General features: G+C 35.3%; 3 protein-coding genes and 1 pseudogene across 6 annotated transcripts; 2 read left to right on the forward strand and 2 right to left on the reverse strand.

Annotated features, from left to right (window-relative positions):
• Window positions 1-14,440: 14,440 nt before the first annotated feature.
• LOC137950860 (glycolipid transfer protein 3-like) lies at window positions 14,441-20,148 on the forward strand. Its single transcript, XM_068797513.1, has 6 exons — window positions 14,441-14,743; window positions 14,910-14,965; window positions 15,167-15,297; window positions 18,759-18,894; window positions 19,309-19,452; window positions 20,073-20,148. The coding sequence occupies exons 1-6, from the start codon at window positions 14,605-14,607 to the stop codon at window positions 20,106-20,108; spliced, it is 642 nt and encodes a 213-aa protein (XP_068653614.1). The 5' UTR covers window positions 14,441-14,604; the 3' UTR covers window positions 20,109-20,148.
• A 10,267-nt stretch (window positions 20,149-30,415) lies between these two features.
• Window positions 30,416-35,139, reverse strand: LOC137950573 (uncharacterized). 4 transcript variants are annotated; one of them, XM_068797122.1, is made up of 4 exons: window positions 32,725-32,881; window positions 32,412-32,517; window positions 30,762-30,993; window positions 30,416-30,642 (listed from the first exon to the last, which is right to left on the reverse strand). In XM_068797122.1, the coding sequence occupies exons 1-3, from the start codon at window positions 32,759-32,761 to the stop codon at window positions 30,891-30,893; spliced, it is 246 nt and encodes an 81-aa protein (XP_068653223.1). In that variant the 5' UTR covers window positions 32,762-32,881; the 3' UTR covers window positions 30,416-30,642; window positions 30,762-30,890. The 4 variants fall into 4 exon arrangements, 2 of the variants coding, with proteins under 2 accessions (XP_068653223.1, XP_068653222.1); XR_011111964.1 differs by lacking the exons at window positions 32,412-32,517; window positions 32,725-32,881 and adding an exon at window positions 34,048-35,139; XR_011111965.1 differs by lacking the exons at window positions 32,412-32,517; window positions 32,725-32,881 and adding an exon at window positions 34,112-35,138.
• Window positions 35,140-37,973: 2,834 nt separating this feature from the next.
• On the reverse strand, window positions 37,974-39,485 carry LOC137950447 (1-aminocyclopropane-1-carboxylate oxidase-like). The gene is made up of 3 exons (XM_068796912.1): window positions 39,319-39,485; window positions 38,939-39,171; window positions 37,974-38,780 (listed from the first exon to the last, which is right to left on the reverse strand). Exons 1-3 carry the CDS (start codon window positions 39,418-39,420, stop codon window positions 38,171-38,173), a joined length of 945 nt encoding a protein of 314 aa, XP_068653013.1. The 5' UTR covers window positions 39,421-39,485; the 3' UTR covers window positions 37,974-38,170.
• A 21,218-nt stretch (window positions 39,486-60,703) lies between these two features.
• LOC137949439 (protein STABILIZED1-like) lies at window positions 60,704-64,378 on the forward strand (annotated as a pseudogene).
• The last annotated feature ends 7,711 nt before the right edge of the window (window positions 64,379-72,089 follow it).

Below are 72,089 nucleotides of genomic sequence, written 5' to 3' on the forward strand. Positions count from 1 at the left end.
GTCAATTCTTCAAAATAATAATCTAGCCAGAGAAAAATTTACCAAGTTGTGCCAAAATGTGTATAAACTTGGGCATGTATACGAAGGCAAAAAATAAGTCGCCCGAGTCAGGTTGATTTGATCTTGTCAGAGTGGTTTCGTCCGCTCTTGTAGGCGGTAGCTTTCCGCACCTAACAGGTCGGTTTGTTGGGTTGTATTGGCTAGCCGCTGTCATGGTATCAGAGTTGGGCATGCCACGTCCCGCATTTGAATCCCGTGAGAAGCAGTCAAGAATTGGCGGGGTGGGTGTCAAAGTGATTTTGTCCACTCTTCTAGGCGGTAGCTTTCCGCACCTAACAGATCGGTCTGTTGGGTTGTATTGGCTAGCTGCTGTCAGATTCAGGTCAAGTTGACCCGAATCAAGTTGACTCGGTCTGAGTTGGCTCAGCAGAACAAGAGCATCCTCAGGTCAGCAGAACCGTCGCTGGTGAACTCAGGATGGTCCGGGTCCGGGTCCGGGTCAGAACAGGCAGGCGACCCGGATTTAATAAGTTTCCTAAGTTAGGAAACATAAATTTTTCAACAGTATCATCTTCTTCACGCGGCTAAAGGACTCGACGGTTCAAAAAAAAATTGGATTCTGGACTCTTTCCCAATATCATTGGCAACAGTCAGAATCAGGAAAACATCTTTTTCTTCCCCACGGCCTCGAATAGCTTGGGACAGCAGAGTTGTCTCGTGGCAACCAAGCAAATCCTTTTTTTCCAAAGTGTTGAAGCACTCTCAGCGGAAATAGTCCAAAAACTCACGACACATAAGGACTCTCGGAATGCCTTCGTCTTCTTCACGGTGCTGAACAACGAGTCGTGTTCCTCATGGGGCAGAAACTGGACTCAGTAGTGTCACAACAGAGTTGTCTTCTTCGGTTCCAAACAAAGCATAAAACAAAAGAGAGCACAAACGTATCGTCGTGGTGACCAGTGAGACTTCCTCGTCATGAGAAGTTTTAGTCTCCAATGCAACCAGCAAAAATGTTCCCACGAGATCAAGTCCTTCAGTGCCACGCTAGTATAGCCGAATAAGCAGCAACACAATAGTCGAGTCATCAACTTTGGACGACAACTTTCTAGTTGAGCAACAATACAAACTCACAGCAACAGAGAGTTTCAGAGAAAAATTATAACGTATTTTTGTTTCCGCAGAGACAGAGGTGGTGATGAGTTTTCTGGAATAGAGGCCAGTGAAGCAACACGGGCCGCGCAAAACTGATATCTTCTCCTTCTGTCTTTCTCCATTTTTTTTTTTTTTTTTGCCTATCAATGAGAGAAGAGATTGCAAGTTAACTCGGGCCGGTGGCAGCAATGGCAGCGAGAAAGCCAGCCGAATAGAGTAAGAATAAAAAAAAATAACAACAATATTACAAGAAGTAAGCAAAGAAAAAAAAAAGGTTTTTTTTTTAATCTTTAAAATCATAGATCTGGGTATTGAAAATCAATGCTCTGATACCATGTTAAATTGGGTCGAAGGCCTTTATCCAAAATGATTAGCCACTTAGGAAACCTTTTTTCTTAACAATGGTTGTGGTCATTAGTGAACTATTTGCTAAGAAGGCAAACTGAAGCACAAAGGGCAACCATTGTTCCAAGTATTTGGATAGACATTTTTGAATATATTGGCATGAGTTAATTATTTGCGTAGTTTGGGAAAAAAACTGATAAACAAGTGTTAAGAGGATTGACTGTTACCTCAAAAGAGGAAAATTTCTAGGAACCAGAAAAGGGAAGATTTCCCGGAACCAGGATAAGGGAAAAAAAATTCCAAACCAGAAAAGCATGGAATTTTGAATAGCAAGTACTGATTTCTATGAAAATGGGAGCAAAAGTTAAAATGAGAGGCAAGAATCACGGTTTCGAACCAAGAGGAATGATTGAATATGACTAACCTTCAATTTCCAGGAAGAAGGGTTTACCCTAGTTTCTGCTAAATTGAGTGAGAGAGGTTGCAGAGGGGGAGAGAAATCGTAGAAGGTCGTTGGTCTCAAGCAGTGCTGGGGACAGCGAGAGGAAGAGATGTTCAGGGAGCAATGTTGTCGGGAAGATGTTGCAGAAGGTGGGGGAATTGATGTCGTTGAAGGTCGAAAGAGATTTTTTTCTCCAACCTCCTTTCAACAACCCGATGTAATTGAACGAGTGAAAGTGAATTCACACGTTGAATGGAGTGAATTCAATTTCACTCGGGTTATGAGGTAATAGAGAAAAAGTGAATTCACTTTCACTCCTAACTTATAGAGTGTACTAACGTATTTTTGTGTACTTTATCTGGCGTAATTTAAATGCATTTCACTTACAGAGTGCTCTAACAGGGACTTAACCAACATTAGCAACTCAAAAAGTGAAACAAAAAATTTGGCTTAAATTCAGATTTTCACATATAAGAGGATGACCTTTGATTCTTCCATTGTGGGTCTCTCTCTCTAGAAATATCAGATTTAGAAAAGGTTTATTGGGATAGAAAATAGACTCCCATAGATTTCTTTTGAGATAAATTTCTCAAAATAGATTTTGAGTATTTTTGGTAAAACCCGTTCAGAAAGTTGAGACTTTCTACTTCTACACAAAACATGTTTGGTGCATGACCTTTGCTATTTTAGATGTCAATTTATTTTTCTAGAACAATATGATTTTAACAATTATTTTTGAGTTGGAAAATAGACTCAAAGATATTTCCAATGGTATATAATCCTCTATGTGAAACGTATGGTTAGAGAGTGAAAAATCCAATGAAAAGTAGGATTTAGGAAAGAAGACTAAAGGGAAAAATGAGAAACTCTCCTTTTTTCTTTTTCTTCTCCTTCTTCTTCTTCTTCTTCCTCCCTTTCTTCTTCATCTTCTTTTCCTTTTCCATCAAAGATCATTGCTTGCTCTAATGCCATGTTGATTTCTAAGGCCAACACATAAACACAATAGATCTCAAGGGAGGGAGAGAAGAGAGGAACTCTAGCTTTTGGAAGAAAGGAGAAAAGAAACCAAGGGAAAGAAAGAAGGTGAAGAGAGAGAGAGAGGAATAAGGACAAAGTTGAGCCAAGAAGAAGAGGCTTGAATGCTATACCCCATACCTTGAGGTTATATTTATAGTTGTGTGAAGGTGTTTACAATGCCCTTAGGGCTACATGCTTCAAAAGGAAAAAAAAACATAACATAACATACACCAACTTGCATTAATACAACTCTATGCCTCCTCTATGGAAGTTTTCCTTATTTAAAGGGGAAATTCACCCCACATGGTTTACTGTCATCTTCAGTGTTATATGTTCCTAATTTCCCAGTCATTTTTTTGTTCGCGAGTCAACTTACTAAATCAAAATTGTTCCATTACAGTTTTTCTATATTACTAAAGGAGGATGATTGGTTCCAAACCTGTATGGGGTGACCTCTACCATCTAGATGCCATTCAAGCTAACCCATAGACAACACTTGGAGCTAGGGGTGGCTTCGAACCGAGCCGGTTCGCGAGTCGGCTCGGTATCGGATCGGTTCGATTCGTCATTTAACGAGCTTGAGCCGAGCTCGAGCACCGAAATCGGCGCGTTTACCTTAACGAGCCGAGCTCGACCGAAGCTAGGTTCGGTTCATCGGCTCGCGAGCCGGCTCGAAATGAGTCGGATCGGTATGACTCGGTAACGGGTCGCGAGCGAGCGGGGGAGCGGGAGCGAAAGCGAGGGGGGGAAAAAATTTTCCTCCCCCCTCGTCACCGCCGATCCCTCCCATCGGTTGTTGTCGCCGCCTCTACCGCCGTCGTAGCTGTTCGCCGGCGTCTATACCACCGTCGCAGTTGCTCGCCGGCCGCCTCTGTGGTATTTCGTTCGATTTCTTCCTCTCCTTGCCGTCGCCTCTGTTTCCGTCGTTGCCGCTTCCGTCGCCTCCTCTTCTGTCGCCGCCGACTCCGTCACCTCCGCTTCCGTTGCCGCCGACTTCGTCACCTCCGCTTCCGTCGCCGCCGACTCCGTCGTGGCCGTCATCCGCGACGATAGGTCCTCCCCGGCGCCGTAACCCCCTTCCCTCCGTGTCGTCTCGGCGGAAAACCAGAACAGGGGAGAAATAATCTCCCCCTTCCCTCGCGAGAAGATGATCTCGCACGAGCTATTTCGCACGTGTGAGATCATAAAATAAATAAAAAAAACTTTTTCCTCTGGAAAAAATTAAAAATAAATTTTATAGAAATAATTTTCTATAAACTATTAGTGTCTCATGTTTGTTTTTCTAATTGAAATTTTTTATTAAAAATCATATAATTTTCTAAGTAAGATTTTTCGTACCAAGATGGGGTAAAAAACTGTATAGAAATTTTTTGAATAAGTATTTAACAGTTGATGCTGTAATACTTTTAGCATGAAGCAATTTTCATTGTAATTTTGTGTTTGATATTATATTTAATTAAAATTTATCGATAAGTATAATAATATATTAGATTGATTATTAATTTTTATTTATTTCCCTAGAAGAGACAATAAAAGGTCCATTTAACTTTCCTAAGAAAATTTTAAAATATTTCTTGTAATTTTCTAATAAGTCACTAATAGTAATAAGATTTTATTTAAAGGTTCTTTTGGGAATATGTATCATAGGAAAAATATTTTTAGTTTTTCCTAGAATATAAATTTTTATCTAGGGGCACTAAGGATGCCATAATAAATTATGGCCAGATTCAAAAATTACAAAACAAGTTAGACAACAATTGGAGTAAAAAATATTAATATTGGTGCATTTTAAGCCATTATTGAAATTAAATCCTGAACCGCCCCTATCATTATATTTTTTAAAAATGTATGCATAATTTTATATATAATTTATTCAAAGCCACCCCTACGTGTGAGATCATAAACAAGGAAAAAAAACTCTTTGTCCCTTCCTCATGGCTCTTAAATAAATTGAAAAGATATTTTAGTAGAAATACGTTTCTAGAGACTATTAGTGGTTTTTTTCAATAAATGTTGAAAAGACATTTTTAATAGAAATATAGGGACCATTATGCGTCATATTTTTTCAAAATATTTTTCTAATTATAAATTCTTTTTAAAAAATCATATAATTTTCCAAGTAAGATTTTCTTGCCAAGATGGGTTAGAAAATCATATAGAAAAATTTTGAATAAGTATTTGACAGTTGATGATATAATACTTTGAGCATGAGGCAATTTTCATAGCAATTTTGTGTTTGACATTTTATGTGATTAAAAATTTATCGATAAGTATAATAATATATTAGATTAATTATTAATTTTTATTTATTTCCATAGAAAAGGCAATAAGATGTCCATTTAACTTTCCTAAGAAAAATTTAAAATATTTCTTGTAATTTTCTTGTAAGTTTGTAATAGTAATAGGATTTTATTTAAAGGATTTATAGTTTTTATTTGGGTGATTGTAAATTGATAGTGATATTTTATTCAATTTTGTTGTGTTTGATTATTGTATGGAGTTTATTTATAATGTTATGCAGTGTATGGAGTGTTTAGATTATTTTATGGAGTGTATAAACAATTTCATGAAGTGTTTATGGAATGTATAGACAATTTTATGGAGTGTTTATGGAGTGTTTATGCAGGTATTATGTATATTGATTATGCCCAATTTTAAGTAGAGGTCATGCCGAATTTTATACAATTATTATATATATATATATATATATATTATGCTCAATTTTAAGTAGAGGTTATGCCCAATTTTATGTAAAGGTCATGCCCAATTTTATGTCAAATGTATGCATAATTTTATATACATTTTATTCGATATATATTTTTTGAAAAGTTTTAAATGTATGTTGAGGCTCGAGCTCGGCTCGAAGCTCGGCTCGAACTCGTTGGGCTCGAGCACGATAACAATTTTAGGCTCGAGACGAGGCTCGGCTCGAAATATTTAAATCAAGCTCGACTCGAACATAAGCAGGTTCGGGCTCGGCTCGGCTCGATGCCACCCCTACTTGGAGCTATTGTTGTAATACCTTATCTGTGACATCTACACTTGGGACATCCATTTCCATTGAAATTACATCAATTTCTTCCTACTTTGGTTTTAGATTTATCTTTTCAAAGTCATTAATACTACGTAAAAATCCATCTTCTGTTATTAATAAAATAATTATTTTTATTTATTCAGTATATTTATTTTGCAATTATTGTATTAAATTAGTGATTTAATAGTCTATTATTAAAGTAAACATTTGATCATTATTTTTGTTTAATTATCCCATTGTTATAATTAATTAAACCAATAATTTTAAATTTTGTGGCAATATATTATTATTAATAATTCATAAAAATATATATTGTGTTATTGATAAAATAATATATTTATTTATTTATTTATTATTGTATTAAATTAGTAATTTTGAACGTTAAAATATATCTTATGTTATTAATAAATAAATAAATTAATTAATTATATTTGCTTATGTTATTTTTTACTTTATTTATTTATTTTTTATAATTTATTATAGTCACAAGTAATTATTATATTATTTTATAGGAAAATGTAATCATTAATTAATATAATATAGTATTTCATTAATTAGTATATTAATATGTTTTAATACTATATTAAATCACTTATTAGTGTAGTAACCATGTTTATTTTGGTTAATTATCTGTTTAGGTATATTTTCTATTGAAGTATATTATAAAAAGTTACTCATTCTCTTATTTACATTATATTTTTAATTTTAGGGCACTGACACTGGAATTTATTTTCTAGTATACTTGAACTCGTCGACACTAACACCCAACTTGAAGTTGAAGTTGAATTAAATCATTGCCTTGAATTTGAAATTTAACTTCAACTTCAACTTCAATGTTAAGCTTAAACCCTAAGTATATGGGGAAGGTACAAAATGAGAACTCATAACCAGACCTGGGTGATGAAGAAAATGAAAGAAAAACGGGAGGTGTAAGCACCCTGAAGAGATACCTTTATCTGCTATTGGACTTGGAAAGGATATCCATATCAACAAAGATAAAGATGTCTCCATAGACGAGAAGAATTGGTTACAAAATCAGTTTAACATGAGAAGTCCAACCTATTTACATAGTTGGAGTAGAATAAAAGAGGGGTGAGATTATCCATGCATGCGAGATGGCTAGTTTGTTGGGTGCATGTGTGTTCCAACTATGACATAAATATTGATTTGGGAATCTGAATGAGGGAGTTCGAGGTGTTGGAAGTGATTCAAAAAAGTGGGGTAGGAGAATGAATTTCCAAAGAATATGAAGGGCGGTGGGATATAGGTGTTGGTGCCCTTGAATGGGTGCGAATATCTTAGTTAATTAGGAGGTCATTCTGAAGGTTGTTTCATGTTCCAGCTATCTTTCTTCTTTATAGAAGATAGTCTCACTCTCTACCATTTGTAGTTAGGTTGCGGGGCTTTGGCGACTTAGAATAGAAAGTCTCCCTCCGAGTAAAGAAAGAGAAAGTTCCCTCTTATTGTTAGGAATTAGACGCTCTAATTCAAAACTAACAAGATCAATAATAATAATCGTAGAAGAAAGGAAAAACAAACACGAAAAAAAGACAACAAGATTTATATAGGTTCGCCTCAAGGTGAGACTACGTTCTGTCTTCCGCCACTGCAGTAATTCACTATGAAGATGAAATAGCAAGAGAAATTGTACACTTACAAGTGTTTTTCTCTAACCTCTTACAACAGCAACTGATGATGCTCCTTCTCCGTGATGATCAAACCCTAATAGCGGTGCCCCCAAATATAAAAGAAAAATTAGGTCAACCACAGTTTAAGAGTAAAATCCCCAAACTACCCATAATAAAATAATAGTCAATATATGACACAAAAAAGTACTTGCTGCTTTAGTAGACCTACAAGGTGACCTTAAATTATTAAATAAATAATATGGTCTCCAATAAAGCGTTCAGAAAGCAACCAAGGGAGACTTAGGACGAATTGAGACAAATGATAGGCTTGCTAGCTAATCTATTAGTGGTTGGCTTGCTTCCAGTTGAACTTGCTTCATCCCTAATGTTGCTTAGTGATGCTACGTCACTCACTCCTTTTACTTATGATCCATTTGTGACAAGAGTGTTAGGAATTAGAAGCCATAATTCCAAACTAACGAGAAATAATAATAAACGAAAAAGAAGGAAAAAACAAACAAGAAAAAGTACAATAAGATTTATACAAGTTCGCCTCAAGGTGAGACTCCGTCCTGTCTTCCATCGCTGTAGTAATCCACTATAAAGATGAAATAATTTACAAGAGAAATCTCACACTTATAGGTATTTCTCTCTAACCTCTCGGGCTTGGGCCTTCTTTGATCATGTGGGCTTGATCCCATTGTCTAAGACACATCTCTTGAATGTGTAGACCTTACTAGGTTGTGTGGGCTTGAGCCCATCTTCTAACACTTCTCCTCAAGTTGGGGGTGAGAGAACATCATAAACACCCAATTTGTTGCAAATGGTGGATAGGATCTTCCCGTATAAAATGGCAGTTCATCTCAATTACATCATATCTTCCAACAGTCTCCCTCAAACTCGTGATCTCTTTGTTCTTTACCAAGATACCCAACGTGCACAATATAATTTTAGAGCTTGAAATCTAGAAAAGAGAGTGCCAACTAGAGTCAAAATCTAGTTTTATTGAATCTCTTAGGGAGAGATTAAATTTGTGTAATTGGGGATTATGTTGATCGAGTGTTGACTCTCATCTATATTTCGATGATAACAAAAACTAATTGTTCTAATAATTGTAATTGTAGCATTTCAAATGCATATCCTTTAAGAGACATAGGAACCAAGGTCTGAAAAAAAATTAGCACAACCAACTCAAGACTGCAAACTTCAAATGTATGTGAAGTCATCTTGAAGAAGCACCCACAACAAAGAAAATGTCAACTTTTTGTAAACGGGCAAATAATGGCTAGTTTGGCACAGAGAATTTATAAATACCCCTCTATGCGTGACTTTGAGAACTTAATGAATTGTTATTGATATACCTACTGCATTCTAAGCATTCAATCTTGAATTCCTTCTTGTTTGTTTTTGAGAGAGAGAGCTTCAACTTGCAACTCCTTCTACTAATTCTAACTCTTTGCATTCATTTAGTCAAGCTCCAAAATTATTTCAAAGTGTGCATCATGGCTGGAGGTTTGGACAAATAAAAGGAGTTGTCTCTCCAAAGTTCAAAGGGTGTGAGTACTTTTTTTCTTGTAATTTTTTGTTTTATTTGAGAGGTTCATATACAACCTTCAATCTAGGTTGAAGAGCTTACTAGAGCTATAATCTAACTCAATCTCAAGAGAGATTTATTGTAATCGTGTAGTTGAGGATAAACGTGACTTAAAAGAGAGTTGGAATCTCTTTTGTGTATTTCCAAACTAATAGGGCTTATATTAGAGTAATTTGTCAAGCACAAGTTCTTGGTGGTGAATACTAATTGGGGAACATCGATAATAAAACATCTTATGTTAATTATGGCGTGTACATGCTTTTACTTTTTCTTGTACGTGTGTTTATTTTAAATTGTGCATACTTGCTTATAATCTCTTGTAGTAATAATAGATACTATATTAAAAATTAATAAAATCTTGTTATTTTATGATTTAGATTGTTATTATTTTTATGTATATCCTATTATATTAAATTACGCAAGGGATAGTTATTTATGTATTATAGATGTTATTCGGATATTATTTATTATGTGTATATATATATATATATTTGTAAGTTTAATAATAGACTCTTAACAAGTATTTTTAATCGGTGTTATGGGCGTCTTACTTCATCTCATATGGGAACCCTCAAATTTTGTACTCGTGCTTGAGCCCAACTCAGTATTTTATAGGCCTCTTGCTTGTGAAATGATATGAAATCATATATCTCCAGTGGAGAAAAGAAATCAATGCTATCTGGGTTGATTTTTTTAATCACAGAGAGAGAATGGATGAAACTCATGTCCCCATGTGACCCATTCTTACTCATCCTCCTTGTGGAAGTAGAAGAAACTAACCTCCTACTCATCCTCATCATACACGAGCAAATCCGAAGCCCTAAGCTCTCTCTCTCTCTCTCTCTCTTTCTCAAAGTAGTGGAATTTAAGACTTTGACATCAGGCATGCTAACTGATCTTGTCTGGATCAAACTAATTGAACAAGGTTCAACCAAATTACATTCATTTTACCCATTCTGGAATTATAAAAGCTCAGGGAGAAGTGGAAGCGATCGAATATTTAGTGTAAAAAGACTGGAAAATGTATCTCTTTGTGCTCTTAGAATTGAGTGGGACTCCTTGTTACAAACCCACATGGTGGCAAAGGAGGTAGAACCCCCTTCTCACCTAGTGTAGAGAGACAAAAGGCCAAGGCACAGCCCCTCTGCCACTCTTTTTTTCCAAAGAGTTGCACCCAATGTATCAACAAAGAAGGATTATTTTAAAAAAGGACTCAGGAATTTCTATAGTTTATAGAGTCCCATTTTTGTTTAATCGTATTGCATCACGTAAGCAAGAGAAATTTCTTCCCAGAGAAGCCCTCAAGAAGCTCTCTCTCACTCTCTCCATATATATAATTTCATAAGAAATTTGAAGCATCTTCAGGTAGGGCCGTGCCATACAGATGCCTCTGGTTTGTGGGTCAACTGCAACCAAAAACATTAGCATCTAATTCTCGTCGTTACCGAAGAATGAGGTCTTCAAATATGATTCATCTTTGAAAATGGAGAAGATGGAAGGGTGTCACGGTGTGAAATGCCTCAGATTCCTTGTTAAACAACTCCTTTTCTTTAGGATATAGGCCTCGTTCACTCTCCTCTAATGGTTAAAAGGCAACCACACCCATCCTATCTCCATAGAACTAACAAACTAATCCCATTTTTAAAAATTTTTCTCTAACCACGTATACCCTTAATCAAATAGACCTTTCAAAATTATTTCAAAAGAGTAAAATGCTAGTGTAAGTTGGGTTATTTTTGTTAATATTATGAAGATATATAAGAAAGTAGGAAGATTAATTTTGAGCGAGCTAGCTAGTGTGTTTGCACCGTGGTGTTAGGGTTTAAGGTTTAGGTTTTACGACTTGACTTGGGACCCGACTTGTGCAAAATAAAAAGGACGAGTTCGACCAATACCAAGTCCTTGGCGGATCGCCCAAGTTGGGTTGGGAGACTTGTGCAAAATAGAAAGGACGAGTCCGACCCATACCGAGTCCTCTAATCATCTTTGAAAAACAAATTCGTGCTATAGCGTATGCATGACAAGGACTCAAGAAGGTTTTGAACAATTAAGGCTAGGAAAACTGGTTTGAGATTACGTTCTGGATCCTGGCTTATCTACAAACCAACATATAATTAGAGAATGAATCTGAGGACAAGCTGAAGAAAAAAAGAAAGACCCAAACACGGTCAGGACTGAGAGAATGTAGGATGCATGAATCTACAACGAGGAGTTGAATCCAGATTTGTAATATTCTTTAACCATTTGAATTCCTGCCAAATCTCAACCCTTATATTTCATTTCGATTTGTTTAATGCAAGCATAGACTTAGAATAGGCTGATGGAAGACGAGGAAGAACTTGTGTCCAAAGTCCTAAATCAAAAGAAGAATTCTCTCTCTAAGTTGAACCTTTTCATTTTTCTTGTTTTGATTTGCTCAACTTGTTTATTTAAAATAGAATGGGAAGAAGGGAAGCATTCCTCTAGGTGAATGTGACTTCACTTTTGGTCTAAATTTATTCTCATCAAAATTCAAAACATTTCACCAAACCAATTGGATGGGGGTGAAGGTACCCTTTTGTTCTTATTTTAACCATCTAATAGAACCCACAACTCTCTCTATTCAGGTGATTCATATATGAAGTTTGAAGAAGGGAAAGGAAAACATTATTTCATATAGTCAAAACACATTATTAGGGATACAGATAAATAATAGTGAACAATAAAGGGAATGCCTTGCAAATAAACAACAACATAGAAAATAGAGGGATCAAAACATCCCTACATTGCATGGATTTAAAAAGAAAATTAATAAAATAGGTAACTAATTAAATACTGAAGGTTATTAATTAATTTACATTGATAAAAAAACTAATTAACAGTAAAGATAAATAACATAGTAACAAAAGTAAGTTAAAAAAAGGGGATGTGTGACTCGCATTTGTGTCGCTCTAGCATGTCTAGTCACTCAAGCTATCTGGGCAAGAAGATGAAGCAGGATGGAGGGGTGGTGTGATTGGTGGAGGTTCGACCAGTTGTTATCATTGGGCGGAAAAAATGAAGCTAGAGGGAGGGGCAACAATGAGTCGGTAGAAAATCAAATACATGAAATAAGGAGAAAAATATACCTAATAGTAAGCAGATAAACCATATTGTGATTAGTATGGATGGAGTAGAGACAATAGAGAAACCAAACCATCATAAGAGAAAAAAAATGATTGGTAAACCAAAATAGAGGAAGAAAAAGAAAAAAGATAAATAAACCTAATTCGTGTTGGTGAAAAATAGACAATTGAGCAGTGACTTCTAGGGGGTTACATATGTTATTTTTTTCTATTTTTGTTACATTTCACTGTTTTATCTTGCTTTTCCTCTGTTGACCTTGTTTTATCTCTCTGTCTCAAAATCAGATCCTTTTATCCTCTATTTTTTTATTTGTTATATATTGTTTGAAACCTTTTTTCAAAATCATATCTTGTTTTATCTCTTTCTTATCATGTCATTTTATAAATATTATACATCTTTTTTTAATCTCCTTATAAAAGTTGTTGTATCTTCTATTTGTTTTATTATCTTTGAAATAAAAGATAAGACATTTTTTTCTTCTCTGATGGTTCTTCTTGCTTTGAGAGTCTCCAATGAGAGTATTCCACAGTTATCAGGTGGTCATAATTGTTACATTGGGACCATCTCTATTCATGTTTTTTCTCTATTCTATATCTCAATAATTCTTCCCTGTTTTTTCTCCATTCATGTTTGTGTAGATAATGAGTTGGCATGAGAGAGTTTTCCAAAGCAGACAAGTCCAAGAAAGTTCAATACTTTCCCCTTAAGTGTGTATATATAGATTTAACAATTTCCAAAGTTACTAATATTTTCATATTATTATTATTAAAGAGAAATGTTGTTCACTTAAAGACTTCAAATTAATTTTAGTATAATTGATCTGATGTTTGTTTAGCTGGGAAATAATATTAAAATCTATCTATATTTGTCATATTGGTACCAAATCAGTCAAACAAAGAGTTTTTCTTCTGCAAATTTCAGTTTTTGTTAATGATATGCCTCATTTCTTCATGTCACCATATCGACACATTAAAAATACATGTTATTTGTATTTTAAAGATAGAATATGCTTAATACCTTAAATTAGATCCTTCCAAAGGTGCAATTAGACAATACATTCTTGTTTTGTCATAATGGGAAAATTGATGTTAAATATATAGCATGTATGTCTCATTAGCCCCACTCTGATGAGTGACCCTCATTATTTTGCAAAGAGAAGAAGTGAGCAAATTCATATATGAAAACTTACCAAAAGTATTATAAACTCTAGTCTCCCTAGATATACTTTAATGGAATAAAATTTTTAATTATTCAAACACTTCATTTTTTTCTTTTTCCTCCTTGTCCCTTTAAACTTTGTTCAGTTACTTTGGTGGATAAATCTTAAACACAAAATATATATCCTAATCAAGCTAATCTCCTTTGCCTTGTACACCTTCAATTATTTGAGCACATTAAATGATATTCCTATGTAAAAGAAATGTAGGATAAGAAAATTCAAATTTTATTATCATTAAATTCAAATTTAATGGTTAAATCATTTAAAATCTTTTATTTTTTCCATAGTACTTTTTAGGCATACCATGTTACATATTTATGAAAAAAATAAACAAATGATCCAATGTCACTCTAATCTATGTTTCTAACTAGTTGCAGGTGGATCGATAGATTCCGATGTCTAGAAAACAATATTTATGGAGACATACTTTGACCAACTAAGCCAATATGTATCGAATTTTAAGGCACCCAATGCCGAACCTTGGCATGTATAAACTAATGTTACAATTTACTTTGACATCATTGGATAATACTTTTGAAACAACAAGGGCATTTTCAGAACTAATGTTACAAATTAGTTTGACATCATTGGATAATAGTTTTGAAACAACAAGGGCATTTTCAGAACTAATGCTACAATTTACTTTGACATCATTTGGATAAAGCTTCTAAACAACAAGGGCATTTTCATTGGTGAGGTAAGGGAGAAAAAACAAAAGGAATGTGGTGTGTGTGGGAGATAACTGCGAGGTCAAATTAGATGTCGTGATCCATCTCTTTAAATACTAAATAAACAAAGAGGGTTAAGTTATTATTATATAGGTTGCATCGGTTGGGGTGTAGGTTTGTGGGAGAGATGGCCATGGCGTCTTCACTATGGATATAAACGCGTCTGACTTCACCCAATAAATTTCCAGAGATTTGATTTGTCGTAGTATCTACAAATAGATAGAGAGACGACGAGAAGCAGAAGAAGAAGAAGACGAAGACGAAGACGAAGTAGAAGGGTAGATTTCAAGGTTAGAGTTGGAAAAAGGGAGGAAGAAGAAAGAGGAAGAAGGAAGGATCAATGAAAAGAAAGAGGGAAGGAGTGGAGAAGGTTTCTGAGATAAAGTCAGCGATTCAGCAGCTGTCTTTAGAGACAACGGAAGGGCAAGTCTCCACCACCCCTTTTCTAAATGTCTGCAACGTCCTCCTCCAAGTTCTGGGTCCGCTCTCTCACTCTCTCTCTCGCTCTCTCTCTCTCTCTCTCTCTCTCTCTCTCCCTGGAATATTGATCTTTCACAGAATGGATTTTGGGCATGGATGAAGAAGATGTTGCTGCAATTTGGTTGACGGAAAGCCGACTAAAGGAGCTTTCATGTCTTTTTGCAGATAAGATTGGACCCACAATGGCTGTTCTGAGACAAGACATTCACCAGAATGTTCGGGTACTGTTTCCTTCTCTTCTCTTCTGTAAAATAGGAAAATAGTAAAAAACACGAAGAATCATCTACATGTCAATCATTACCCGAAACTCCAGCAGCTGTAGATCTTCTCAGCTGTAGATTACAGGCCAAAGAAGAAGCAGGAGACGAGGTTTTTCTGAAACTTTAATCTGATCATTGGTTCCGCCTGTGGCTTAATTGCAGAGGGTAGAAAAGCTGTATGAGACGGATCGTACAACCTACAGCAACTTGGTAGAGATCGTGAAGAAAGAAGTGGGAGAAGGGATGGCCAGAAAAACCCAAAGCTGCACAAGAGCTATCCTATGGCTTACTAGGTAAGCGACTCAATTCACATTTGTTGCTCCAAAACGTTTTAAAAGTATTTCTAACATTTCCTTTTACTGACTACATGCAATGTGTGAAAATAGATTTCCCTTCACTCTCCCTTTTATAATCACTATAAACTTGAAGCAACAAATCTGAACTTTTGGATATCCATTTATTGTGACATTTGTTGAGGATATTTTGCATTAATCTAAGGCTTGCCATATGTGACATGACTAACACTTAATTCTAGGTGTTTCTTTTGTATATATTTTATATTTATTTGTCTTGATATGTAATTATTTCATGCAATTTGTAATTCAATATAAATGGAAAAATACTAACCACTTTACAAGTGTGGTGGTTTCATCAAACCTTCTCATGGTATCATGAACCAAACTGGATTAACGATGTTATATCCGATCCCTTTATCCTCCCTCCCAATGGCTATAGAAACCTCCCACACACTTCTCCCTTTCCTTAATTCACATGGTCATCATCGAACTCTCTTCCACAAACTATCTCCTATGGAAGAGCCAACTCATTCCCTTACTTGAGAGTTGAGATTTGTTAGGCTATGTTAATGGAACCATTGTGTCGCCACCTCGGTTTGATACTTTTAGCATAGTTCAATATTTTGGGTGTTTGATAGAGTATGTCTTACCAATTTAGAAACCAAGAGTAGTTTGTATATATTTTCCAAACATTTTAGTTGAAAGATCATGCTTATTTGTGTAATTGTCATCATAACATCGCTCACCTCACTAAAGTAGTGTACTTGAGTATTTAAATAACTTGCTCTTCTCTTGTATAAGTAAACAAGGCCATTTCCTTGTGTTTTGATAAGACTCATCTGTATGGCTTAGGTTCTAAAAGACAAACAAGTAGGTTTATACGTAATTCATTTAGTTCAATAGGCCCTTATACACAATGTCAAATACCCATTTGGGATAATTAGGCAAACTTGAATTACACTAAGGGGTGGTTAGTCAACAAACTTCAAATTTGAATTCAACTTCAAATTCATTTCAATCATGTACATGAACTTCAACTTCATATTTGGTGTTAGTGTGGACGAGTTCATATGCATTGGAAAACAATTCCAGTGTAAGTGTCCAAAAACGAGAAATATGACAAAAATAAGAGAACGAGTAACTTGTCATAATATACTTAAATAAAACATAGTACCTAAACACCAAATTAGGTAAAACAAACATGATTACTACACATATAATTAATTTAATCTATAATTAAAATATATTAATATACAGATTAATTAAATATTATATTATATTATTTAATGATTGCAATTTATTGTACATTAATACAGTAATTACGTGAGCAAATTAACTGTGCACAAAATTAACTATAAAAAAAATAAAGTTAAAAATAACATAAACGAATATAATAAATTAAGCTATTAATTTATTAATAACATTAAATATACTTTAACATAAAAAGGAATGATTAAACAAAAAGAATTGATCAAATGTTAACTTTAACACACTATATATTTTTATGTATTATTAATTAATAATATTTTATTAATAACACAAGATGTATTTTTACGTAGTATTAATAATATATTTTCAAAATAATATATATATATTTTTTGAAACTGAGTTGACTCGGATTAACTCGGCTGAACCCAGTGGGTCCAGTCCGAGACTCGGGCAGAACTAGTGGTTTAATAGAGGCGCTAAATCGGTGTCTTTTTCTTCACGGCATTGCGACGGAGGCAACCCTTGAGGGGGGGGGGGGGGGGGGGGGGGGGGTCTGAGTGGTTACGTTCACTCTTGTTAGAGTTTGTGGTATGAGTTAGGTACTTGGCTTTTCGCACCTTAAACGACTAGTCTTTTCGGGTTGTATTGGCTAGGTATCTGACTCAGAACTCCGAAGTTAAGTGAGCTTGGGCAAGAGTAATTCTAGGACGGGTGACTTGCTGGGAAGTACTCTTGCCTAGGACTTTAACATGGTATTAGAGCTAGGCACCACGGCCCGCGTTCGTATCCCGTGAGAAGAAGCTCTAGAATGGGTGGGGTGGGTGTCAGAGTGGTTCCGTCCACTCTTGTTAGAGTTTGTGGTCTGAGTTAGGTACTTGGCTTTCCGTACCTTAAATGGTTAGTTTTTTCGGGTTGTATTGGCTAGGCATCTGACTCAGAACTCTGAAGTGAAGCGAGCTTGGGCAAGAATAATTCTAGGATGGGTGACCTCCTGGGAAGTACTCTTGCCTAGGACTTTAACAGGGGGTGCTAGGGTTGCAACAGAGGCGGCCCTGTGACGGAGATGACATTATGCCGCAAGCATTGCAATGGAAGCGCTCTGATAGGGAAAGGGGGCATTGTGAGGGCTATGACAGAGACAATGAATTAGACATTGGTGCTCCACTAACGACGTTAGGAGATGAACTGAGTAATACGACTGAAGTTCATCTCTTGATTCAAGTTGACTAAACCCCTAAGCAAATTCAGTATACTCTTTAAACTATTGTATCCAACGAGACAAGAATTACTTAGGTTTAAGTTTCTATATAAGCATAAAGATTAAACATAAAAATCCTGCATAGAATCAAATTCTCAAGTGAAAATTGATTTATAGCCATGAATGAGATTGTAAAGATTTTGATAAAGATTCAAAAATACAAGCACCTTAATTCCATAGTAAAGGCTACCTAAGTAATAATGTCTAATATGCATTTAATAAAGTTTTGTCCTTTTTAACTCACCCAACTTAATAGTTGCTATTATCCCAGTAAGGCTAATGACAATGTATGCCTAATTTACATATACCAAGAGATTTTAATAATCTTTTGATGTTTATGGCTTATGGGATTTTTAATATACTTCCATAAACTTAACAAAAGGCATCCAAAGTAGCCATGCATCTAAAATTTATCAACTAATCCAATTTTGGGCTACATAGACTCTAAAACAAATATATGAAAACATCATGTCTTGCAAGAGTAGCATAATGATTGTGAACTAGGTTCATGTCAACAAAGTAGTTTTTTCTAAGTTTGAACTTATGGGTATAGGTTTAATTCTCAATGTGTTCAAAGTAAAAGTTCACACAAATAGCACTAAGAGTACAAGATTCAACATGCTAAGATTAAGGTTTTAGATATCACCAAATCTATTAATCCCCAACTAAGTTGAAATCGTGCTGTACAAAATTTAGTTAATGTGGAATGTTTAATTGTGTAAGTGAGCTTAATACCACATGAACTAGTTTCATACTTGTTAAGCATGGATACTAGCAATCTTGTTTATTCTAATTATGTCAACAGATACTTGTTAAGCATGAATACTAGCAATCTTGTAGTGATTTTAAGTTTACCATCAATACTAGCATGTCTCATACTACCATACTTGTTAGTTTCTAACTTTTGTCTATGTGAACAGGTTGTTATTATGATCTTTCTTATTAAGGTAGTTTCTAACTTTTTGTCCATATGTGGTGTGGTTGTGAATAGGTCATTAGAATTTACAATATCATTGTTAGAAAAAGTAAAAGAAGATCCTGACAGGAATCTCCAACAAGTTGTGGAGGAAGCATATGGAACAACTCTAAAGCTTTGGCATGGTTGGATCTCTTCTGCTGCTTACAAGGTAAAACGACTATCTTTTTTAGTTAGATACTAATTTTTATTTATTTTTAGATTTGTCTTAACTTTTTGTTATAGTAAGCTGGGAAAAACTAAAATCACCATTTTTATTCACTAATGCATTTTTTTTAACTGGACCTTGTAAAAAGCATTTACTAAGTGATTAAAGTGCCTTCAATCCCAAAAAATCCATTAACCAATTTATTTATTTTTATTTCTAAATAAATAGATGCAAAATGGAATTCACAACATCTATTAATGAAAATAAATAAATAATCATCCTAGGAAAAAAATAGAACTTTTCTTTTTTACCTCATTTCTTTTCGTATCAATTTGACAGATATGACATTCGTATAGTATTTGACCAATTTTTAATTTGCTTTTGTTTTAATTTTTTTTTTATGAAAAAAATACCAAGGTGGCATTGAAGTTGGTTCCAGACAACGAAAGCTTCATTAGCTCGCTGGTGACTGATGGGGATGACTATAAAACGCTAAAGGAGGATGTCAAAAGTTTTGTGACTTTGCTTTTGCCTATTCTAACTGACATACATGCTATTTTGGTAAGTATTGAATTAAGTAAAGAATTAATACGAAAAACTATAATCTTCTATTTACAAGGGACATTGGGAATCATCGATATGGAGGGGTCATCCATAGTAATGTTTTTTTAGTAGCACAAATATCATGTTGGGCTAGTTGTAGTTGCAAAAATCCCTAGGTTTGAAATTGGTAGATATATTTTGTTAGAATTACATCACTATATATATAACACTACAACATAATATGTTCTCCCTAAAATTTTCTTATTATATTCTTAATTCTATAAGTAGATATCGGAAATTAAAATGGAAAATTCAACTTAAGAAGAAAATAAATTAAAAAATTAAGGTAAATAAATAAACCCGAAAGTTACTAATCCTTCAAACTGATAGTTCATGGAAAATTTATAGAAAGGTTAAAATTTACCTTAGTTTATGTAAAGGTTAATTTTTTTACCTTAGTTTAGAAATGCTCATTTGAAGCTTCTAAAATGTTTACTAAATATTTGGAATAGGTTTTTCTATAGCAAACTAGGTTTCAAGGAAAAATAGTTTCCATAATGTTTAATAATTTACTTTCCTTAATGGTAGTTTGATTTTTGTTTTATCCTAATATTTACATATGTATTTAATTTTTACAGACAACATATGGTGTGGACAGGTTCAAATCTCCCTAGGGAAGATGGCGACATGACATGCATAACTGTATAATAGAGGATCATAGTACATTTGCTTCTATGTAAATATTGTCTTTTTATAGTTGATTATACATATGTTTAGTTGTTATAAATTATTTTTTTGGATTTTATATACAAGTGATATCTCTGTTTAGACTTTCATGTATTTATAATATCCTTTGTTAATTTCATTCTCTCTCTCTCTACCTCACTCTGTCTTTCTCTCCATTTAAATAGGTAAAAGGAGGTGGTTGTAAAAAGAAGAAGACCATTGTTTCAAAATTTTTACATGGCATCCATCTCTAGGAGTGATCAATCATGCTTGGTTCAAGAAAATTGGACCAATAAACTACTCTAGTCACCCATCTTGGTAAAATTTAAGAGTATTTGAAAAGATAAAATAAATAAGATTCATTATTTTTATACGATTACGTCAATATTGTCGTAAAGCCATAATTTCATATTTAAACCAGTTTGTCTAGAGGATTTGTTTCGATTCTATTTCGTAATTATAGTCCTAACTCACATGAATTGATTTCCAAAATAGGAAAATTATAAAAATATTAAAATCATAAATATGAGTCAATTAACCATAGTTCTTAGTTTGAATTTTATATAGAAACATTCACACTTGTGTCTTATTATTGAAAGAATAAGAGCCTAGACTCTAAACAAGGCTTTCTCACTAAAGTATTATTGTTATTTTATATGAGTTTTTATCCTTTTGATATATAGATAATAAATTGGAACTCAGTGAACCGTATGGATTCAAGCATTATGTTTGTTCCCATAGAGAAGGGCTTGCTTAAACTACATATGCCAATTGGGTTTGTGTCCCCTTCTCATTGTTCTCTTGGGATAATTGAATTATAACTGTTAGAAATTAGACATCTTAATTCAATATTATTGAGAACAATAATAATAGCAGAAGAAGAAATAATCAAGCACGGACACACGATTTTTATACAGGTTCGCCTTAAGGTGATACTACGTCTTGTCCTTCCACTACTACAATCATTCACTCTGATCCGCGAGCTGACTCTGCGTAAGGCGTTAATTAGATTCCAAAGTTGAAGGAGAAGTTTAGTGTTTGAGCATTGTTAGAAAAAGGTACATTGTTCATCACATTGTTCAAGAAAAAGGTAAAGAAAAAGATTTTTGTTGACCACCTCTTAATATATGATTTTGAATATCAATTTCCATTGTTTGATTAGTTCTAACTTCTCAATAATTTTGTTGGCCTCTTCCATTTGAATACTAGTTTCCAACATTCGGAGTTTAAACCTTCTTGTTTTTCTGAGTGCAACATTGTTCCAATGGCAACCTCTTTCCATTTGAATGGTCAGAGTTTCTTGTCCTTCTTCTTTTTTGTGACTGTTGTTCAAATGGTGGTCATATGTAGTTTGAATAGTCGGTTCTCCCTATATTGCTTCAACTTTTTGTTTTTACTATTGGAATGGTTGTTTAGTATTGATCAAGTGCTTGGTACTTCCAAAACTTTTATTTCATCACTTTTTTTTTAATTGCACTATTCAAATGGTCATTTGACACCAAGCAATCTTTTGAACTTTCAAAGCTTCTCTTCATTATCTTTTAACTATACCATTTTCTATTCAAATATTGCAAGTTGCAAACACTCCATGGGGATGGGTTGTTGGGTCAAGTTCATTGTAGGTCCCTAAATTTGTCATGTGTCTTTTTTTCAAGAAAGTGTTGACATTTTTTCAAATTAAAATTAAGTTTCAACATTGGGTTCATTAATGCCCTTTGAAGGAAATGTTAGAAATATATTACCAAATAAAAATGGATATCTATACACCATTAATACCTCTCTTTTTCTTACAAAGAGATGTTCCTATAAATCCTTCCCTAGAAAACAAGGTCACACTCCATAAGGGAGAGAAGTAGATAAATAGATAATATTATATAAAAGTATTTAGTTTTATAATTTATTTAATATTAGTTTAAAAATAATATGTTATTTGTAGAATTTTTTAATATATAATATGTATCTTATAATAATAAATTATTTTATTGTAAAATTTATGTTAAATTAAATATATCTATAAGTTAAATTAATTTTAATTTTTTTATGTATTACGTATATATTTTATTTTAATTTAAGTTATTATATAATAACTATAATACTATTTATAAATTTCAAGGGATGTGGGCCACACAAGGACAAGACAAAGACAAGGTAGGGATGAGTTTGGGAATTCAACCTGTCACACATTATTTAGAAAGCTCGAACCTCGTCTTCAATACTTGTATTCTCAACCAAATACATGTATTGAAGACAAGTCGCAACCAAGTTAGTATCACAACTTGTATTGTCAAATTCCAAATCCAAGCTGATTTTGATGATACACAAAATATGATTTTTCAACCATTTCCTCATAAATTCTAATAATAACTACAAGGGAAATCTACATCACTAGCCAATATCAAATTGTGGTACTAATAATATTTTAAACTAATATTGAAAATGTATAATCTACAAAATCATTTCTAGCTTTCCCTTATGTCTATATTTTTTGCCAAAGGCACCAAATAGGCTTAGAGTTCCCTAATTTCTTGAAAAAAAAAAATATCTCCAGGTAAATCTCTCCTTTCAAAATGACCTCATTTTCTAGGGAGAGGTTTTCAACCAAAAGAGGTCGAAAAATCTTCTTGTTAATGTCTTCAAATCCTTGGGGGGAGGGGTAGTTGCCCTCTCTCCATCCCCAAACTCACAAATCTTTGTTTGGTTAATGAACAAGTATTCCTTCCTTGCCAAAGTGAATAAAAGATGAAAGGGTACCCCCTACCCCCCTATGAGGCAATTCAAAACACATTTTACAATGATTTCGAAGAATTTATCCTTTTGCCTAAAATCATTAAGCGAGAAAATTCGCTTAAAACTCGATATATTAGATGGTCTCCATGGGATGTCACATCACCAAGCTATTGGTCCAAGTGACAACTCAAGAGGAAGGGTAAATTGAGTCCTTCATCAATTTTTCTTATTAGTAATCACCACTGAAGAACTTTTATTTAGAAAATTCTTTTCCACCACAATACAAAGAAGTGGATCTTCTTTTGCTCTCCTTTGAATCTCTCCTTTGGAAACCCATTACACACAATATTTCAAACATCTTTGCCAGCCATACCTACTAGATTTACAACCTCAATAACCTTAACAAAAATTGACATAAAAAATAAATAGATAATCACTAATTTACTTCAAATAGAGAAAACTCACCACCAAACTAATAGTATCAATTCCTTGAGTCTTGATATCAAATCTCAAATTAGCATATGGAAAAACTTGCACTTGGACATATGGACTTGATGAAAACTTTGTAAAAGTTATTGTTAGGAATTAAACGACTTAATTCCAAACTAACAAGAACAATAATAATAATCGTGGAAGAAAGGGAAAACAAATACGAAGACGACAAACAACAAGATTTATACAAGTTCGCCTCAAGGTGAGACTACGTCCTGTCTTCTGTACAGTAATTTACTATGAAAATGAAATAGTTTACAAGAGAAATCGCATACTTATATATTTCTCTATAACCTCTTGGGCTACAACTCGAGATGCTCCTCGGATTAAGATGATAAAACCCTAATAGCGGCATCCCTCAGTTATAAAGAGAAAATTAGGGCAACCACTATACAAGAGTAAAATTCCCAAACTACCTTTAATGAAACAATAGTCAATATATCGTGGATCGGACGGGGGCTCCGCCTCCCTTCCAACCCCCACGATGACCTTACCAGGAAGGTCGATTCGCGGTCAACTCAATGCAAGACATTAATTAGACTCCACAACTTAACAGTTATAAACAAATAAAAAAAAACTCTTGAAACTCTTTTTTTGTTTTTTGTTTTCTAAACATTACTCACAGAGAGCTCAACTCAATGGGATTTGCAAAAGACTTGATGAACTTGATTAGGTTTTCATTGAAGTTCTAAAGGAGATGTGCCTAAAAGAACATTTTATATTCCAAAAAGTCATATGATGTTTGTAGTCATTTGCAAATTATTTTAAGAAATTTGAGATCTACATCATTCCATTGAGTTTTACATTAATATTTTAATACCTCAAAATGGTCAAAATGTTTTAAATCTAAACACCATTAATTATTAATGTCTTGGATATAATTGGTTGTTAACAACCAATCTATTAAGGAATTCAACCATCATTCAATTAAATATTTTTTAAGAACCTTGTAGAATTTCGAGTTAATTGATTGATTTGAAATAACACTCTAAACAATCAATTAATCAATGTAAAAATTCGATCATAACATTCTGATCAATCAATTGATTAAAAATCATGCTATGCTTAATTGACATATCAATGTAAACAAAAAAAACTCAAAATAAACTATTTAACTAAATAATTAACATTTTGGTCAATTGATTAAGGGTAATTTAATTTATGAAGAGCATTTTGCTCGATTGGTCTAACTTGGAAAGTTATTTTGGAGTTTCAAGATATTTTTAAATTGAGTCAAAAACTTCTATAAAGTTCTAAAAACATTAAGCCTATGTTTTTTACTATTTTCTTGGTTTTTAAAAACTTTTTTTTGACCAAAAGTCCTACTGCAATTCATGCTTAAGAAGAATTAGTCTACCTTTAATTTGGTTGATCTCTTATATTGGTCAGAGTTATTTAGTTCTAGATGAAGTAAAATTGCCTCTACAATTCAATTTGTTCAAATCCATAAGTTTCTTCTTCAAGTTGACTTATCCATTTTCATGCTTCTCGATCTTTTATTCGTCTTGTCATGAAAGTTCTTCCACTAGAGTTAACATTTCTTTGAACCACTAGTGTTGACCTAAGTTGACCTACGCTCTGAGTTTTAATGATAACAAAACTCAAGATAAATAATAATTTGTAATTTTTAGTCTTTTAAATATTTTTCCTTCAAAATGACTCATTTACAAGGTCTATGAGGAAGAACCAACAAATCTAACACATGACCTAGAGCCCAAATAAAGATTGAAGCTACAATGAAGAAGCACCTTGGAGTAGAAAAAATAATTGAAAACCTAATCTTTAGTGTCAAATAGAGTATCTCTCAATAACTCTAGCTTAGTAAAGAAGATAGCCAACAAGATTCCAAATCTTAGATATGGTTATGTTTTGGAGCATAGGACACGCAAACTCTGTCCAAAACAATATTTTCAAAGTTCATTCAAATGTGTTGAAACTCTTAATTAATTTTAGTTTGAACCTTAATCATACTTAGTGCTTAAATACATACACTACAAAGCAACATGATTCATAAATCTTTTGTAGGCATGATCGATCATACATAAGGCAATAGCCCATCAATATAAACATGATGTATAAACCTTTGTCGACATGACCAATCATATAGTATACTAGGAGGCATATTTAAAAGGCATGATCAATCAAACCCTTAGGCATGATCGTCGTACAAAATGTTACTGGTAGAAGTTATAAGACATGATTGATCAACCCATGTGGGGTATGATCGATCAACCAAAATCCTGCTAAGCTAGTGTATAAAGCATGATCAATCAACTCATACCACCATGATCGATCAATTAGCTATAGAAGCATAAAAAAAATATTTTGATCAATGTTACGATCATCAACCATAGGAACATCAAAATATAATCGTTGGAGGTTGATTGATCGATCAAGAAAAAGGTATAATCGATCAACCCTTTAGAGCAGCTTTTTGTACAAAGGTAAAACATAGTTAGTTTCACAACGAGACTTATAAACATGGACCCAAACTTGTTCCTTAGCATTCATTGAGTAATTATAAGCAAATCAAAATTCTAATATTACTCATTTGCCAGAGAAAAGTCATATTTGAACCAAATCTCTTCAATCTTCTTATATTTTATTGGTATTCTTAGTTCCTCTAAGGTTGCAAATAAATTCTCATTCATGTATAAAGTACTCGAAACTTAGAGACACTTCAAAAGAGGCCCTCTCTAAAGAAGGTGTAAGTTTTTAATTTCTATTTTGTATTTTTTCACTTTCTTAGAGAAGTTTTCTAAAACTTTCAAGTCTAGGAGGGAACTGCCCACTAAAGCTAAAATCTAGTTATATGTGAATTTCTTTGGAAGAGATTGACAGGTATAATTGGATATGACATTTGTTTTTATAGTTTTTGGCTAATTGAGCATATTAGTAAAAAAAATTCCAAGCAAGGATTCTTGGGTAGTGATTACAACTAGGGTGACATAAAAAACAAAACACAGTGACTTTGTACTCTCATTTTTACATAATTTCTCGATTAATTTGGTACATTAAGTGCTTAATTTTTAACTTTACATTCTCAATTCACCCCCTCCGGAGAAACTACCTGGGCCAAAAACTAGAAGGATGACCATTTGAAATGTTCATTTGCAATCATCATTAGCAAAATGCAAAGGCATTATCATGTAAAAAATCAAGGAATCCAATATGAGTTTGACTTAATTCAACCAATACAGTATTGTAAATATACAACACACAGGATGGTGACCACTTGATTGGGTGACTAAGGCCTAACCCATGAACACATTCTTTTTTAAATCCCACTTCCTTTGATCTTGGGAATTGGCCTATATTTTGTGCAAGATATTTGCCTCTTTCAGATTAAAAAAGATAACATAAATTGATTATTGGAAGCATCTAACAGAGAATTCATATTTTCTACAGTGCAAAGAACCTTTATTCTAATAGAAACTCATCATAGGGGCAAGCTAATAATTATGAGAAAAAGAATAAAACTAGAAAATTATGATCAGAACCAGGTGTAAAAGAGATAAATGTAGTTTAAAAAATAGTCTTTATAACTGTAGCAAGGGACTGTAGGGTGTTTAAATGTCATCAAATGGGTGAAACCCACCAACTGATAGCCCTTTTACGGAAGACTGGTTCACTGTAAGAGATTTTATTTGATGTCTAAAGTTAAAAGCTTCTATGAACAGATAAAGAGCAACCTGTTTTACACTACCTGAAGACAAAGTTACAGCAACAAGACATCTTAAGAAAAGTTCATAAATATTAATCACTTCACTTGTCTTTCGATACGATGTTAATTCTAGATAAAAATATCAGATAATTAGTTAGCTTTTTTATTAATTGTAAACTCTTGTATATTTGATTCTTATTTCATTATTTAAAATCAGTGTTAAAAGTGGAATACATGTGAAGTTGCATACAATTTAGAATAGTATATACATGTCGACATTTATCTTGCTACAAATAATGTACACAAGTAGAGTTTTTTAATATTAAAAATGGGAAATACTATTTATAAGAAAACATCGAACATGCGAATATATTAGAAATAATGGTTGCAATTTGAATGAAATTTAATATATTTAAAATTTTTCATGTGTCTTTCTAATAAATTATAAGTGATAATTCTTTGGCTGATAATTTAACTCATCGTGGTGTGGATCTTTCAGATGTTCTTTTATTTTTTTATGAAAAATAATTTTTATTAAGATAACCAAAGAAAAAAGGGGGAGTGATCCCTAACAACAAGAGATTGCAAGGAAGCACCCTGCTTGGCCAAAAAATCGACCACAAAATTTGTTAATCTCGGGATCTTCCAAATGTTCTTACTGCTGACAATTCTCCTTTTGATGTTCATTGATTCTAGCCTTCTTGCCTAAATTTGTATATTTGCAGTGAAAGTTGTTTTCTCGCTTTCTATTTGGTACATTCTTTCTCATAATGCATTTCTCAGTATTCTAAAAAAAAAAAGAAAAAGGTCTTTCTGAAGTTTTTGTTTGTTTCTTTAGCGTTTTACATAGATTTTTTAATACTTACTAAAACACTCCTAATATGATTTCCTATTCATACTCCTTTGCTATAAATTTAACTTTTCAATCTTCAACAAGTTATCTTCAACATTATTTGTTTGTTTTTAGGAAAATGAATTTCATTCAAGAATGAAAAAAATGAAAGCCTTTTATTGAAAATGTTACCTTTAACATTTAATGTAAGTTTACTCCTTTTACAATTAACAATGAGAAATGAGACTTTTTATTAAGAAGAGGCACCCAGAGTAAGTAAGCTTTGCATAAAATTTTCACAGTTGTTTACATTTTCCTAGAAGTTATATATAAGGTTCCAAAAAGTTTCATGTCAAAATTCGGATATTGATTTGTATGCAAAATTGGGTCCTTCCCTGCAATCTCTTGTTGTTAGGGGAGACCTCCCTTGATGTATTCATTTGCTTTCCTTCGTAATAAAATCATCACCGTTTCAAAAAAAAAAAAAGTTTCATGTCAAAATTCCTTAATGATTCTAATTATTTTCTCAGGAGTTACACTTAAGTTCCCTATGAGCTTCTTCTTACATTTATCCCATTCATTTCCCTTATTATTTCATATAGCTCTTTCTAAAGTTTGACACTCATGTCATATTAAATTTTTTAGTAGTGTGTTTTTCTTCACAATTTCCATTTTTATTTTTGCATTTTTAACTACAGAATGAAATAATACCTGAAGCAAGCTAGACAAAGGAGGATCTCTTAAAACTTTGGCAAATTCAGCACAAGCATAATTCATCCCAGCCTCCAGGTGTTCTACCTATATTTCAAATGAAATGTCACACTCAGCAACTTACCACAGAATATAAGGTAAAATTATAAGGTAATCCAAAAGAGAGAACCTTCATAGGCAATCTATATGAGAACATAAGGGACATTACAGTGAAAACCCAAGATCACAGCATCTGCTAGAGATAATAAGAATATTTGTTCTCCTGAAACAGTTGAAACTCCAGATTAAATCTGGAGGTGTTTACATGGTTAGCATTTCTATATTTCTGACCAAGATAGATTCTATATTTTCGACTGAGAGACATGATAAAAATTATCTTATAGACAAGCAAAAAGGTTAAATTAAAAAAAAAAAATTTAAAAAAGAACCTAAAAGGGGGAAGGATTTGGGATAGTTCCAATATACCAAAAAACAGATGCAAACCCCATAAAACGTAAGTGTAAGAATGCTTTAGTTAGTCAAGCAACTACTCCCATTTACTCATCTAACTTTAAGCACTCTTACACAAATATCTATTTAACTGGAATCACCAGTCTCTTTGTATGCATCTTCCACAGTTTTATTCAACAGTAGTTGATTACAGATGTACAAATATAACTACAGCAATTTGTTTCATATGATGACCTAATAAATCACAATAATGATAATAAACAAATGCCCTCAGAAAATGACTTTTTTTTCAAAAGTTAGAATGATACTCATTTTAACATTGACAACTTTCTTGTGGATTGAACGTTTAGCTGAGTAGCCACACAGGAGAGTTTCTCAGCATGAGCTATTGGGTTTTCTCTCAGGGATTTATAGGGTACCCTGTCACACCTATTTGCCTATTTCTCAGATGAAAGCTTTTTCCCAAACTCCACTCTAGTAGTCTTTAAATTTGCACTAGAAAATATTGAACATCCTATGGCTTGGATGTTATTCTGGATTAAGGCAAACATCATGACAACTCCCGTCAAGAAGGTCAGAGAATTCAGTAGAAATTAAAAAATAATGAAAAGGTCATATGTCAATACGAGAAAGCCATACCCAGCTTTTTTCTTTCAAAGAAAGGAAAATGGCTTTATTGCTTAGAGATAATATAAGATTAAAGCTAAGGATGAAAATAAAAATACAATCCTTAGCCCAAAGTGAAATGATCTTATGGGGCCCAACCTTGGGCAGGGGCACTAAGTTGGGCAAGCCTAACATGGGATAAGTTTAAGGGTTTAGCTTTTCATGATTCATCAACTCTGGAGCTTTTGGCACATTAACTAGGAAACTAACATTTGGTATCAGAATAGCACCATGTCATGTGTTCGAATGGCAGAGGGGGTGACTTGTCGAAAGAGCTATCTAGTGCCAAAGTGAGAGCCGTCACAAAAGTAAAAAGGGTTACCTAATCCAGAGTGAGAGCCATCATAAAGTGGGCCGCCATGGACATCAGGATGGAGGTGTGGTGGATTGTCATAGAGCACTATGCGACCCAACCTAGGGCATGGGTGCCAGGTTGGGCCTGCCTAATATAGGAAAGGTTTAAAGCCTAGCTTTCCACGTTCCATCAACTCTAAAGTTTTTGGTATATTGGCTAGGTACCTAACACAAAGACTAAAGCTGGAGAGAGTTTCAGGTCACTAAATGAACCCTCTTTCACCAAATGGTCAGCAAAATAGTTTTTTTTATCTTAATATTTACTGTCAAATAATCTCTTTGCCAGAAAAAAGAGAGAAAATTTCATCATGTGTCTCAACTTCCATAAGGGGGGAGCTTTTTCTTTGCAAACCAAGAGATCACCACTGTCAAATCCCCTTCCATAATTATTAGATATGAAAATCTTTAAGTGAAAACAAGAATTCCCTCCCCGAGGGCAAGCAATTCTGCTTCTATTGAGTTGGAGAAACTCTCCGGTCCGAATATGCTTGGAGGAAGGACCCTGCAAGGTCCCTGATTGCACCCCCCCGCACCAGAGGGACTAGGATTCCAATGCTGCTTCCATCAAAGCTTAATTTAAGATGGCCTGCAAAATTTCCAAGGAGGAGTTGCATGAGGTCTGTCTTCCAGAAAAGACAGGATTGATTTCCAAGTCCTGCAAATAACAGAGCCTGGAATCTGAGGCAAGATATTTAGCACACTCACCCATTGCAAATCATTAAGAATTACTCCTATTGCACTTCCCACAGATCCTGATTTAGCTTCAAAAGTTCTCCCATTTCATTCATTCCAGATTTCCCAAGGACAGCTGGCAAAGCCAGCCATCAAAGATGACTACCAGAATTGGGGAAAAGACCACGCTTGAATTGGAAGATGAAGCTTGAGAACTTTTGTCTGGTGCACAAGCTTCAATGCCAAATGTTGAGAGCTCCCCACACTGTTGAACGAAAAGGGCAACGAAACAAGATTAGGAATCCAATATGCGCATCATTGGGCTTAACCTCCAACTTTTTTTTTTAGAAAAAGAAATGTTCAGAATTGCATCAAGAAGAAAGGAAGCATATACAAAATGACAAGCATGAGCAAGAACCCACCTCAAAATCAGTACGAAGATGAAAAACAAAATAAAACTAAGCAAGAACGATCAGTAAACATCAAAGCAACGACTCTCCCACAACAACACAATCTGATAATGTGTTTTGACAAGCCAACGAATATGCCCTACTATATGCGCAACTCACAGTGTACATCCAGACAATCTGAATATGCCAACAAATATCAACATTCAAATCATGGATGCGCAAAACCACTACTGATGCATCTTGCCAAAAGAAAACCATGAAATTACTCTCCACACAAGAGCATAAGTGAAGTGCTGACTACAAAGGCACAAACCGCTGAGAAGGGCAAAAAACTCTCCCCTACATGAATCAAAATGACCACATGGTGCAAAGTAAACTCAAATTATGAATGACTCCCCCAATCCCAGCAGGTCCTAGGCTATCTCTAGAGCTCATATCAAAGTTTAACACAAATCAACATTTAACTTGAATCCCCTCAAATGGAGGCAGCTATATAGTCCCAAAGGAACAAGGCTTTAATAAAGTTCTATTTTTCAAGAAAAAAAGTGATATCCCCCTCAACCCCTACTCCTAGGTCTGTTTGTTTGTTTGTTTTCTGAGATTAATAAAGCGCTCTTTTTCCAAACAAAAAGAGGAACAACATTACTTTAGAGTGATATCCCTCCAATGCATTATTATTAGTTAAACAAACAAACATTGAAGAGAAGAATACTTATCCAAAAATGAGTTCAATGAATAGCATGTCCAAAAACAACACCAACTTCAGAACAACTTCTGGCTAGAAGGTAATCCGGAATCTTGTGGGCCTCCCTTTAGGGTTGAACTGTTATGGCTTAAAAGCCAATCCTTCATGAGGATACTGAAAAACTTGTGGGAAGAGATTAACATATATAGCCCAGGCTGCCTAAGACTATGAAAAACCTGAAGTTACAAAAGCAGAAAATAAGAGAATGGGACAGGGCTAAGAGATCACATATCGAGATCAAACAACTATGTCTATTATCCAGAATCCAATCACTAGGTCAAACAGAAGAAGTAATAAAAGAAGCATGACCACTATCTACAGTTGAGAGTATGTCCAGACTTCTTGAAAGAAGAATATGAAAGTATAATAGCATAAAAAACTGGAAGCAAAGAGCCAGATTTGGGTAAATAAAGAAAGGGGACACCAATACCAAGTCTTTTCATAATATACTCACTGCATCAGAGAAAGAAAAAAAAAGATCTAAAGGTACATGACAAAATCATTTCAAAAAAAGCAGAAATTACTAACTCCATATCTCTCTTCACAGGCTTATACGAGATACGAATCAGACCAGTCCCATATAATCTCCATATCAAGTGAATTCCAGCCTCAAGGGCAGCTAGTATAGAAACTCCTATTACAGTGGAAGAAATTGAGTCATTAATGAGATAAAGCGCCTGATCTGGACAGTTTCATACCTGAAATTTCCATATCTGGATAGGAATTCCTCAAAAAAGATTACCCATTCAAAGATCGATACATTCAAAAAAGAGATGCGCCAATATGTTATGGGTTTTTGGAAACTCGATACATCTTGGGTTTCCAAAACACCCACCCATACCTGTAGGTAATGCCTTCCCACTCCTATCATGAGGCATGAGTTGTTACCTTCCTCACTTATTAAGTCCTCTCTCCCTCTAATGTTGTATACTCTGTTCTTTAGTAAAACGTTCGTCAACATTTCAGAAAAAAAACTAAAAGAAAAAACCTTCTTTCACAATAATATAGCCATGATTTAGCATAGCAGTAAGCAATGAAGAAGCACCATCACTAGAGGATGTGAGGAAGAGACATGGATGCATGACAAACTAGAAAATGTAAAACTAAAAATAAGATTTTATATGACAAGAGGATGAGAACCAATAGAAAATAAATTAAGGCCATTCAAGATGGTTCTAGCACATTGGAAAAGACCAAGTAGTACACCAACTAGAAGGTTTTTGACAATGGAGCTTAAAGGATAGGCAACAAATAGATGAAGGCCAAGACACTAAGAAAGACTGGTAGAAGGTTATCCTAGCAATAAGAGTAGCAAATGATAGAGCAGAAGGGCAGAGGAAACTTCATGCTACCGGCCCACCCAACAGCTGGGACAAATCTCTTATGATAATGGTGGCGTGAGGTACTAAAACGTAATTGATAGGTTCATAGATTTAATAGAAGTTACTAAAGATATTGTGAAATAATGAATTGAAGGAGATTGAGAGAAGAAATAAAAAAGGAAAAGGAGAAAGGAGTTGCTGAAAAGAGAGCAATAGAACAGCTCTCATTGGGGTTCGTGCTCAAAAACATAGTTGGTATTGGTGTTTCCATGGACACTCCATGAAATGAACCCCCTTCACTATCTTGGACTACACCTCACTGTTAACCAGCCCTCAAGACCCTTTGGAGACAAATCTTTGACAAGTTTTTTGAAGTGAGGCTTTCTAGTTGGAAAGGTCAACACCTATGTAAAGCTGGGTGCTTCACTCTTGCCAAATCGACATTACCAGGACTCAAAATCTACTTCGTTTCCATCCTTACTCCAACCACTGCTGCTAATGCAATAAAGCAATAAGAACGAAACTTCTTGCGGAGGCCTTCAAATTCAGCAAAATATCACATAGGTAGGTAGTCGCACGTGTACTACCTGAAGGAAATGGGTCGTTGGGCATTAGAAAGATTAGAGACATGAATGAAGTCTCATTAGTTAAATAGGAAGGAGATATCACACCGAAAAGGGAGCTCTTCAGTGTAAACTTATCCTGAAAAATACCAATACAGCCCAGACAATTGGCAACCCCCACTCCTTCCATCCTGAAGAGACTCACCCATTTGCAGAACTATTTTTAAATTAAAAGACACGCTTCAGTTGGGGATCCATTTCATTGTGCGATCACGCTACCTCATCAATTTCTGCACTAGCACATGACATGGCCTGAGTACCATAGCAATCTACTCAGACTCACCAGGGACTCTAATATCAAGGTTGCTGAAATTCATATTGACAGTGACTGGAACCTCCACTTCAGAAGAAGCTTGAATGACGCTGAAGTTATTGATGCCAGCAACCTTCTTTCCTCCCTCCAATCCAATTTTATCTGCTGGTTTGGTGAAGACTATCATTTGGAAGGTCCCTGCAGAAGGTAACTTCTCTGTCACCTCCTACAATCGAGATTGACAACTGTTCAAGATAACAATGATGCCAGACAAAATTTGGAAGGGCTCTGAAGAAAGTAACTTCTCTGTCTCTGTATCAAACCTACCAGCTCCCCAACATCAAGCATTTAACTCCCCATAAATTCAAAAACCTCATCCTTCAATATGCCTTTATATGCCCCTACCCCACTCTGGTCAAATCCTCTGGCACACTCTATCCACCATAACACCAACATTCATCACCCCAATACATTCAAATACTTCATCCTTTAATGTGCCTTACGCCCCTACCCTACTTTGATAAGATCCTCTGGTGTGCTCTATCCATCATAACACCTCGGTGTATCTGGAATCATAGAAACTCATATGTTTCTCCAACAAAGCTTCCAGGCATGAGGAAACTCTGCGAAAGATTTAGGCACCCCAACCTCTCCTATTTTGCCAAAAAAAAAAAAAAAAAGAATGTGGCAGCTATCAAAGTGCCTACATCAGAAACAATTGGACTGCAGTTGCCTCCTTCACCTCTGTGAAACAATGAACTGTCAAACCCTCGTGCCCTCCTCCCTAGGGTTCCATCAAACTTAATTTTGAAAGCTTCGCATTCAGTAATCCCAGACCAGTAGCATGTGGTGGTGTTTTCCAGGATCCTCATGGGAAAACTTTCTCTCCAATGCTGGACCACCTGTTATCAACAACACCATTGGTGCTGAAGCCTCTGCCCTCTAGTCTGGGATGAAAATGAAAGATGGTGCAAAGACGTCTAATGTCTTAGTTATTGTGCAAATATTACGAAAAGTGAGAAAAAAGGATGAATTTAAGAGGAAGAAAATGGAAGAAAAGAAGAAAAGAGGGAAGAGGATGACCGTGATGAGCTGTTTGGGTGTTTGGTCGATCCGTAACTCCTTTTATTAAACAATTTATGCTATTTAAGAGAAAAAAACCATATTACCCCTACTACACTTATCTCACTTATAGTCACAAAACAGCAACTAAAAAAGACAAAAATTACATCAGTAAACATAACTAATTAACATCTTTCTAGATAGACTTGAGGACAAGATACACTAATAAAATTATCAAAATACCCTTGAAACTTTAACACTCTCCCTCAAGCCAGGGCTTATATATCTACTAATCCCAGTTTGGAGCAAAACTCAATGAATAGACATTTTCCAAGGGCCTTGGTAAACAAGTCTCCAATTTGGATAATGGTCCTCATATACAGAACAGTCACTTTACCACTTAACACTATATGAATAAAATGATAATTTAGTTCTTCTATATGTTTGGTTCGCTCATGAAACATTGGATTTCTAACAATAAATTTTGTTGTTTGACTATCACATTTCAGTTTCATGGGACTACTTCCTTTTAAACCACATATTTTACCCACATAAATCTCTTTTACAATATGTGTCAACACTAGCCTAGACATCATCAACTATGTTCTCATGTGTGGTGATTCAGTAGGTGGAGGAAGATGTGGCTTCTTCAATTCTCCTCCTCTTCACGAATTCAAATTGTTCGGCTTGAGGCTCCAAACTCATCTCATTGTCGGATCCGACATTCTGAGGGGCCTCTCTCTACATGTTGTTCTTTTGAACCCATTGGCCTTGCCATTTGGCAAATCCAAACTTTCCAACCTTATTTTTCCTAATGGATATTTTCTTCGTAATGTCTATTGATTCTTTATTAGCCAAGTCAACTCTGCTCCGTCAAAGGATAGTTGTAATCTCTTGAGAGAAAGGAAGACCATCCGCTCTATAGCTAGAGGCTATGTCTACCATTTGACTAGCATGCAATACCCAAAATTGAATCCTCTTAGTGATCGCCCACATCATAAAAATGTTGGCGGTATTGAGGCGCGAGTACGTCTCCTTCTTTAGATTGTGGATGTGGTTAACAATCTCCATAATCTTTCTCTGAGCCATCGTGAGGTATTTGATTTTGACCTCATCTGAACTTCCTAGTTGTTGCCTGAATATAAACAAGATGGCATCTTGGATGCTCAGGGGGCAGTCGGGATGAAGGTTGACCTGCTAGTTTTCCTTGACATACCGGTTCATCCCCATGAAGGTTGTGCCTAGGAGGTCATTCATTTCCATGGACTGTATGGATATGTTGGTCTTCTTCACATAGGAAGATATCATCAAATTGTTCGGCCGGAGTTCTTCTACCTCAAGGTTGGAGTAGAAGACCATGACGAATATAGGTATACCGTCTCATCTTTCTCAAGTAATCCTTTATAGGATGAGAACATGGCCTCAAACCCTTCTATCTCTCTTTTGAAAAAGGTCACATCAACCTTTTAAGGCTTCACTCTTCTTTTTTCATGAAATGTACCTTATTATTTGTTAAAGGCTTCTCATACATATCAGACAGAATTTTCATCATTCCCGTTATGGTTTCCTCCAATGTCATGTTATGAATGACATTCTTTGACAGTATCAACCGGATCAGTCCCAACACCTATCAATCAAGGAGATTTCACTCATCATCTTTCATACCTTTTGGTTTCATATCCAGAAGTGGTGAGTGAACCTTTTTACTGTATTTATAATTTTCTATCTACATCCTCCAGAATGCAAAATCCATACCATCAAACTTGTTGATTCTAAGTGTTGATCTTTCTCTACCATCCATTGCTCTCAATCACGAACCAAAACTCTGATACCACTTGTTAGAAATTAGACACCCTAATTCCAAACTAACTAGAGCAATAATAAGTAGAAGAAAAAAAAAAGCAACCACGAAAATCCCTCTTTGTCTCTCAATATAATGCATTTATTCTTGTACTTTATCAAATTCTTTCTTTCTCTCTCACAGACATTTATAGTGTATTAACAAAGTGGTATCAGAGTCATCCATTTGTGGGCAAAGACAAGGTGATGTTTTGTTGTGTTATTGATGAATTGCAAGGGATTTTTCTATAGCACATATCTCACTAGAAACTCACAAGCAAGCACAAGAAATGTCTTGACCTCTCATGTTGATGGAGTTCATACATTGATGGAAACACTCTAGCACAAATCAAGTGGAAGTTCAAGTGAGCAACTTGTAGACTAACCTTTGGGATACAAAAATTTGTTACCATCACTCCTTAGTGCATATGATGCAATAGATAAATATTGAAGTTTCCAAGAGACTAATAGCAGATATAGAGGCTAGGAAGGGTGACCAGCCAAACTCAACTAGGCAAAAGTGGTGCTTATAACCCCACAACCTAAAGAACCCCAATAAAACACCTTTAAGGCCATTCTACCTCGAATGGCCTGCATTGACTTCTCTAGGTACAAGATTGAGGAGTATTCAATAGATTTGGGATGCAACGTCAAAAGTTTTTTTTTTTTTTTTTCACAATATGAAGGTCGATAAAAAGGTAAAATTTAGCTTCATTTCATCTAATAAGGGAAAACTTTCCCGATTCATATGGTATTAAAGTGTCACCGTCACCTGGGTTGAGCTTCTTTTTTGTTAGCACTATGTGTTCACTTCGGGTCATTTGAATATGAGGACTTCAATGCAACACTAACAAAGTTACACCAAACAGGATCTGTCAAGGCTTACCAGGCTTATAAATTTGGAATGACTCGCAATGTGAATGGGCTACTAAAGAAAACCTACTTGAGATTTATCTCCATGCACTTTCAGGCATTGCCTATCCTTGAAATAGGTAAGAAAAAAACTCGTATTTTTATATGAAAATATGAGAAGCATTAGCATGCAAACAACAAGTTCCTTAATGGTAATTTACAACAGCAAACCTTGAAATACAACTACACAGTGCCAAACATCAACTGTAAATCTCACTTATCTTTGCTACCATGTCTTGGTTAAGATAAGAAAGCCAGGGTACTTAATTATATATATTACACAGATGCCACAGCCTGGAACCTGGGTTCCTTTGGTTGGAACTTCTGCTTAGTGTAAACTGTCATATAATCGCCAAAAACAAACTCAGGATAATTATCTCCGGCGTTATTCTGATCAGCCGCAGCAGTCACCAACTGCAGTGCAGGTGCCATGGTGGCCTTGAGGGATGGGTTGTAGAAGGAGGCAATTGACCGGCGGTTCCCGCTTGGCATGGCCAGCACCCGGTGCCACGCGCTTTTGTACCGGCCGTTGCTGAGGACTTCAATCTGATCGCCAGTGTTGATAACAATGGCGTTTGGCACCGGCTGGACGTCGATCCATTCGCCCTCTTTGAGCATCTGGAGGCCACCCACTTGGTCGTCTTGGAAGAGAAGGATGACCCCGCCTGCGTCGGTGTGTGCGCGAAGTCCGTTCACCAACTCCGGCTGGGGGCATGGCGGGTAGTGGCTAACTTTGGTGCCGAAGAAGGCCTGGTGCTCCGGCTCCTCCCCGCCGCAGAAGGCTCTCTTTGTGTACCCTTTCTCCAGCCCCAAGTTCTCATCCATTATCTCGATCATCTTCTCTGCCAGCTTCTTCAGCTCCGTTCTGTATTCCATCATTGTCTCCCTGCAACATAGGGAAGAGGATCCAAATCAATGAAACAACTGCAAGTAGAGTTGCGTTGCTTAATGAAACATTTGTCGTGGAGGAATCTATGCAAATCTAACTTTCCGAAGACCTTTCTAATTGAGAGAAAAAAATGCATCAATTAATAAATTTCTCACTTGAACTCTTGGGGCTGTGAAGGCCACTGGTTGTCATCCAGGAGAGTGAAGACATCCTCCCAATCAATGTTCTTCAGCTGCTCCTGGGCATCTCCCTTCTTTCCATCCATAACATCATCCAGAAGCTGGACAGGCAAGGAGTCCTTAAAACCTTCTTCCCTCAGCTTGTAGCAATCTGAGCAAACCTTCTTCACTCTCTCCAGGAGCTCCTCTGAGATTCCATGGTTCACCAACTATAACCAATAAAAAAACGAATCATAATTAATACCCATGTTTCTTCTTCTCCTTCGCTACACAGATTAAATAGAACCACACCCAGATGAATTAAGAAATCACCATAACATTAAATAAATGGAGGAAAAGCAAGAAACAGTAATCACCTGAAAAAATCCCCATTCTTCGCAGCCATTCGCGATTTGGGCCAGTACCTCTGACCGCTCCGGGCCATCGAGCTTCGAGAAATCGATAACAGGAACAGCCATTGGGACGAAATGGAGAAGGGAGATGAAAGAAACCTGCCTTTAGTAGGAGCAGCAGTGATCGACAAGTACTGAGGAGGTCTAGATGTGTTTTGTTTTGGAAAGACTGCTAGGTATTTATAGAAGAAACCACAGGAGATGTCAACTCTCACCCCATGAATTAAAAATCAAAAAGATTATGAGTAGCTGTTGGACGGTGTCATGTTATCCAAGCACATAAAATCCTGGTCAATGGTTGATTAGAGTAAGAAGCACACTAAGAGCTGCACTTGTTAGGGATCGAATTAAATTTCTTGAAAATTTTCAGATGTTCATGTGCATACGATTCTACTTTTAATTGATTAATATACTAGTTAACATCCAAATCTTACTAGTCATTAATAGAATATCATCTTAGCAATAACGATTTTACACGTAAGGGTGTCAATTTTACACGATTTTTAATTTGTTATTTCATTAAATGTAATGAAAATGACAAAGGAATTCTTACTTAACTAAGCATTTGGGTAATTTTATGCGATTATCTATTTACCGGTTATTAAATAAAATAAAAATAGGTAAAGGTTATTACGCACCTAAACAACGGATAACCTCATTATATATAAGAGTAGTACAATAATTTTTTGTTCGAGTAAATGTAAGTTTGAGATATGATATGATCGAGTGTCTTTGTCTAAGGATTGTGTAATATTCTTAAGAGTTTTTGCATACATTAGAATGACATTATTTTTATAGGCTTTTGTGTATACGATAATGTGATTTAGTATTTTTTTTTTATGATTCGACAAAAATTTAAGATATTTTTTTATTTCCTCATTTATTTACCCGATTCTTCATTCTATCGTTCGATAAATAGGTAAATGAATAGCATATGAAACAACTTATTCTATATACGGATAATACCGTATACTATATAATATATATAAATGAAACAATATATGAAATAGCATATACCGTTTCATTTATATACCCTTTACACTCCCTATCTACATGTTTTTAGTTCGGGCATATTCGTAACATTTATCGTATAGGAGTCACGAATGCAACCTACTCATGTTGTGTGAAGTACTTAAAACTTATACACAAGAACTTACGTATGTATATTATTGAAAATATTGTTCTGGGGTGGTTAAAATGAAGCTTCTGATGATACCCAGTTGTCATGATAATCTCCCCATTGAGTTATTAGGTCAAATCATCAACCTCAGAAGAGACCCAAACATTGTCTTCATTTGTTTGGCAAATTTTGCCGACTTCTCTATCATGGAGTTGACTCCTTTTTAACTTTTGGTGATAATCTTTCTCCATTAAAGACTTTCTTCAGATGAATAAACTGCTTTGAGATAGTCGTCTACCCTCCACAGAAGAAGGGAAAGCGAAAGAAAGAAAAACTTACAGAACAGTGGCGTGGTTTGAGGAGTAAGGAAGGTAAAGAGTAGACTTCAATTAAAAGAAAAAAGAAAAGAAGCCTCCTGAGTCCCTTGACACCCAATTTAATGCTTTTTACTGTCTCCTCCCCATGTCAACTACCTCTGGTTCTTCTCTAAGCACGGCAGAGAGAAGTTCTTGGTACTAAAACTGTCTCAAAAGTCACCGGAGAACCACAACAGTCAGATCACCGCCGATCCCTAGCTGAAGAATATACAGTACACACATGTATGAACCTCCCAGGGAGGAGACAAAGACCCATTAGTTCCAATGGATCCAGCTCTCTTTTACAGAGTTATTCCTCATCTCCTTAATAAAAAATTCTCTCCATTGTTTGGTGTGACCCTTGCTGATGGTTTCTGATTGGTCATTTGACGCACCAAGAAAGATACCGAAAAGAATCAATCCCATTAGAGAAAAAACCCAAAACACAGCCTGATCACCATGAACGAATGATGCATTTCTGGAAGTGGGAGCGTGTGAATGATAAATGCTGATGTGGGAATGATTAAGAGCTCTCTTCTGCGTTGCTTTTTCCGTCGCTATAATTCATTCCCTCGCCCCCACGAAGTGAGAATCCAGAAGCTGCGTTGGAGTCATCAAAGTACCCCTTTTCCAGTATTGTTCATGCACGCGTTTTTCTGAATCAGTCTGGCTTGTAAACAAAGTTCTATCCTTGTCCTTGTTGGGAAGAGTATACTAAAACATAAATATATTGTAGAATAAGATGAGTCTCTGTCTCTTGAGTCTCCTCCCCTCCACATGGTGGCAGTGATGATGGTAAATAATTGACTTCTTGGGCTCTTTGGAAGGATAAGAAGGGGTCCAGGGAAGCTGTATGAGGGAGTTGCCTTTTTGGGATCTATAACCAGTGCTTGATACAATAATCAATTTATGTACAAAAGGAACAAGACTTTCTCACAAGCTTGTATTAACAGATTGATCATAACATGATTGAAAATCATGTTTAATTATTACTAATCATGGGATCTTGAGTTGTAATCATAAGAAGGAAAAGTTTCACAAACAGGGCCGGCCGTCGTAAACCGTTATCGCTAACAAGAGCTTGTAAAACCAGTTAACAACCCTGGTTATAGAAAAGGGTCAGGCAGACTTTTAAGATAATCAATGTTTAGGTTAAAACATTAAAGAATAGGTGTGGAGTGGTTCCTTATTCTTTCTTAGTCTAGGACTAATTCATGAAGCACCTGATGCTTCCCATCAAACGAGCTAATTGTTCACAGCCTAGTGCTTTTTTTTTTTTTGTCTTTCTTTATCTTTCCCCAGTCAGGTTCTCCTTTCTCTTTTTTCCTTTTCTTTCTTTATATTGAAAGCTACTTGTGTTTGTGTTTTTTTCTTTGCTTATACTCAATTATCAGTCTCTTACTTGTTAAATTAGAAGATTATTCTCCACCAAATAACACTCTTTGTCATGTCAAGGCCTAAATTGTATTATGATAAGATGTTAAAAGTTAGATTAACATCTTGACAGCCATCTAAAAAGTGAGCAAAAGGGAGATAAGTTTCATTCTTTGATACTGAAAAATAGACCAAACCTGAGCTGATTTATGGGGGAAGGAACAAGGATGAATTATGGAACCCACTGAAATGGCAAAATAATTTGCCCACTCAAGATGAAGAATCATTTCAACATGCAGAAAGTGGATTCATCAGCAATCACTAAAAGGAAATGAAGCATGCAGCAGGAGAGGGGAAGGGAGGGGAGGGGGTGGCTCTGGTCTCCATTTTCATCAAAGCCACTACCATTTCTGGTCTTCAGTGAAGCTCACTTTTTTCAGCTTTGCAGCCGTGGATGCCACTTTCACTTTCAAATCTAGGTTCAACGTCTGGGGAGAAACTCGAGAGATTTATCTTAGAAAACCTTTCTGGCCTGCTGCAACTCAGAAAATTAGAGAGAAACTTAAAAGTTGTTTATTAATGAAAAGAAAGAAAGGGGATAAGAACGGATTCTCCAAATCAACACCGAGAATCATATCGGACAGGAATATTTGATAACGGAGGACTGAATATCAGCAAAAGGTGGCAAAAGTTGAGCCACTTGGGGATCGAACCGAATCTAATCTAGTTAACAAATGTGGCTGATAAAGGGGACAGATTTGGTTTAGTCTCAGTGCTCAATCAATGATCAATCGTAAATGATTGAATTCCGAGATTACACATAAACCTTGGATGGGCACATCGATCTAGATTTTGAGGAATATATAACTTTACATACTCTTGTAACGTTACGAAATAATTTAAACCTATCCCTATTGACTCAACTTGGCCTGCTTCATGCAGATATGTGTATCTCGTTTTACCTACTTGGGCGGGGAACCCATGGGGTTAGGGATGGGTGCAGGTTGGGTTTGGATTTGGCCCTAGGCTTTGAAAACTCATCCCTAGTTTGTGAACCTGAACTGATACCGTCTTTGCGGAATCTTGTTATCGGTCAATAAATCCAACCTCATCCCTAATACTCTATGACAGGTTTCGCAAGGGCAAGTTTTAGGTCAATTTCATAGGTCGAGAATGGAAACTATTACACAAAACCTACTGCATGTTTATGCAGTAACCTGTGTTTATAAATAAAGCAACTTCTATTTCTCTTGTTAAACTTATATATCATTTTGAAATATATCCTTCAAGACTAGCTTCAAGGCATTTAACCCCTTTGATGTTACCTCGCTCTTCACTGATATTTAGAAAAAAAAAAAAACTTCCCTCCTCGTTCTCTGCCTCACCCTCTTCCACGGTCGCACCGAGTCCAACTTCCGCTTGTCGCACCTCCAGAACAACTCCTCTCCTGTCAACCAACGTCGCACACCTGTGCCGCAATCGAGCCATCACTGTTGAGTCCCTCATCCGCCGGACTCCTCTCCCGTCGCCTATCATTGTTGTCAGTGCTCCCTATCTTTGGCAACGACCTTGCGCTCTCATGAGCTATCACAAATCCTTGCGAGCTAGTCCCTATGAACCAGTTGCTACCAGTGCTGCTTTTCTTCCACATCTCTTCACCAGACGATGCGCTCTCTTCCAATCCTTTTGCTTTCAAAAACCCTCGAAACAAATCTCCATATATAGCCAATGCCAAGAAATTCAACATGGTATCAGAGCAGGTTATGTAAGTTGATTCGGTCAACCCACATAGATAATGTGATCATTTTTTGATCTATTATCTCTAATAATTTAAGTTTATATTTATCTTCTTTTTTCTCTTTTCAGTTCCAATACTTGTTGTTTTCTTGGAGTTTTCAACACCATACAGAGCTTTTCATGTAGCAAATTATATATTGAAGGAAATATATTCGATTCTACTTTCCAATGCAAAATAAATTTTGGCAATCAAAGTTAGCTGCAAAGCTAAATCGATATTCGAAGCAGCAAAGGTCAAACTGCAAGAGAAATTCGAGCAGCAGTAGAAAGCTTCTACTTTCGAGTCGTCTTATGCCGTCAATAACGAGACTTTACAAGGATAATTATATATCCGAACAAATATCTATAATTCTATTTTATTGACTATTAAAATAATTCTCAATTTGATTTTTCTATAGCAAGATAGCTATCTTGGAAGAGTCAATGGTCATACTGGCCATAGAAGAAAGAGTACATAGTTCGACTAGATTACAAATTCTCCAAATATATCAGCTTCTTTATCTAAAAATATGTATATTTTATGAACTAAAGTTAAACTTGGATGGAATATATTGAATTCTAGTTTCAGAAGGAAAAATTTTCATGTCAATTTGATCAATAATTAAGGAGATATTCACATTGCAGTCGACAAGGGTCAAGATACAAAATAAAGAGAATTAAGAGGTTATAACAGATTCAAGAACGAATATTTTTATGTCAATTTAGATACAAAATTAAAGATGTTTGAGTCTAGTTTCTTGATCAACAAACCATTTGTGATTTTAAGCTATATTTTTTGACATATTGATATCGGAAATATTAAAGGTCAATTCTGATAAAAATCTCTCATTTTTCCCAATTTTCTCTCGTATTATCTCTCCATGCATTGACGTGATTTGAGTTTCCTTTTTCTCCTAAAATTTGAGTTTTTTAGCCAAATTTGTCTATTGGTCAGAGAGTTTAGCTCCAACTTATGCAATATCTTGCATCAATGTTGTTTTCAAGTTTTGTGTTTTTGTTACTTGGTTGTGTGTCTTTCGCATAGTTAACTCCGAAAAATTGTGATCACCCCGAAAAATGTTATTCTAGGTCAATTTTATTAAGTTCTACTGTTATAGTCTCCCCTAATTGTCCAAAAGAAAAATAAAAAAGGTCATTTTGGAAGTATGAGTGTTGCATAGTCGCCTCCTTCCAGTTAAAGTTGTTTTCCTCAAGTATTTCTTCAGTTTATTATCTTGGGTTTTTATCACTTCAGAGCAATGCCTAGACTCATTATCTAAAAAGTATAGGAGTGTGCCCAACATCCAACTTGAGTCAAGCATTTTATTTTTACCCAAGAGGTAATTTGTATTTGAGCTACCCTTAAAAAAAGAGTAATCTCCTTTTTTAGCCCTAAAGTTGGCTAGTTTTCTGCCTTTAAAATAGAGCAGAGTGTATTTTAGACTATGACCATTTTGACTAGTATATGGAGCTTTGTCGTATGACTAGGAGGGTTTTTCTTCTCCCATATTGTGTTTTGTCCAAGTTGGGTCTTTATGTCCTTTTTATCCCCTGCTTGAGGGGCAGAAGTGTAAGAATGTGGTGATTTTATGTGACCAAAATATTCAAGAAAGGGGGAGCACAAAAAATAAAGTTTTTGTATTTATGAAGATTTTTTTGCTGCAAAAAAAATTGAAGACCAAGAATCCTTTTCACTGCATAAACTCCAGTTTGAGGGGGAGTGTTGAAGAGAAGATATGAAATGCTATTAAATGACTTCCACAGTAAGAAGTCTCACAGAGCCAGAATTAATATGGTGGAGTCTTACAAGAGTCTCATAGAAGAGTCTCAGTTTAAAGGTGTTTTAGTTGTATTACTCTTCTATTTATGTTGAGTTGTTTTATTATGCTAAGACTAATCTTTAGTGTTAGACTTTGGGTGTAATTGGGACACGGGTACTTTAATTGTAATTGGAATTTATTACTTTCCTCTATTATAAATAGGGGCTCATGTACTCAAATTACAACAAGTTAATGAAATTTTTCTTTTTTCCAGAAATTCAAGATGGTATCAAAGAAGGTACTCATATGTGGGCCTCCACCCAAATTATCCACTTGTAGAGCCCCAAAAGAGGGCCTACACGTGAGGGGGGTATTAAGGAATAATCCCACATGGATTAGTGAGTACAAAGATTTGAGTTTATCAGCTGGAAAAGAGGTTTCCTAAGTTGGCTAGTCATTTTAGGTTGGGCCATGGACCCAACTTCACACCTGACCATTACCTAAATCTCTCGTTTTCAAGCAAGCAAAACTTTGTTGCCGTAGTGAAAAGAGATTTAAGGTGATTGTTGAAAATTTTTCTTCAAATCTGATATCTAATGTGGTTTTTTTTAGGTGTGATCTTCGAAAAACCATCGATTCCCACATGAGGAGCTCACATCATCGCTCCTTTTCTTATGCATGTTTATTTGGCTATGCAAATAAAAACCAGGTCCAATTTGTCACTTCCATAAGCATTATATCTTAGCTTGTTCGAACAATTTTTTGGTCCATTCTTTAACTCATGCTATAGAATACATAGATTGAGCTTGTCATCTTAACTTTATGACATATCCTTGATCTATGATACGGTGTAAGTTTCCAACTTTCATGATATAGTATAAGAAATAGCAATTAATAAAATAAATATTCCATTTCATTGGAAATAAAGATTGTGAAACTATTGATTAACATTCAATTAGTTATTTAAAGTAATAAAATAATAACAATAAATAGTTCTTAGTAAATAATTTCCATGTTTAACACACAACAATGATAAAGTTAAGGAATTGTAATTAGAAAAACTATAATTTTCAATATAAATTTACTTAGAGATATCAAATAATTTAATATAAAAATATAATCAAACTATTCACACCTTATTCTAATAAATAGTCAATATCGATTGGTGTTATAAAATATGTACCAAATTGGTCAGCTGAAATGGGTTCATAAGTAGACCCAATCCCTTGCTCGGGTCATATAACTAAAAGCTTGAAGTAGGAGTAAAAGCTACCCTTCCCTTCTTTATGTCATCGGAAGGCATCTGCCCTTGTGCATGATGTAGAAGGAAGCGCATACATTGTGGGAGGTAAATAGGAGGGATGAGGCTGAAGAGAACTCCACCCCTTGTCTGATGTGTCTTGATTGATTTAAAAAAATAGTAGTTTTGTGTAATAAAAAAACAATAACTACAATTATCAAATTAAAATATGATTTAAAATATTAATAATATTTAATTGAGATCATGATTAAATATTATTAAAATCAGTTAATTGACTAGTTAGTTAAGATGCACAAGACACTATATCTATATGATAAATGAACGACCTTTTAGCATTGTGGTTAGTTGAGGTGCAAAGATGTTCCGGGAAGGAAATGACAAGTTATAATCATCATCAAGATGTGACCACCATGAATAGGATGATGATCCATTGAGGGCTCCATATGCTTCTAGTGGCTAATGGGTCCATCTCCTATAACACAATATTTACATGTTTTTAGATTCTAACATTTCATTCTTGAAATGCTTAAAGTTGAATAAGAGAAAAAGGGAAAAGAAGTAGAAGAAAAGAAGAGAAGAAGCAAAGAGAGGAGCTAGACGAGTGAGGAGAAGAGGGGATTTGGGGCAAAGAAAGGAGAGCTCAAATATGACCATGCCCTCCCCCTTACATCCTATTTATGATGAAGGGTTAGAAACCCTAATATATGACAATGAAAAAAAGAACTTAAAACACTCCATAATTACAAGTTATGCCACTTAACTACTTAAATACAAGATTTGTCATCAATACTTCTTCAACACTCTCCCTCAAACTGGTACAAAAACATCAAATATTCCTAGCTTGGACAGAGAGAGGACATGCAGTAATAACCTCTGTAAATATAGCTTCTAGTTGATTCTTGAAAGGAATACATTGCATAGATATGACATTGGCTTGTAATTTCTCTTGAATGAAGTGACAATCAATTTCAATCTGTTATGTCCTTTCATGGAAGACTGGGTTGGCTATAATGTGAATAGTCATTTTGTTGTCACAATGAAGTTGTATGGGCATAGTTATTGGGAAACCAAACTTTGCCATTAAGGTCTTAAGGCATAACGAATTCACTTACTACATGTATTATGACTCTATCTTCTGCTTCAGTACTTGATCTAGTCACAACACTTTGTTTTTTTTACTTTTCCAAGTGACTAAATTTCCTCCTATTGATGTATAATAAGCAAAAAATGATTTTCTATCAATAGGACAACCAACCCAATATGCATCTACAAAACCTTCAATATTAGTATGTTTGTGACATTTATACCATAATCCTTAACCTCAATCATTCTTTAATATTGAAGAACTCTTTCTAATATCATCCAATGAGACTATCGAGGTTGACGCATAAATTGACTTATGACACTTACAAAATGACATATATTTGGTCTCGTAACTGTGAGATTGAAACCAGACATTGGAATCTGCCAACATCAACATTATCACCGGATTCAACACACGATTTAACATTAGGTTCCATACGCGTATCAGTCACCTCATACCCAAGCCTTCTAGTTTCTTTTAATAGATCAAGAACATACTTCATTTGAGATAAAATTATGCAATTACTAGATTGAAGAACTTCTATACCCAAAAAATATTTAAGTAGAGCTAGGTCTTTGGTTTGAAATACCTCATTCAAATCCTTCTTAACTTGTTCAATTCCCTTAGTTCCTATGATAATAATATTGTGTACATAAACGACCATAAGAATCATGCCTTGTGTGGCTTTTTTTTAAATCGAGCGATCACTTTCACATATAGTGAAACTAAGTCAAATAACCACCATAGTAAATTTATCAAACCAAGCACGGGGAGATTGTTTCAACCCATAAATTGCCTTATTTAGTCATCATACTTTATCCCCCTCAACCACTTTACTTAGTGGTTGAATCATATAAACCTCCTCAGATAAATCAGCATTGAAAAAGATTTTTTAATATCCAATTCATTTATATACTAATTAACTTTGCGATTAGAGAGATAAGAACCAATACTAAATTCAGCTTGGCCACTAGAGAGAAACTTTCATCATAGTCAATACTATAAAACTTGGTATAGTCATCAACAACTTACCTTGCTTTCTATCTAGCTATCATGCCATCAAGATTATATTTGAGTGTAAAAACCCATTTGCAACCCTCTACCTTTTTTAAGGGGGGAAGAGAGGACAAGTCCCAATTATGATTTTTGTACATGGCTTGTATCTCTTCATTCAAGGCAGTTTTCCACCTTAGACGAATGGAAGCATCTTGATAAGTGGTAGGGATGGAGGAAGATGACATTGTCGCCAAAAAAATCAAAAAACAAAACTTGAGGACAAGCGATGAGTGGATAAAATTTTTACAATAGGATGATAAATAGAAGGTGGTCTAAAAGTACTTGATCGAGGTTCCTTGCATGGAGCAATGGGTTTAGTGTCATAAGGAGGTCCAAACACAACAAGGAAAGGCGGTGGATATTTTCCTCAAGAACATCATGAACTCCACAGGTGAATGGTCAATGGTGGGAGAGAAGGAGATCTCATGTGTTGAAGGAGATGGTCAATTTTCATGTGGAAGATGGCAGTCCAATGAAACAACCAGTCTAGGCATGCCTGTAAAAGCCTAAAAACAAGGGGAGAACTAATTTGAAAAAAATGGTTGATCTTCAAAGAATGTCACGTGAATAGAGATACAAGTTTTCCTTCTAGTGGGGGAGTAACACACACCCCATTTGATTTTATGAATAACAAAAAAATACACTTGATAGCCCTAGAACTGAAGTTATTTAGATGAGGTCCCAAATTATGCACAAAGGAAATACATCAAACACACAAGGAGGTAATAGAATAGGAGATGAATCAACTTTGAGAATGGTGAATGATCAAGGAAAATATGGGAAGACATGCAATTAATAAGAAACAATTTGTAATGACACATATAGCCAATAATATTGGGGGCATTCATGGACAACCTAAGTGTCAAGTTACTTCAACAAGATGTCTATTTTTTTGTCTTGGTGGATCCATTTTTTTGGGGTGTGTAAACACAAGATAATTGATGGATAATGCCCCTCTTTTGACGCAAAAATTTGATGTTGAGAAGAAAATTTTTCTTTAACAATGTTTGCCCTAAAAAATCTGTTTTTTTTTTTTTTTTTGTAGAATCGAGTTTCAACCATGGGACAAAAATAATCAAAGATAGTAAAGATTTTTTTATCTATCTTTCGTTAGATATACCAAGTAACTCTAGTATGATCATCCACAAATATCACAAAGTATTTAGATTGAGAAATGTTTGGTGCATTGACCAGCCCCCACACATTGAAGTGAACTAAGGAAAAAGAACTAGAAGACATTTTGCCTTGCCTAGTAAAAAACTAGACCTGATATTTAAAACTTAATATGAGATTTAAAGGATGGAACTAATGGTTTTAAAGTTGACAATGATACATGCCCAAGTTGGTATGCCACTGTACAACTTCTTGATTTGTTGTTGCTACGGTTCTCAAAATTATTGAATATAGAAAGTAGAAACCTCCTCTCTCATAGCCGCACCAATCACTTATTTCTCCTTGATGTCATGAAAGAGACAATGAGGAGGAAAAAAGTTGTTAAACAGTTAAGTTTCTTGGTTAACTAGCTAATGGACATAAGATACAATGAAAGAGAGAGAGAGAGAGAGAAGGATAAAGTATAAATACCAGTATCATGAACTTTGGTTCAAGACTCTTTTGTAATATATGCAAATCGGTTTGCAGTACAAGGAGATAAAGAGGATAAGTTTCCATTTTTCCCATTAAGATGTTCAGAGGCTCCAAAGTCAATAATCCAAGGTGTAGAACTAGAACATGAAACAAAAAAAGTACATACCAATAATAGCAATTGTAGTTGTAAGAGTACCTTGAGGAGCAACCGTTAAGGTTTTTAGTTTATACAATAGATTATAATCTTCTTCTACAAAAGCCATATTTCCTTTTGAAGCTCAAAGGACACTTCTTGTCTGGTTTCTATGGTAGTAATTGTAGCTTGATTAGCTTTGGAGAAATCCAGTTTTCCATATAAGTTTCAACACTTTTCCACCACATAATTGTTTAGGACACAAAAAGCACACTTTTATTTTGACCAAAATTTGAAGAATTATAAGTGGAATCACCACCACTTCTTCTTCTACCTCTACCACTTTACCTATTACCTCTTCCTTGTCCTCTACCATAGTTGTTACTTGCACTTCCTTGGAAGAACTTGGTAGAATTTTCAACTTGATCTTACTAAGATGTGGATCCTTGACTGGAATCTTAAGCATGATAGCACACACATCATCAAAATAGGGTATAGAGGAAGAGCTAAAACCCTAAGATTTAGCAACATGCTAATAAGGTTTTAAATTTTCAAGTCAAATGGCAAAGACAAAGGCTTCTCTTTGTTTTTCTTGAGTGGCTATGTAGGTGGAATATGGTTTAGCAACTCCACTAAATCTGGCAAAGTACTTAGGAAGATTATCACCTTGTTTTGGTATATACATCTCCTGAAAAATATCATAAATCTTTTGAAGACTAGAGTACAATTTTAATCATGTCTCAAGATATCCTTAGTTGTATCCAAGCTAACAAAGTTTATCAACCAACTTATAACTAAAGTATCTTATTTCAACCATTTGTGATAAGAGGGGTCATCTTCATAAATAGATGGCTGGATTAAATGTCCAACGAGGTCTCTTCTTATTTAGAAATGCTTAAGAGATTGGGATCATGATGAATAATTACTTAAATCCTTGAAGTAGAATAGAAGAGATACTCAAAAAATCATTTTTGTTGAAATAAACGTATGAAGAGGAAGATTTGTTTTTTATTTCTTCCATAGTTAACCAACTACAAACAAGCCTTTCAAATACTAAAAGAAAGAAGTACTCAAGCAACTTATGAAACTAAATTGACAAAGAACCAACCAACATAGAATTAAGGATCTAATAATTCTGGAAAACAACAAACTTTGAGAGCTTAGATAAGCACTTTAACATGAACGTGTGTGGTATGCGTGAATGAAAAAACAATGAGTCAAATTACTTGGCTGATTGATGTTGAATTTATAGAAAAGAGAAATATTTCATTGACTTATTATAATCAGAGTACATGAACCAATATTTATAATAGAGGAAGGTAGTAGAGTCCAATTACAATAAAACTACTTTTGTCCCAATTACACCCAAACTCTAACACTTAAAGATAAGTCATAGCATAATTAAATAACCCAAAAATAAATAGATGATTAACATGACTAAAATACCTTTAAACTGAAACTCTTCTGTGAGACTTGCTTCTATAATAATTGTGGCTATGTTAGACTTCTTATGCCACCTCACGTAATCATGATAGGTCACATATCTTATAGGCTTGGGCCCATCTTCCAACATTCTTAAGTATGTGGACCTTCCTTGGTCGTGTGAACTTGAGCCTATCTTTTGTGAATCCATATCTTACGGGCTTGGGTCCATCTTCCAACGATTGAAAACACAAGGAAGTCAAATTATTCCAACAAGTTCCACAGCAAAACAGAATTTGAACTGGAATTGGAAACAACTAGAGCATAGACTTCTCATGCAATAATTAGTAACAAATCCTAACTTAGGGTTTCATGGCTTTGAAGAGTTGATTCAAGCTTCAACACATTCGCTCTTGAACTAACATAGAAGAGGAATTTTTAAAATTATAAGACTGAACTTTTGGCATCAAACAAAGAGCTTTTGAGAGACACTATAAGCTACACTAGCATTAGGTAACTTTCAACCCTTATATGAGGCAAAAAAGATTTTATTTGGAAGAGAACAATACTGATGTGGATGTCCAATTAGAAGGCTTGAAGTTGAAATTTAAAAGACTAGGAAAACATCAAAGGAAGCATACAAAAAAATCTTAACTGATCAAGAGCCTTTCTGAAAATTTTCCAGCACCTTGCCTCCTTCAAAGAGTGTAGAGCTCGAATATGAGCATGCTTTTCCCCTTACATTTTTTTTTTATAATGAAAGGTTAAAAACCCTAATAGATGATCATGAATAAGGAACTGAAAACACTCCATAATTACAAGTTATGACACTTATCTACTTAAGTTCAAGAACTCCGGGCTCTCTCTTAGCAACCATTATAGAGATGGACCCCTAGTGGAAAAAGGGTTGTTCTCTATCAACTCATGGGCCACCCAAGAGATGAAGGCCAAACTACTCTTACCCCCAACAATTTCAACTTATTGACTCTTTTTCATGATGTGTTCGAAGAGGCTAGGAGATTGTCACCCCAATAGGAAGGCCATCTTTGTAATGGTTTGAATCTCTCTCTCTCTCTCTCTCTCCTTGAAGATCGCACCGCCCTGTTGCTCTTTCAAGAAATAAGGAAGGCTTACATGAAGGATCCCAAGCTCCTACGACTCCTCCAAAAGGTTAGATACTCCAGACAAGATACCTCATTATAAAGAAGTCAACTCTCTTCTTCCTTATAAAGGATGAGTGATGGTATCTCCAATTTCAATAGCCACTAGAATGATTTTACACAAGCAACACAACAAGGACTAAACATGAAGGATTTCTCAAATTCTATCATTAGGTAAAAGTCGTGTTCAAGTGGACAGATTCTAGATTATGTCTAGTAGTTAGCTTCTTGTGCGGTCCGTCAAAGTGTGAAATATGACACCGCCGCCCTTGTTGGTCTATTGCAACCCCTTCCCACCCCTAGTAAGGTGTGCAACAATGTCTCCATGAATTTCATTGAAGGCCTTCCCCCCTCTTACTATATGACAATCATTCTGGTAGTGGTTAACAAATTGAGTTAGTACACTCACTTTTGTTTCTTGAGGTATCCCTTTTTCACTAGATAGGTATCAAACATCTACATCCAACATGTGGCTTAACTATATGGCATGCCCATGGCGATTGAGTTCTAATGTGACTTTGTCTTTTTCAATGAGATTTCTTTCCATCGTAGCAAACTGCCCTGAAGATGACTATTGCCTATCACCCTCAAACAAATGGTCAAATAGAGATGGTGAATAAGTTCTTAGAGACATATCTTTGTGGTTTTTTTAGGGACAAGCCTACATAGTGGAATAAGTATATACCATGTATCGAGCACTTCAATAATATTTCTTATCATGCATCCCTTAAAGGCTTTAAAGAAAACTTTGGTGTACAAAGATGAAGCTCTTAAGCTTCTTAACATCATCCCACCCTAGCACAACAAAGAATGAAATGAAAACATGATTAAAAAAACACAAGGAGCTAGATTTTGGTGATAGTGATTTGGTCTACCTCAAACTGCAACCATACCAACAGTAGTTGTGGCTATTAGCCATAATTGTAGTCACAGAGGATAAGGCCATAATTGTTCATTAGACTTTAGTTGTATCTTTATTTGAAAATATGACATTTAAGAGGGCCACATTTAAAAGTTACACTATGTTTAGCAGATACCATTGCTAACAATATCGGTATGCATCGAAGTAAACATTGAGCCAACTTTCATTCTATTAGTTTATTTTAGATAAACTCTCAAAAGGACCTCAATTAGCTCATGCTTGTAAATAGGTGACTTTTATTCAATGGCTAATTAACATTAACTCCTATTCTTTAGTTGAGGAAATATTTTTTTATATAAAGTAGATTTCTTCGTTGTATAGGTTGTAGTCACCTTAATGTAATTTTGATTATTGTTTTAAGTTTTAATAAGGAAAGAGGTTTCTAAATCATAATATCTCTCAACACTTTTCTCCTACTAAAGTTTAATAGAGAATTAAGAAAGGAAAGAAAGCTCTCGGGTAGGAAAGAAGATAGATACTAGAATTAGGGTTTGTATGGTTGTTGAAAAGAAGAAGAAGACAAAAGATAAGTGGCTAGCATGATTCACTAATTACTTACGCCCCCATGTCACTTCTAATTACACCCTTGTGTCATCCTTATGAGAAGAACACTAATTTACACTATTTGCCATCTCTTTGATATGGGGAAAGTATTTACCTTGCACCCCTTTTGAGATGTCTTCCAACAAATATAAAAATAAATAAAAATTACATAGCTCCCCTCTAATGTACTAAGAAACAAAATCATACATAAAGGAGACCATATCTCTCTCATACCTACAAATTCTACAGTAATGTATCACTATTTTATATAGAAAATATACCATCTCAACCCCCTAAAATTCCTAGATATCTCAGCTGATATACAACATGTCATGTATGATACTTGAGATGTCTCATCTGATATACTCATCCAATACATAAGATGCCACCCCTGGAAGTGATAGTAGAATTTTGCAACTGGGAGAAGCTTCTAACTCATAATACCCAAGCAACTCTCACAATGCATTGCAAAATCTATTTATCCATAAAGTAATAAGTGCCCCTGCTTTCCAACTTTATCATGATTTTGTTTTCATTTTCTCTATTTCTTAGAAAATCCACTTGAGCTTCATCTCAAGATGTCATGTAAGCTTCAAGTACTACTTCAATATAAATCTTAACTGTGAAATTTTTAGAACGAAAGTGCGGGTGAGAGAAGGATTTAGAGACCTCTCTCCCCTATTTATAACAGGGTTTGTTTCAAATAAGTATGACACTGGTCCCCATTCTTGATTATAAGAAGAAAATACAACCAATTGGTCTTCAAGCTTCACAACTGAATACCCATCTTGTCATTGTTATGTAGTTTCATCTCTTTGAGCTTCATTTGCATGATAGGTATTAGAGTAAGGTGCATCACTCACCGGGCAATGCAGACTTTTTATACATCTGTCAGAACCATATTGGTCAAATTGATGAAGACCCATACCGTGTGTATCTGTAAAAAGGAAACGATGGAGAGAGAAGACAAAGTAGCATTCTCACAGATATTGCAGAAACCGTGTTCATTCACAAAAGAACTTATGCTTCACCATCTTTGCAAAAGCTTCAAAAATTGGAAAAAGAAAAGCCAAAAACAAAAAATTGTACATAGGCTCTCGATCCTCCAAAAGCCACAACACTAGGATCCAATGTTTCTGTCTACATGCACCAAAATCCAAATTATATACAAGAACCCATGATAAATAATCTGTTTATTATGTTTGCATAGCACCTGGAAAGAACGTTCCAGGTCAGAGGAAACAATTCATGTCTAGTTTTAATGTAATCATTGAGCCATAGAGTCCTCACTGGCAATTCCACTCGTTGAATAATCATATAGCAGGAGCAGTAGGCACCTATCTGCAACCAAATTGCAGACTTATTCAAACCCCACAATTTGAAACTTTCTGGAATTTGATAATTTCAAAGAAATCGCTCCACAAAATTTCCCTTAAGGTCTGTCGAGAACCCTAGAAAAGAAAAGAAAAGAAAATAAGAATTTGAGCATTATTATTTCCAAAAAAAGTTAGTGAAAAGGAGAATTTGATCATTATCTTATTTTCACTAACTATTTTTGGAAATAATAATGATCAAATTCTGATTTTTTTTTCTTTTCTTTTCTAGGGGTTCCAAACAGACACCCTTAGTATCTCTTGTATTTCCCAAGACTAACATGGAAGTTCCAAACTACAGTTTGCATGCAAAAAAACCAAGACATGCAGCTCCAGTATTTTGAACAAGTCAGAATGACATAGGTTGAGACTTTCCACATTGACTTTTAACCAGCAATCCTTCCCAAGAACAAAAATAAAATAAAAAATTGCATACCTGTTGGCTCTCTGTTATTGAGTTTATAGTCCAACCACCGCCTGGAGAAAATTTCTGCGGTAAAACTGTAATAATAACTACATTGAAAATTAATTACTCCAACAGTGGTATACTGAAATTTACACATATTAAAGTAATGAAGTAATAACTAAGCTGTGAAAAAGTTATAATTACAATAATTGAACCATAGGAGCACTGCATTCAATGAGCTAAGTTGTAAATATCCTCTTCAAGTATAAACTTTTGCCAAGTTTATTTTCTTTTCGAAATTGACTAAGTACTATGTTTAGAAGTTTATTTGTTCTAAGAATTCTCCATGTTAAGGAATAGTCCCACATGGATTAGTGAGTACAAAGATCTTGAGTTTATTAGTTAGGAAAGAGATTTCCTAAGTTGGCTAGTCATTTTAGGATGGGCCTTGGACCCAATTTCACATGGTATCAGAGCAGGTACTCATATGTGGGCCTACACCTAAATTATCCACTTGTAGAGCTACAAAAGAGGGTTTACACCTAAACTATCCACTTGTAGAGCCACAAAAGAGGGCCTACACCTAAAACTATCCACTTGTAGAGCCACAAAAAAAGGGGGCCTACACCTAAATTATCCACTTGTAGAACCACAAAAAGGGCCTACACATGAGGGAGAGTGTTAACGAAAAGTCCCACATGGATTAGTACAAAGATCTTGAGTTTATTAGTTGGGAAAGAGGCTTCCTAAGTTGGCTAGTCATTTGGGATGGGCCTTGGACCCAATTTCACAGTCCAAAAATAATTAATTGGAGAATAACTTGGACCTTTTCAAGCACTAAGATGAGGTGCAACATGAAGTTATTTGCAGTGCTACATGAAACACAAAACCTCACCGTCATCTCAGTTGCCAAAGTTTTCAAAAAAAAAAAAAAAGGGTCTCAATCTAGATTTGTTTGGAAGTATGAGTGTTGCATAGTCGTCTTCTTCTGGTTAAAGTTGTTTTCCTCTAGTATTTCTTTATGTAATATTTTCATCACTTCTAAGCAATGCGTAGAACCACTACATAAACGTATGGCAGTGTGCCCAACATCCAGCTTGAGTCAAATCGTTTTACTCTTCACCCAAGAGGTGTTATGTGTTTGAGCCACCTTTAAAAAGTGAGTAATATATTAGTTATGTCCTAAAGTTGGGCCATTTTTTCGCCTTTAAAGTGAGCGAAGTGTGTTTCAAACAATAACCATTTTGACTATGTATGGAGCTTTGTCTTAGGCTAGGAGTGATTTTCTTCTCCCATATTGTGTGTTGTCTAGTTTCAATGTTCTTTTTATCCCTAGCTTGGGGGGACAAATAGAAGAAGTACAAAGAAGAGGTATTTTGTTCCACATGTTGTGGTAATTTTTATGTAACCAAAATATTCAAAAAAAAGGGAGAACAAAAGCTGATGATCTTACATCTATGAAAAAAAATTAACCAATGAAGATTGAAGACCAAGATTAATTACTAAGAATCTTTTTCATTGCAAGTTGAAGTTATAAACTCCAGCTTGAAGAGGGGGTGTTGAAGCGCAGGTATGAAGAGTCTCACAACAAGAAGTCTCATAGAGCCAAAATTAATATAATAGAGTCTTACGGGAGTCTCATAGGAGGAGATGTCACAGAAGAGTCTCAATTGAAGGTGTTTAAATTCTGTTGGTTTTTCTATTTATGTTTAGTTGGTCAATTGTTCTAGGACTTATCTTTTAGTTTTTAACTTGGGGTGTAACTGGGACACGGGCAATTTTATTTTAATTGGACTTGTTTCCTTTATTATAAATAGATGCTCACTGTATTCAAATTACAATAAGTAAATGAAATATTTTTCTTTTTCATAAATTTAACACTTATTTATCTGTCTTTTTTATGCATGACAAAAACGGGGGGAGCAAATTGAAATTGATGCAGTATGTAAAAAATGCCTAAAGTTGAATACCAACTTTTTTCATGCATGCCCAAATTCAGGGGAAGTAATAAAGACCATGCATGATCTGACCTAAGGGAGGTTTTGTCATCATAAAAAATGGGAGATTGTTGACCTAGATTAATTCAAGGCCTAAATTTTTAGACGACAAAACTTAACTTATTTGAGTTGATGATTGGAGTTTAATAATTTCAAATGCATTTTCTTCAAGAGACACGATCAAAGTCTATGAGAAAGAATTGAAAAAATCAGTTTAAGACCTTGTACCAAAATGAAATGACAAGTCATCTTGAAGAAGCATCTAAAAAAACTTCAAGATTTGAAGAACTAGAATCAAGATAAGTAAAAAAATATAAAAAAACTTTTGCTTTATAATACTCATAGGGTAGCCAGATTCCAATCCTAAAGTATATGCACGCATTCGAGCTTTAGGACAAGTTATTTCACTTGAAAAATGTTTTATCGATGCATACAAATGTTTTAAAACTTTAATTCCAGTAAGAATGGCCTATATCATGCTTAGAAATCATTTTCTTCCATAATGGCGGTAGGCATGATTGATCATCCTATAATAGCATGATCGATCATATAGAATGAAGCTAAATAGAGTTTATAGAGCACGATTGATCATCCTGCATAAGCATGATTAATCATATAGAATACTTCAAGGAAGGACTAATAAAAATCATCGATCATCCGAACCTTGCATGATCGATCATTTTGATTAGCACGAATCATTGCCTACCCAGTTTTATACAGCATGATCAATCAACCGATGATGCATAATCAATCAACCTGTTTTGTAAGTCGTTGCAAACTACTTGATTGATGCCTTAATTGATCATTAGGTTTAGAGAACATTAAAAATTTAGCTATTATACATGGATGATTGATCATACCTTTTCAGTGATCAATCAACACTTTTTGTAGTTTTTTGAAAATGGTAAAAAAATGGTTGTTTTGGTTAGGAATTTTATAAATAGGCTCCCAAACTCATTACAGGGTAATTATTGAGCATTCATTGACATATCAAAGCTTTCACAAAATATTCTCAACCTTGAAATATTGATTTTATCCTTTTTAGAGAAAAAAATGAATCTACCCAAAATCTTCAATTTCTCTCAAATTTCTTACACTCCTAGTTCGATCAAAGCTACACACACTCCATTCGTGTTCTTAGGATTTGAAGCTTGGATCTCACTAGGAGAAGGTTGTCTCTCCAAAAAGGTGTAAGTTTTTCATTTTTCTTTTTTGCTTTCATTCTTTTAAAATAGGTTTTCTAGAACCTTAAATATAGAAGTGGAATAGCGACTAGAGCCAAAATCTAGTTGTAAGAAGATCTCTTTAGGAGATATTTGGGTTGGGTAATAGGGTATTACACTTGGTTGAAAGAGAGCCAGAATATCTTTGCTTGTAATTTCAGCTCATAGAGCTTGTTACTAAAAATTCCCTTACCAAGGGTTCTTGGGTGGGGATTGTCATTAGGGGAACATGAAAACAAAAAATATTTGCCTCTCTTTGTAGTGTGTGCATTTCAATTAAGTCATTTAATTTACTTTGTACATTCAAGACTCAAATTTTTATTTTATATTCTCAATTTGTGGGGCTCTTGAGAAGCCACTTGGGCCATTACCAATCACTTAGATATGTTCAAAGAAGTTTATGGTTCTTTGGAGGAATAGATTTTTTCTTGTGCAAAAGGTAAAATTAAAAGATTTCACTCAAAGTATTTGTTGAAAACTTTGGTATGCCAATAAATACTCAATGAAGGGTTAAGGACATGTTTGAGTCCCTAATTATAAGTTTTTTGTTTTGAGGCAAAATTAGCCACTTTAGACTATTGTATAGAAAGTTGTACATGGAGATTGATTGTTCATACCTTTTCATTGATTGATCAATCACCCCCTAACGACTATATTTTTTAGTTCTTATGGCCTTACTATGTCAACAAAGTTTGATCGATCATACTTTATAACTTTTGCCTTTGCAGCTTTTTGTATGATTGATCACACCCGAGGGTTGATCATGCATTCCAAGTCTACCTTTTAAGCATATTAGATGATTGAGTATACTTACAGAGGTTAATTAAACATGCTTTATGTTGAAGGTCTATTTCACACTAGATGATCGATCATATAACTAAGTGAATAATTGATCACATTTTTGGTAGTGTATACCATTAGACTCTAAGCATGATATAGGCTAATTCTAAGTGAATGAAGTGTTCTAAAACACTTGTATAAACTTAGAAAACATGATTTTAGAAAACATTGCATGTCCTAAGCTCCATCACATACTTTTACCTAAGAATCAATTTTTTTTTTACTATCCTCATATAAACATAGAGTTATGAGATTTTTCTATTTGACTTAGACTCTAGGTCTTCAATTTTCATTCTTCCTCAAGGTTCTTCTTCAAGGTGACTTGGTCCATTTGGTTCGATGTCTTTGTGTTGGATTTGTTGGTTTTTCCTTAATGACTTTGCAGCTATGTCACTTGAAGGAAATGCATATGAAATACTTTAATATGCAATTTATTAGTTCACTTAGATTAAATTTTGTTATCATCAAAATCCAAAACTGTGTCAACTAATGTCGACACGAGATTCGACTATCATGTCTATCATGCATACATCTTTCGGCTCATTGATCCACCCAAATCACTAGCTTTCACAAACAAGATAATGCTAATGAATATGCTAGACTAATTTGCCTATACCAAGCATCTCTAAGAAACATATTTCTTATACTAAGGTGTTTGTGTAATGAAATGTGTAACTCTCACACATCTAGGGAAAGAAGCATTCTACATAGCATATATTACTCTCATTGACTTTCTTATGAACACAGCTATAAAACCAATAGATTTCAAATTTTCAGTTTAAGGCGAAGAACTCTTTCCCAATTCTCAAAAAATAAAATGATAAAAATACCTTCCCACTAATTTATAATTATAACATAAAATATAATTATAAAAATAAAAAATGCACTTTTTTCATTATTTTCTCATATTCTCTAATATAAGGTAATAAAAATAACCTTTCAAATACTTTGTGCAATTATTATTAAAATGGTAACAATATAGATAAGCTTGTGTATAAAATACCACTCTTCAATGAAAAGATCTGAAATGACAATTCTTTGATCTTTAAATGAAAACCTTTATATAAGAATTTCAACACATAAGAAGCGGTCGATTGTTTCAATACATAAGAAGTAGTAGCTGGTGGGGATGATGAGGATGAAGATGAAGCAGAAGAGAAGGGATGAAAATCAGAAGTTTGATGAGTTTGAGGGAAATGATATGGGGCTATTTGCATCTGCGGAGTATGACGAAGATGACAAAGAGGCAGATGCTGTTTGGGAGAGTATTGATAAGACGATGGATTCAAGAAGAAAAGATAGGAGGGAAGCTCGGCTTAAGCAGGAGATTGAGAATTACCGTGCTGCTAATCCAAAGATTACTGAGCAGTTTGCGCACTCGAAGCGTAAGTTGTGTACTTTGTCCGCACAAGAGTGGGACAGCATTCCTGAAATTGGGGATTATTCTTTGAGGAACAAGAAGTAGAGATTTGAAAGCTTTGTACCTGTCCCAGACACTTTATTGGAGAAGGCGCGGCAGGAGCAGGAACATGTTACTGCGTTGGACCCTAAGATCAGAGCTGCAGGACAGAGACCCCTTGGACACAGACACCTGTCACTGATTTAACTGCTGTAGGAGAAGGTAGAGGGACTGTTTTGTCTTTGAAATTGGATAGACTCTCAGATTCTGTTTCAGGGCAGACAGTGGTTGACCCAAAGGGTTATTTGACTGATCTGAAGAGCATGAAGATCACTAGTGATGCAGATGTTTCGGATATTAAAAAGGCCAGATTGCTGACGGTGTGAAGAGTGCCCAAAGAGTGAAGATGTTTGGTTGGAAGCATGTCGGTTGGCCAGCCCATATGAAGCAAAAAGCGTGATAGCCAAAGGGGTTAAGGCAATACCTAACTCAGTAAAGCTCTGGATGCAAGCTTCAAAGTCGGAGCATGATAATGTGAACAAGAGTCGAGTTTTGAGGAAAGGGCTAGAACATATCCCTGATTCGGTTAGATTATGGAAGGCTGTTGTTGAATTGGCCAATGAGGAGGATGCAAGGCTTTTGCTTCAAAGAGTTGTTGAATGTTGTCCCTCACATATTGAATTGTGGCTTGCACTGGCAAGATTGGAAACTTATGAGCAGGCCAAGAAGGTTCTTAACAAGGAAAGGGAAAAGCTCTCAAAGGAACCTACTATCTGGATCACTGCAGCTAAACTGGAAGAGGCTAATGGAAATATAGCAATGGTTGGTAAGATTATCAAGAGGGGAATTCAGTCTTTGCAGAGAGAGGGTGTAGAGATAGATAGAGAAGTTTGGATGAAAGAGGCAGAGGCTGCTGAGAGAGCAGGATCAGTTGTAACTTGTCAGGCAATTATTGAAAGTACAATTGGAATTGGAGTGGAAGAAGAAGACCATAAGAGGACTTGGGTAGCAGATGCTGAGGAGTGCAAAAAGAGAGGTTCTATAGAGACAGCTCGAGCTATCTATGCTCATGCTCTAAAAGTTTTTGTAACAAAGAAGAGTATATGGCTGAAGGCAGCACAGCTCGCGAAGAGCCATGGCACTAGAGAGTCTCTTGATGCGTTGCTTCGCAAGGCTGTCACATATAGGCCTCAAGCTGAGGTATTGTGGTTGATGGGTGCTAAAGAGAAGTGGCTTGCTGGAGATGTTCCTGCTGCACGAGCAATTCTCCAAGAAGCATATGCTGCAATCCCCAACTCAGAGGAGATATGGCTTGCAGCATTTAAACTTAAATTTGAGAATCATGAGCCAGAGAGAGCTAGGATGCTCCTTGCTAAAGCTCGAGAAAGTGGTGGCACGGAAAGGGTTTGGATGAAGTCTGCTATTGTTGAGCGAGAACTTGGAAATGTTTCTGAAGAGAGGAGATTGCTTTGAGGAAGGATTGAAACTTTTCCCTTCATTCTTTAAACTCTGGCTGATGCTTGGACAGCTAGAGGACAGGCTTGGTCATCTTGAGCAAGCTAAGGAGGCTTACGAGTCTGGTCTAAAACATTGTCCCAGTAGCATTCCTCTTTGGTTGTCACTGGTAAAACTGGAAGAGAAAGCAAGTGGACTCAGTAAAGCTCGTGCAATTCTTACCATGGCTAGGAAAAAAAATCCTCAAAACCCGGAACTGTGGCTGGCTGCTTCTAGAGCAGAGTTGAGGCATGGGAATAAGAAGGAAGCTGATATCTTGATGGCAAAGGCATTGCAGGAGTGTCCGACAAGTGGAATTCTTTGGGCTGCATCAATTGAGATGACTCCACGTCCACAGCGTAAAACCAAGACCATGGATGCTTACAAGCGATGTGAACATGATCCCCATGTCATTGCTGCTGTGGCAAAGCTTTTCTGAATGATAGAAAGGTTGAGAAGGCTAGGAATTGGTTTAACAGAGCAGTGACTCTTGCCCCAAATGTTGGTGACTTTTGGGCTTTGTACTACAAATTTGAGCTCCAGCACGGGCAAGAGGAACAACAGAAGGATGTCTTGAAGAGATGCATTGCTGCTGAGCCCAAGCATGAGGAGAAATGGACTCTTATAGCAAAGGCTGTTGAGAAGTCTCACCAACCAGTGGAAGCCATGCTAAAGAAAGCTGGTGTTGCCTTGGGGAAAGAAGAGAATGCTGCTGCTGTTGCTGAGAATGGAACTTGACAGCAAGTATGTTCTCTTTCATTGGTGGTCATCTCCCTAGTTGACAAGCATATTTAATTGCTTTTTCACTCTTTTCCTGTTTCGGTTGAGGGCAATGGAATGAGTGCTATCCTTGGCATTAATTTTTTTACTATTCAGATGTTTTGTGCTCTGTTAAAGCATGCTCCTTATTTTTCTTCTTTCTGGAGTCGTAACTACTGCTCATTGTGTTCCTATTGTAGATAAACTGTTTTCCACAGTCATACAGAGGTCCGTAACACATGGTTTCTTATCCTAGAATAATTAATTATGGAACCGAGAGTAGTTGCTGATAACTGATCAAGAGATAAGCCAGGCCTCTCAGATGTGGGGACTAATCAAATTCCAGGATTGAGGTTCTGTAAGTGCTTTCCTGAACCACTTATGTCCCCGGTTAGTTTTTCTGCAGTGGCTACGTTCAGTTTCTCTAGTTATAAGGAGGGGACTCGAACAACATGATTGGTCCCCTGTACAAGGAGAGAGATGTGTTATGTTCATTTTAAAGTTGATATGACTTGTCTACCTTTAGTTGTGATAATTTATTTCACTGGTAAAGTTCTCTGGCAAATAGAAGGCAGAGTGAAAAGATTTGTGCTCTTTGGAACAAAGAATTCTATCTCCTGATGCCTCATGTAGTAAAGAATTGCCAGCTGAAATCCTTTGTAGCTTAAGTTTACTCAATTAAGGAGAATTTTTTTTTTTCGCAGAATGAAAACCCAAAATAACTCATTCATGAATGGGGAGAAAAAAAAAGAGAAACCTAAGTCATCTATGAATGGTGACACTAAACTGAAACCCATGGGTGGCTGAATAATTGGTTTATTTTTCAGGTGAAATGAATTAAAACGAGAACTCGATACAGGCTTTTGTTATTTGCTTGTAATAGGGCCTGAACTTGGTGCTGCCAAACATCATTCTGTTTGTAATAAAGCTTTTTACAAAAGCCAACTTAGTACTTGCATTTCAGCTTTAGACACTTCCATTATAATGCGAATGCGATATTACGTGTTCTGAGTTCATTCCTTAGTTCTCCTCCAAAGTGGAAGTAGGTTGAATGTGGGAGCCAAAAATTGTGACTTATATGGCATTAGTTAATGGAAAGAAAAAAGTTGTGTACCTTGTTTGGATGCCTATGAAAAATGAGAGAAAAAATAGAAGAAAAATATAGTTTTTCTTGTTTGGTTTACGCAGAAAATGAAAAAGAAGAAAATTAGTAATATTTTAAAATTTTCTCTTAAGTTTTTATTTCTTAATTTTTTTCCTCAAATTTTATCATTTTGTGAGAGAGAAAATTCATACTCTCTTTTTCTTATTCTCCCCTTCAACCACATAATCTGGTGGTTGATTCATATAGACCTCCTTTAGGCTCTATTTGGAACCCCATGAAAAAAAAGGAAAAAAAATAAGAATTTGACCATTATTATCCCCAAATATAGTTAATGAAAAGAAGAATTTGATAATTATCTCATTTTCACTAACTATTTTTGGGAAAATAATGGTTAAATTCTTATTTTCTTCTCTAGGGGTTCCAAACTTTAATATACCATTTTTGGATTTAGAATCCCATGATAAGGTCCTCGAGTAGAGGGTGAGAAAGAGGAGAAGAAGAAAGAGATGAAGAAGGAAGAGAGGAGAAGAGAGAGAGAGAGGGACGACTAAGGAGAGGAGAAAGGGAGAGACTTTGAGAAAAAAAAGTCTAAAGACGAATTTGAGAGAGAAGAGGGGAGACTAAATGATCCACCCCTTGCCTTGAGCCTTTATTTATATTTATGAAGGAAGGTTACAATGATTATAATGCCCTTAAGGCTACAAACTTTCAAAAAGAAAAGACATAATTAGATATACATCATCCTCTTTAATTACACCCTTATGTCATCCTTATGAGAAATACATTTAATTACACTTTGTGCCACCTTGACGTGGGTACTTAATGCCACTTGAGGTTTCTTCCAACACTCTCCCTCAACCTGGTGGGGAGAAAACATTGTAGATACCTAACTTGCCACATATAGTAGTTAAAATCTTGAATGTGATTGGTTCTGGAAGAATGTCTGCCGCCAACTCTTGTGATGAAATATGACTGAGATATAAGATACCAGCCTGAAATTTTTTTCGTATAAAGTAGCAATCCTCTCATGGAAGACATGATTTGAAGTGATATGAAAGGCTGTTTGTTTGTCTCAATATAATTCTATAGAAGTTCCTTTATAGAATCTCAATCCAATAAGAAGGGACCTGATCCATAGAAGCTCATTGACTGTGTGAGCCATATCTCTGTACTCTGCTTCTGCACTGAACCATGCAACAATATTCTACTTTTGCTTCTCCATGTAACCAGGTTTCCTCCAACTAAGGTACTCCTGTCATCAGGTGATCCAGCCCAAACTGCATCTAAGAAACCTTCTATGTTGTAGTAGTCATGATTCTTATAGAGAATCCCTTTTCTCTTGAACTCTTTTTAAATATCTTAGTATCCTCTCAAAGACTTCCCAATAGATAACTTGTGGTTTGTGCATATATTAGCTTACCACACTTACTGCATATGATATATCTGGTCTAGTCATTATGAGGTAAATAAGCTTTCAACCTCTAATATTAACCTATATCAACATCTTCTCTAGAGATTGCACATAGCTTTACATTAGCATCCATAGGAGTATCTACATGCCATGTCCTCATCATTCCTGTGTCATACTTTCTCTGAGATAATGTAATCCCATTCTTTGATTGGAATACCTCAATTCACAAAAAAACTATTTTAGAAGTCCAAGATCTTTTGTTTTAGATTCTTGACATATATTTTCTTTGACTTCTTTTATATTGTCTGCATCACTAATAGTTAAGACGATATCATTCACATAAACTGTTAGTAAAACTTTTCCCTTTAAGGCATTCTTGATAAAAACGGAAGGTCTACTAAGCACCGACTAAATCCAAACCGTAACATCGTTTGGCTAAATTTGTCAAACCAAGTCCAAGGAGACTGTTTAAGCCCATTTATAAACTTTCTCAATTTGTATACAAACTCCCCCTCAACCAAAAAATTAGGTGGTTGATGCATATATATTTCTTCTTTTATTTCCCCATTCAAAAAAAAATATTTTTGACATCGAATTCAAATACCAGCCAAGAAGAATTAGCAACTTAAGATAATAAGATGCCTACCGAGTTTAATTTAGCAAGGGGGAAAAATTTTTCTCATAATCCACTCTATAACACTGAGTGTATCCCTTGGCAATGAGTCAGGCTTTGAGGCAAGCAATAAAACCATTTGGATTGTGTTTGATTGTTAAAACCCATTTATAGCCCATGGGTTTCTTGTCAGGAGGAAGAGGAACAAGGGCCCAATTCTAATTCTCATATAAGGGATGTATTTATTCTTCCATGGCAACTTTCCATTATGGATGTCTCAGAGCCTTTGGATAAGATTGTGGAACAGAGAAGGAAGAAATAGATGCAAAAAATTGACAACATGAAAAAAACAATCGTTGCTGAGAGACAAAGTTTGAAATAGGATGAGAAGTGGAAGGCCTAGTGCAAGTCCGAGGCTCATTTCGTAGAGTTATCGGCTGAGTATCAAATTGTGGGTCAAATACAATAGGTGAAGATGGACTTACCTTGGAGGGATCAGTAAACTCCTCAGGTGTGGTGTTGGTCGAATTTTCAGGGGGCTGAAGTAGAACCGCATCAAGTGCCACATAAGGCTTCAGAGCTGGTTGAACTGATGAAAGACCCGGGGGTGCATCTTTTGAGGAATAAAAAGATTTGTCCTAAAAAAAGGTGACATCCCTGGAGACAATTAACTTATGAAGAAGGGATTATAACAAACAGAACCCTTTTGGGTACGAGAGTAACCCAAAAGATATACTTACGTGATTTTGGATCAAGTTTACTCTTTGGACGGGATATGATATGAATAAAGCATGTGTAACCAAAAACTTTCAAAGGAAGGGAGAATGAGTATTCATTCTGAAATAATAATGAGTGTGCAGATTTATGGCTAAGGATTGAAGAAGGTAAGGTAGCATGTTGTAAGAATGGCATAAGGCCAGTAAAAGTAGGGCACCTTCATAGAGTAGAGTAGGCCACGTGCTACTTCAAGTAAATGTCAGTTTTTTCTTTCGGCTACACTATTTTTTTGAAGGGTGTAAGTACATGATGTTTGATGAATAATGCCATTATTGTGATAAAATTATTGAAATTTACTAGATAGGCACTCTTTGGCATTATCTGATCGAATCATTTGTATTTTTTTTCCAAACTAAGTGGACACCATAGCATGAAATGATTTAAATATTGAAATGATTTTAGACCATTCTTTAAACAGAAATATCCATGTGACTCGAGTAAAGTTATCAACAAAGGTGACTAAATACTTAACTTAAAATAGGTTCGAGACACTTAAGGATCCATATACATCTAAATGAATTAATGAAAATTGAGCAACACCTTTAAGTTCAATTCGAGGAGAATATGTCCTTTTGTGTTTGCTCAACTGACATACTTCACACAATTGAAATTTGGTAAAGTTTTTAAGGATGAAATTAAATGCTGAAACGATGTTGTAGATGGATGACTAAACCGGTTGTGCCATAACCTTGCCTCTGTCTGAGAAGTGGCAATCACAATGACTGGAGGCAGGTTCAAGCAATAAAGGCTCCCTTGTTTATTGGTGCTACCAATCACCTACTTCATCGTGAGATCCTGGAAGACACAAGAAGAAGGTGAGAAGGTGATGGATCATTTAAAACTTTTGGTTAAGCGGCTAACAGGTAACAAATTTATGGGAAATTGAGGGACAAATAGGACATTGGTTAGCGAAAGAGATGGTGTAACAAGGGAAGATCACTTCCCAAGAACTTTGGTTTGGGATCCGTAGGCAATGATAATACACTTGTTTGGTAGACGTGGAGATAAATAATGTTACAAACTCTTATTACCTGTAAGATTCTCAGAGGCCCTTGGGTCGACGATCCAGGATGAAGAGGAAGAAGTAGCAGAAATCATGCCTAAAGCAGTGATGGCAATAATTCAAGGTGTTGGAGAAGATGGAGGAGATACCATCAGAGTTTTCATCCTCTAGAGGTCATAATCATCATCAGTAATAGTTTGCTTTCGTCATTGTGACTCAGATTAGGCAACATTCTTCTCACTTTGAACCGAGGCTTGGTTTAGCAGTGACCCAGTTCGATTTTCCATGAAGCTTTCAGTAGGTATCCATCAGAAGGTTCAATCCACCACAATGAGTGTTGACCCTATTGCGTGACCTTGAAGGACCAAAGCTACTTCTACCACCTCTTGCTCAACCTCCTCTATAATTTATACCACGCCTTTAGTTGGTAGAAGACGTACCCATATTTCCTCAGTACATAGCAGATGATACTTCAGTATAAGAGGTGGAGGAAGGATCTGGTATTCGAAGTAATGTTGCATTGATGCCATCGAATGATGGAAGTTCAAAGGAGTTAAAGAGTTGGATTTTGGCCGCTTCAAGATATAGCTTGATATTTGTCAAACAGATAGCAATTGTAAAGGCCTCCCATTGCTTTTCTTGAACCGATATATCAATTGAATAAGGCTAAGCAAGTTTTCATTCCTGAATCAATGCTCTAAATCTAGCCAAGAATTCATGCAGGTTTCTCCTTGTTTTGTAGTAAACATGTTCTGAAACACATCATATAATTTCTATAAATTCTCGGTGCTAGATTACAACTTGGAACAAGTGTCCCATATCTGCTTTACGGTCTCAAGTGGACAACATTATTTGCCACATGTTCTTCCATGCTATTAATGAGCCAACTAATGACAAGTGTGTCATTCATGAGCCATTTAATATAGGAACTATCATATTCATCTATGGGTGGAGCTGGTTTAGCCAAATGTCCTAAGAGATCTCTAGTGATAATGAACTTCTTAACCGACTGAGCCCAACTTAAGTAATTTGATAACTCTCTCAAGGGTATTGTGGTAATCTTAAGTAAGTCACTTTTACCACTCATATGCATATAATTTTCACCCATTACTAATGAATATTCAACGCATTATAGCAGCCAACCAATAATAGAGGAGAGGAAACCAATCAAGCCAAACTGAACCAAACCAAGACAATTAACAATTCACACTAAGCCAAACCAAACCAAGGCCTTAATCATGCATGTAATCAAGGAGATCAGGACTCCATGTGCTAATCTAAATCAGATAAAATTGATTTAAAATCTTTCTCAATTAAGAAAGAATTATAAAGGCAAGTGAAATCTCAAGGGATCTTGGACAACTTAGAGGATCTTCTTAAAGAAGGCAACTTTCCTTCTATACCACTTGCGCTAACTATAAAAATAAGATCTCAATCTTTGGCTTATTCTTTTCCTAAATGATGTAAGAAATAAATTCTAGAGAATAATCTAATATAGGAAGCTTTTACATAGATAAATCAAAACACTTTCTTTTTTTCAACCTTCCTTTTTTCAAGCTCTAGAAGAAGGAACTTTACTTCTATGCAAAGTACGCCAACTTTGTGATTTTAAATCATAGCTTAATCTTACATTTTCTCCTTGATTTCTTTAGGTAAGGTAATCCAAAGGATAACACAACCAATGAAAGATAAAAAATAGTGCAAAAAGACCAACACCTTTTTAAAAAAAAATCTTCCTCATGGTAACCAGAAAAACAACCATCACTAAGCTCTTTAGAGAGTAAAACATACAATTAGCAATGTAAACCAGACTTGAACGAATTTAATCATTCTTTGATCATGATACTCCACATATGAAAAAAGACGACAAGAAAATCTTCATCCAACATATATTTTTCTCTTATGATAATCCAACATAAGCTTCAACCAATCATTCTCTTGCATGAAAAGTAAACCGAGTACAAGACATTATCATGCATGAGATGAAAAACTTATCCTTTATCTAGAAGAGAAACAATCAGTAAACCTCTTGCCGAGATCAAGATATTATAAAAATCATCTCATGAAGGGTAGAAAAACAAAAACACTTATCTTGCTTGCGGAGCCTTCGTTTCACCAATAACAATAAGTGAAGCTTGATGAAAACTTACTTAATCACCACCTTAATATCAGGATCCTAAACTCATTGCTTTGATACCATGTTGGATTTAGAATTTCATGATAAGGTCCTTAAGTAGAGGGTGAGAAAGAGGAGATGACAAAGAAAAGGAGAAAAAGAAAGAGAGGAAGAAGGAAGAGAGGGGCAGAGAGAGCGAGAGAGAGACGATTAAGGAGAGGAGAAAGGGAGAGATTTTGAGAGAAAATTCTAAAGACAAATTTAAGAGAGAAGAGGGGATACTTGATGATCTACCCTTTGCCTTGAGACTCTATTTATAGTTTATGAAGGAAGGTTACAATGACTACAATGCCCTTAGGGTTACAAGCTTCAAAAGGAAAAGATATAAGTAGACACACATCATCTTCTTTAATTACACCCTTGTGCCATCCTTAAGAGAAGAACATTTAATTACACTTGTGCCACCTCCTTGATGTGGTAAGGTTATTACCTTAATGCCACTTAAGGTGTCTTCCAACAACAATCATTGAGAACCACATTTTTAACATCCAACTGATAGATAACCCATTTAAAATTGGATGCTAAAGAAACAAGATCTCGTACCAAATTCATCTTGGCTACTAGAGAAATGTTTTCATCATAATCAATACCATAAGACTGAATAT

The sequence above is a fragment of the Aristolochia californica genome, unplaced genomic scaffold (assembly GCF_029961685.1).
Source record: "Aristolochia californica isolate CCGP_79_NKW_82.1479 unplaced genomic scaffold, dmAriCali1.0.hap1 SCAF_14, whole genome shotgun sequence".
Classification (NCBI taxonomy): Eukaryota; Viridiplantae; Streptophyta; class Magnoliopsida; order Piperales; family Aristolochiaceae; genus Aristolochia; species Aristolochia californica.

Bases quoted from the DNA above. Each gene is read 5' to 3' on its own strand.
- LOC137950447 (XM_068796912.1), bottom strand. From the start codon at position 39,420: ATGGCTGTTCCTGTTATCGATTTCTCGAAGCTCGATGGCCCGGAGCGG. The intron at 39,172-39,318 runs GTGATTACTGTT...TATTGGTTATAG, and splicing joins AAGAATGGGGATTTTTTCAG to TTGGTGAACCATGGAATCTC. The intron at 38,781-38,938 runs GTGAGAAATTTA...CCTATGTTGCAG, and splicing joins TCACAGCCCCAAGAGTTCAA to GGAGACAATGATGGAATACA.
- LOC137950573 (XM_068797121.1), bottom strand. From the start codon at position 32,844: ATGTTGACGAACGTTTTACTAAAGAACAGAGTATACAACATTAGAGGG. The intron at 30,994-32,581 runs GTATGAAACTGT...TTCGTTCAACAG, and splicing joins TCCAGATATGGAAATTTCAG to TGTGGGGAGCTCTCAACATT.
- LOC137950860 (XM_068797513.1), top strand. From the start codon at position 14,605: ATGAAAAGAAAGAGGGAAGGAGTGGAGAAGGTTTCTGAGATAAAGTCA. The intron at 18,895-19,308 runs GTAAAACGACTA...AAAAATACCAAG, and splicing joins TCTCTTCTGCTGCTTACAAG to GTGGCATTGAAGTTGGTTCC. The intron at 19,453-20,072 runs GTAAGTATTGAA...TAATTTTTACAG, and splicing joins CTGACATACATGCTATTTTG to ACAACATATGGTGTGGACAG.